This window comes from Triticum urartu, chromosome 1A, assembly GCF_056163025.1.
Source record: "Triticum urartu cultivar PI428250 chromosome 1A, HENAU_Tu73, whole genome shotgun sequence".
Lineage (NCBI taxonomy): Eukaryota > Viridiplantae > Streptophyta > Magnoliopsida > Poales > Poaceae > Triticum > Triticum urartu.
In genome coordinates this window covers 275,208,670-275,280,758 of record NC_141873.1, presented here as the reverse complement: position 1 = coordinate 275,280,758, position 72,089 = coordinate 275,208,670, and the positions used below count along the sequence as shown (strand labels likewise).

The window sequence follows — 72,089 nt, the reverse complement described above, 5'->3', positions numbered from 1 at the left end:
TTTCACAGACTATATTCCCCGTTGAAAACTTCAACTAGTTTGTCATCAATCACCAAAAAGGGGGAGATTGTAAGTGCTTCTAGTGCCACCCCTAGTTGGTTTTGGAGTATTGACGACAAACCTAGTTGAGGGACTAATGTGTTTGTGAGAATTGCAGGATAACACAGGTAGAAGTCCCTCATTGATTCGGTTTTACTACCAGAGATGACCCCTAAAAATGTATGAAGACATTGAAGTCAAAGGTGGTATATGAAGATATTCACTTTGAAGACTATGACAAAAGAAGACACGTTATGAAGCCTATGGAGCTCGAAGACTTAGATCTTTCGTAGTTCTTTTTCTTTTGTGTTGAGTCATAGGAACCACCGTACTGTTAAGTGGGGTCCAGGAGAACCAGTCAGAATGACTGAAGTTATGCCTAAACCTAAAACCTATGTCTTCGAGTGAAGACAATGAGAGCGAATCTTGTCCAGAGCCGGACAAGTCAGCTTTGCTTGTAGCCCAAGTAAAGTTGCCATGAGAGTTTGAAATCTGACCGTTGCGACACGTGTCAGTTCCTTAGTGACCCAGGGTCATTTTGGACAAATCAGGTCGGGTTGCCAAGTGGCTATAAATAGCCCACCCCCTACAACCATAGCCGGTCGGCTGCTCAGATTTCAGTGCACGACTTTTGTCGTTTGAGAGCAACCCACCTCGAAGCCTTTGAGAGAAAATTCCTAGCGAGGAGAAAATCCCTAACCACCCAGAGCCAAAGAACATTGGGCATCACTTCAGTCTTCTTATTTGTGTGATCTGAAGACTTATTACACTTGAGGACTGTGAATCCTCCAGACGGCTAGGCGTCGCGTTCAGAGCATCCAAGAGCCATTGTGGATTGCCAGTGAACGAAGTTTGTGAAGGTTTGGGAGTCTACCTTGAAGACTTACCAGAGTGATTGGGTGAGGACTAAGTGACCTTAGCTCAAGGAGAATACGGTGAGGACTTGGTGTCCTGAGCTGCGTGTTCAGGATTGGGTGTCCGGGACTGTGTGTCCTAAGGTTTAAATACCTAGCCGCTCCAACCAGACGTACAGTTGTCACAGCAACTGGAACTGGTCCAACACATCATTGTCTTCAACGAGTCACCGGTTTCATCTTCACTTCTTTTTACTTACTATTACTCATTGTGAAGCCATTGCATGCATGCTCTATCTTTGTCTTCACAACGTGAATGTATGATCTGTTTGGCTTCATAACTTCTTCCTACCTGATCCTTATTACACTGCAGCTGTTTGTCTTTGTGCTTTCACTCTATTGAATACTTGACCATGGCTTGCCTAGTGTAATCTAACTTCCGCTGCATAGTAATAGGCATAATCTTCGCTGTTTGTCTTCATAACTCCCACGTTTTGAAGACTTTCATAAAAATCGCCTATTCACCCCCCCCCTCTAGTCGATATAACGCACTTTCAATTGGTATCAGAGCAAGGTGCTCCCTTGTTCTGTGTGATTCGGTTTAACCACCTGGAGTTTTAGCTATGTCGACTGTAGGGATAATCAAAGTCTCCGTTGTGTGCCTCGTCTTCGATGGAACTGAATATCCCTACTGGAAGAATAAGATGCGCATGCATCTCGAAGCCATTGACGTCGACCTATGGTATGTCGTCGAGAACGGCGTTCCCAAGGCTGGAGAAGGTGTCACTGCTGCTGATGTCAAGAAGTTCACTCAACTGGACTCTACTGCCAAAAATATCATCTGTGGTCATCTGACAAAAGGACAGTATGGCCGTGTGAGTGCCTTGAAGACATCCAAGCTGGTCTGGGACTGGCTCTCCAAGGTCAATGAAGGCATATCAACCCAGAGAGATCAAAGAATCAGTGTTCTTCGCAACCTCTTCAACCGCTTCAAGCGAAATGACAATGAGAATGTCCAGCACACATTTGACCGGCTCACTGACATCACAAATGAGCTTCAAGCCCTCGGCGCCACTGAGATCACCAAACATGAAATCGTCAAGATGCTGCTGAGATCACTTGATAGTTCGTTTGACATCCTAGCCCTGATGATTCAAGAACGTCCTGATTTCAAGACACTCGATCCGTCTGACATACTTGAGAGGCTCAACACACATGAGTTTCAGCTTTCTGAGAAAAGAGATATCTACGGTCCAAACTATGGGCGAACTCGTGCCTTGAAGGCAAAAGTTGATTCCTCATCTGAAGAAGAATCTGACAGCAGTTCTGATGATCCTGAAGACATTGGAAGGGAACTTGCAATGCTAGTGAAGAAGTTCCAAAAATTCACCAAGAAGAAAGGCTTCAGAAAATCTTCACGATCAAGCTCAAGGAATGATGAAGCTTCTGCTTATGACTACAAAAAGAAAACATGTCACAAGTGCAAGAAAACTGGACACTTCATCTCTGAGTGTCCACAGTGGGACAATGAGAACAGAAGGAAGAAGAAGAGCAAGGAATATGATTCTGACGACAAGAAGAAGAAGAAATACTCAAAGTCTTCTTCCAAGTCTTCCTCAAAGTCTTCATCACACAAGAAGAGCTCATCTGGCAAGGCACGTGCGTTTGTTGGCAAGGAAATGGATTCAGAGGAGGAGTCCGCTTCTGAGGAGGCAGAGGTGGATTCTGAGGAGGAGTCTGATTCTGGCATTGCGAGTCTGGCTACAGCATACGTCGCCAAGTCCATCTTCAACACTGAAGACAATGAATGCATCACCGACACCGACGCAAATGACAAGAACGACTCCACTCCTACCTACTGCTTCATGGCACGCGGTGCCAAGGTAAACACACGCACTACTCTCTATCAAACATCTAGTGAAGATGACTCTGACTGTGATTCAAAACCCAGCTACAAAACACTTGCTAAAATTGCAACTGAACAACAGAAAGCTATGGAACATATTCAAAAACTGTTAGACAGAAGCGATGATCTGTTGGGTGCTGAAATGACTCGATCTGAATCCTTAATTGAAGACATAAAAAATATTCACGTTAAGTATCAGGAACTTAAAGATCGTCTTGATACTCTCTCAACTACTCATGAAAAGCTTTCCTATGATTATCTTCAAAGGAAGCAAGAACTTGAGAAATTGAGAGCGGCTCATGAAGATCTTCAAAAGGAAAACGAGTCACTTCGCGCCGAACAGATCAGTTCCGCTCAGGAAGGATTTGAACCACCATGTCTTAAATGCATTGAGCGTGATAATGCTACTTCTGTTGCTGAATGTTCCACTTCTACTACTGTTCCAATATCTTCAACTGTTATGTGATGTCCTCAAGAAGCAGATTCTGAACCGAAACCCTAGGAAAGAGGGTGTTGGGTTCGTAAGGAAAATAAATGCAGATGGCTCTTACTGGAAACCTGAGCAGTACCCCAAAACCACATGGGTTGCTGCAAAGGAACTTTCAGCAGATCCATCCAATTTATCTGGCTTCACTTGTGCTAACCCCATTATCATTGATGAATCCTTTGATGCAAACTATAAACTGTTTAAGAATCAGAATGGTGAAGTGTTTGCCAGGTACATTGGTACTAACTGCAGGAATGGACCGCCTATGAAGAAGATCTGGGTTCCGAAAAAGTGTCTGGAAAATCTTCCTGTGAATGTCTTCATGACACCTCACTTGAAGAAGACAAACCTCATACCAAAGGCTTCATACGGTCCAAAGGCTTCATACAAATAGAGGACTCACCTGAGTCACACTAACGCAAATGTTTTGCAGGGAAATCATACTCAAGCATATGAATATGAGAACGGTTCATCCAACCATCATGTTCATATGACCAAAAATTATTCTGCTTATTCTTATGAGTATTATTGTCCACCTGCAAGACTGTTTGCTAAGGCTTCAAAGCCAAAATTCTCAGATGCTGCACTTAGACTTATTGCTTCTAAGCCACCCTTGAAGATGTGGGTGGTTAAGAAAGCTTAACTCTCTTTTGTAGGGAAAGGTCTCCAGCAGAAAAACAAAATCTTCTGACGCTATTGCTGGGGACCTTAAAAATCTTGTAGGGCGCAAGATAAAATGCCCGAATGGCATCATTATGTACTTCGTTCCTGAATCGCATGCTACTCTTCCTATTAGTCCTAATCTGGATCTAAGTTCTCATAACCCACTGGTTCGTCAAATGTTTTTGCTTCACAATTCTCTTCGTGAAGCCTATCCCCCTAACTGCACTGTAGGGTACGACACCAGCGACTTCAAAGTCTTCAGAATGGATTATTGACAGTGGGTGTACAAATCACATGACTGGCAAAAGAAGCCTTCTTATGGACTCAACCTTACATTCATCCGACAAGAGCCACATCACATTTGCTGACACTGGTAAAAGTAAGGTATTGGGTCTAGGTAGAGTTGCAATCTCAAAGGATCAACACATGGATAAAGTCATGCTTGTTGAATCCCTTGGCTTCAACTTAATGTCTGTCTCAATGCTTTGCGATTTGAACATGATAGTAATGTTTGGAAAATATCGTTGCCTAGTACTAATGGAATCTGACAAGTCTCTAGTGTTTGAAGGGTATCGGAAAGATGATTTGTATGTGGTAGATTTCTCAGCAGGGCCACAACTTGCAGTATGTCTTCTTGCAAAAGCTTCAGAATGCTGGCTTTGGCATCGAAGGCTTGGGCATGCTGGCATGAGGAACCTCCACACCCTTGCGAAGAAGAAGCATGTCATAGGCATCGAGGGCGTCAAGTTCAAGAAAGATCACTTATGCGGTGCCTGTGAAGCAGGGAAGATGACAAGGGCAAAACATCCTTCGAAGACAATCATGACTACTACACAACCCTTCGAACTGCTCCACATGGATCTTTTTGGTCCCACTCACTACTCAACTTTTACTACTACTGCTTGCCTCTATGGCTTCGTCATTGTTGATGATTACTCTAGATATACTTGGGTGCACATAATCCTTTACAAGACTGAAGTGCAGGATGTCTTCAGACGATTCGCCAATCGAGCTATGAACAATTTTGGCGCCAAGATAAAGCACATCAGAAGTGACAATGGCACTGAATTCAAGAACACTGGCCTTGATACATATCTTGATACCTTGGGCATCACACATGAATTCTCAGCTCCGTACACGCCACAGCAGAATGGCGTCGTCGAACGCAAGAACAAAACACTCATTGAGATGGCCAGAACGATGCTAGATGAATACAAGACTCCAAGAAAATTCTGGACTGAAGCCATTGATACTGCATGTCATACAATCAATCGTGTTTATCTTCACAAGCTTCTGAACAAGACATCTTATGAACTCCTAACTGGCAAGAAGCCAAACGTCAGTTACTTCAGAGTATTTGGCTCAAGATGCTGGATCAAGGACCCACACCACACCTCAAAGTTTGCACTAAAAGCACATGAGGCCTTCATGCTTGGATATGGAAAGGATTCGCACTCCTACAGAGTCTTCAATCTCTTTCATTACAAAGTGGTTGAAACAGTGGATTTGCGGTTCGATGAGACAAATGGTTCACAAAGAGAGCAACTGCCAAATGTGCTAGATGAAGTTCGAGCTAGTGAATCAATCAAGCTTATGGGAACTGGAGAGATTATGCCTTCTGAAGCTCATCCTGAAGAAGAACTTATCATCTCAGCACCTGATCAACATGAAGACAATGCTCAGCCTGAAGACATTCCTCCCAACAACAACACAGATCAGCAAGAGCAAAGTCTTCGCCCTGTACATCCTCGTGTTGCCAATGAAGTGCAGATTGACAGAATAATTGACAGCATCAATGCACCTGGTCCACTCACTCGTTCAAGGGCAACTCAGCTAGCAAATTTCTGTGGGAGCTTTGCATTCGTCTCAATATCAGAACCCTAGAAAGTTGAAGAAGCCTTCATGGAACCTGAATGGATTCAAGCTATGCAAGAAGAGCTTCAACAGTTTGAGCTGAATAATGTATGGGAACTAGTTAAGCGTCCTGATCCACGGAAGCACAACATAATAGGCACCAAATGGATATACCGCAACAAACAAGATGAGCATGGTCAAGTTGTCAGAAACAAAGCTCGTCTCGTTGCTCAAGGATATACTCAAGTAGAGGGCATTGACTTCGATGAAACATTTGCTCCTGTGGCTAGGCTTGAAGCCATACGCATACTGCTGGCCTATGCAAATCATCATAACATACTTCTGTATCAAATGGATGTGAAAAGTGCCTTTCTCAAAGGAAAGATTGAAGAAGAAGTGTATGTTGCACAAACGCCTGGCTTTGAAAATCCAAAACATCCTGACATGGTATACAAGCTCAACAAGGCACTGTATGGCCTCAAACAAGCCCCTAGGGCCTGGTATGACACACTCAAATACTCCCTGAAGAGCAAAGGCTTCATACCTGGTTCCCTGGATCCCACTCTTTTCACGAAGACATATGATGGTGAACTGTTTGTGTGCCAAATATATGTGGATGACATTATCTTCGGCTGCACCAATCAGAAGTACAGTGAAGAGTTTGGATATATGATGCAAGAGCAATATCAGATGTCCATGATGGGGGAGCTGAAGTTCTTCCTTGGTCTTCAAATATGACAACAACGCAATGGCATCTTCATATCTCAAGAGAAGTATCTCAAAGATTGCCTGAAGAAGTTCGGTATGCAAGACTACAAAGGCTTCACAACACCAATGCCAGCCAAACATCATCTAGGTCCTGACGACAATGGTAAAGAGTTCGATCAAAAGGTATACCGCTCCATGATTGGTTCTTTGCTTTATTTATGTGCATCTAGGCCAGATATTATGCTTAGTGTTTGCATGTGTGCTCGATTTCAAGCGGCACCAAAGGAGTCGCATCACTTAGCTGTGAAGCGAATTCTTCGATATTTGGCTCACACCCCAACTCTAGGATTATGGTATCCAAAGGGCTCAGAGTTTGATTTGGTTGGATTTTCGGATGCTGATTATGCTGGTGACAAAGTTGATCGCAAGTCTACATCAGGCACATGTCACTTTCTGGGACGATCACTTGTATGTTGGTCTTCAAAGAAGCAGAACTGTGTATCTCTCTCCACTGCTGAATCTGAATACATTGCTGCTGGATCTTGCTGCGCTCAGCTTCTGTGGATGAAGCAAACACTCAAGGACTATGGCATTCATCTGAAGCAAGTGCCACTTTATTGCGACAACGAAAGCGCCATCAAGATTGCCAACAACCCAGTTCAGCACTCGAAGACAAAGCACATTGAAATTCGTCATCCCTTTCTCAGAGATCATGTTGTGAAGGAAGACATTGATATCATACACGTCAACACTGAAGAACAATTGGCAGATATCTTCACCAAGCCCTTGGATGAGAAGAGATTTTGCAAGTTACGGTGTGAGCTAAATATCTTGGAATCCTCAAATGTCCTGTAATCAGGCACACATCCTAACACTTATGCATATTGATGACTTAGATGTGCAACACACAAAGTAAAGTATATCTTCAATCAATGAAGACTTACATTCTAAGTGTGAATACATTAATGTGGAATTTGACTTCGGAGCGCCACGATAATTGTGCACCGTGCTGGGTCTAATACTTCCTATACGGTGGGTAACACCACCACCAAACGTTCTATTTTGAAGTGTTTCACTCATGGCGTTACCTTGCAATATCTTCACATTTGGTTTGGCTTCGAACTCAATATGTCTTCATGATTATCTTCACTATGTTGATTATATAGATATATACATACTAATGTTCTGTCCTCTACAGCATTCACTTATAGCTATGTCTTCTTGGTTGAATCTTTTGAACTAAGTGAATGTGATCGGACCCTAATCTCTCTATGCTTTCTATCTCAAACTCTATCTCTCCAAGTCATATGCATTCTATTGAAACTGTCGAATGTCTTCACTGCGTCCTAGTCAGTAGAAGATATAGAGACAACCATAAAGTCCGTTTTCAATGCTCATTCCTCCACATAAAATCCGGAGAAGTAGGATTGACCGCCCGACAATCCAGGCGTGCATGGGACGTGGAACAAACCCAAAACTTCCGCAAACTGGCCACGCGTTCCTCAGATGCGAATCTCCAGGGGCACCTGAGTAATAGCACAGTGCCGCCCCTGAGCCTATAAATTCACACTTACCGCGGTCATTATCTCCTTCTTCCACCCTCGCACGAACCCTAGCGCCACCGCTAGCACTGATTAATCTAAACTGATTAATCTTCAAAACCTTCTGAGAATGCATATGACCTCTTCCCCTTCCCTCGCACCTTAATGCTGTCACAGGTACATGTCCGTGGGAGAATCCTTCGGTTCTCATAGTCTGCATTCATTTGCAGAATTCCTACAACATCACATAAACTCTCCTGAAGCCAGTTCCTGTTGGTCAAGCAAAAGAAAGCCTTTGAAGCCTTTGAAAGCTTTGAAGCCTTTCAAGTTAAAGTTTATGGCTTCAGAAGCAGCAGCAAGAAAGGGGGGCAGACAGAGACGTGAAGGAACTTCCAAAGATCTGCCTGAAGACTTGGCAGAAATGTATAAAATAGATCCAGAAGAGAGTTATGGGCAGCGCAAGACCCGAATCCAATGGATTTGACGCTATTGGGCAGAACAGTGGTTCAAATACCGCTTCGTCACTCGGGAGTATGATGAGAAATGTGCCATCAAGAAGCCATGGGGGGACATCATTTACAAGAATCTCATTCCCACGACCAGAGATGAAGCCATTGCTCAAGGCTTCTACCCATGCATGGTCCGAGGACCACAGCCTGATGATGCGCATCCGTCGTCACTCCTATGGTGTCGTGACGACAATCTGTTCAAGCGCAACTACCAGTTTGCCCAACAATCTGCGAAGCTGAACAAGAAGAAATTTAGGTTAGACTTCAACCCTGGCCCCTCCGCACCAAGGGCAGATGGCACACGCTACGCAGAACCCAATGTCATCGGTCCGTTTGCCAACCTTGAGGGCCTTATCACCCACATCTTAGTCCAAGGGACTGCTGTGAATGACCCTCCAGCTGATTCTGAGTCTGATGAAGCTCCTGCTGAACCGAAGCCAAATCAGTCGAAGAAGCCAAAAGCTTCAAAGCCGGCTCCTTCCTCAAAAGTCTCAAGGGCGAAGCCATTGGCAACTGCACCTCCTGAAGTCAGTGTGCAGTCTGAAGACGTATCCCGCGTCTTCAAGCCCCAGAAGGACAAGGTGCCCCAGCCACACACCGGCAAAGAGCTCACAGCCGCTGCCATTCTGCGCAGCGAAGCCATTGATCTATCAAGTGATGAAGATCTTGGAGATGACGCTCTAGAGCAGCTCATCAAAAGCAAAGAAGAAGCTGAAATCTTCATCAATTTGCCTCTCTTTGATGTCGCCATCATCCACAACTTCATCGACGAATGGTTTGCCACACCAGACATAAGCTTCGAAGATCTGCAGCTGCCCGTCGGCCTCAGCGTCGCCTTCCAAGGCGCAATCGCTTCAGAACTTGCCATTGCCCAGCGCATAGTTGAACTGAAGCAGAAAATTGATCATGAAAAGGCTCAGTTCAAGAAAAAAATGGCCAAGCTCAGCGTACAAGAAGTGAAGAGCTTCAAGACCATGCTGCATGAGCTCAAGGAAAATTTTCTGAAGAAGCGTGCTGAAGCTCAGGGCTCGCGTGAGCGGATGAAGTCTCTGGCAGAACGATGTGTGCAGGCCTACAATGAGGCCGAGAAGCACAAGGCACTTGGGCGTCCCGGCATCGACCCCAAGATGGCCACGAAGAAGAAGAAGCAGCCTGATGTGAATGAACCAGAGGCACCAAGACAAGAAGCTATTCCGATTGTCTTCCCAACCGCCACGACTGGCTCGAAGCCAAAGAGCCGGTCAACCGCTTCAGAGCTTAAGAAGACACGGAATGCAGAGGCTGAAGCTAGGAAGAGGAAACACTCTGAAGCCTCTCCTTCTGACCCCACCAAGAAGAAGCGTAAGATCAAGAAAGCTCAGGCTGCTCCCACAGAGCCCTTGATGGTTGAACCCCTCTCTGTCATTCACCCCAACGCAGAACGTCAGCTGACAGTTCATGAGCCTGCTCCCACAGAGGCTCCTCAAGCTGAAGACATTCCAGCAGCCGACCCCATCGCTGCTGAAGACATTGGTCACAAGGACAATGTACAAGATGATGCAGCCCTTCCTCAGCTTGAACAAGCGAACTCATCAGCATTGGTCGTCCTCTGACACCAATGGCACAAGATGAGTCATGGGCGGATCGCCCTCAGGAGGAAGAAGACTTTGAGGCCCAGCCCACTCCAACCCCACAAGCGTCGTCTGTGTTCCATAGGCTTCGCAAAGGTCCAAGGCCTCAAGTCCATACTGAAGAAATTCCGGCTGCATCAGCCGAAGACAATGAAGAAGCACCACCAGAACCCACTCCCCCGCTCCATCAAGATGTAGTTCTCCAGGAGAACGTGCCTGAGGTTGTCCCTCCAACTACACAAGCGGAGGAAGAAAATGTTGAGGCTGCCACCACAAACACTGAAGCCAATGTGGAGCCCGCCCCACCAAATGCTTCAGCAGACAGCGAAGCTACTGAGCCAGACACTTCTGTTCCTGAGTCTGCTGCAGGTCCTCAATTTGATTATCATGTTGAGCACATGCCTCATGTCCAGAAGCCAGTCCCAAGGCTTCCAAGGTTCCCAGGTCCTGCATCAGCACCTGGCTCCTTTGACATAAATAGCTTCAAGGCAGACAATACATTTTTCAACAGCTCCAAGAACCCCTATTCAAGGGAAAGGATTGTATCAGATAGGTTCTGGAGCTATCCTCAGCGTAGCTACTACTCAAGCATCCTATACAACCAAGGTCGCATCTTCCCGCACAAGCACCTTGAGGTTGAAGCCATTGCTGGTCTGCCCTGTCTTGAGGAAGCTTTGGATTGCTTTAGGCAAGTGGGTCTGCTGCCATTTGTGACTGATGAAGAGCACTGGAATGAAGAGCTTCTGCTTCAGTTCTATGCCACCCTCCATATAAAAGGATACAACAGAGATCCGAAGACTTGGGTCCTGGAGTGGATGACCGGCAATGTCCATCATGAAGCCAATGCATTTGATATCATTGAGCTCACCGGCCTGCCCACTCCTGGCGAATTCTTCGAGGAAGGCTGTCAACTACATTCTGAAGCTATTGAGAGCATATTCCAGAGGCCTGAACCAAATATGAGTCAGATGCTCGCAATGATGAAGCCATTGCCTCAGGATGCACCCTCTCCAACTGAGTTCTTTGTTGAAGACCTTGAGTACCTGCCCAGGACCATATATCACATCATCTGGCGGACTCTCTGGCCCATTAAGGGACACTCTCCACATGCCAAGATTGAGGGTGCAATGAAGACAATGATATTCTGTATCCTTCATGGAAAATGCTTCAACGCACAGGATTTCTTCATACGCCAACTTGCAGCGTCAGGCTCAGATTTATTTGGTTTGAAATTCTATGCTCCTTGGGTGATGAAGCTGATCAAACTGCACTCTGCGATCTCGTATCAGCCCTCAGCACGAAACCATCGGATCTTCTTGCCAGATGTGGATACTTCTGCTGAAGCCATATATCCTGAGCCTGCCAAGCAACCGTTGAGTCTTCAGAATGCAGAACACCAGAGCTTCACTCAGAATGATGAAGGTGTTGAAGCCATCTCCAGGGTGTATCCTTTGGCTGGCACTACACGTGCGCCACACCCTGCTTCAACTGAAGCCACAGATGGTGCAACTGCTTCAAGACCCAAGAAGCGCACTCGTGTTCTCACTAACCGAGAGCTTCTTGTGGCCCTTCATCAAAAACAAGATAGGCATCACGACTGGCTAAAACGTCAGATGAAAAGCCTCTTGGTGGATGTTAATCGTCTTCGAAATCTTGCCACCAAGAACGCTTTTGTCACTCATGAAACCTGTCGTCGTACCTGGAAAGGGCTCTCAATGATATGCATTGAAGCTGAACTTGAAGAGGATGGCTTCACAGAGTGCTTCAAGTTTGATACCACACCTCCCAGAAGGGCTGTGATGCGCAACACACCATCACTTGAAGACTCTGAGTTTTCTTCATCTGCTGCCACAGTCACTGCCAGAATCATTGATGAAGAAGACGATGCTACATCACCGCCACCTGCTTCAGCACCGCCAAGCTCGTCTGCACCGCCAAACACCTCCAACGACCCTGTTGCTCCTGGAAACGAGTAGACACTCTATGTCTTCAAACCTTTTTAGTCCTTGCTGACAAAAGGGGGAGAAGCATATGAGTTGATAGTCTTCAAGCGGGTCCATATGAGCGGGTGCTTTGTGTTTTGCTATATTTTGCTTCGTGCTTACAACTCTCATTTTTGCTTCATTTGGTTCTTTGAGTTGTAACACTAAAACTCGATGGTCGTCTGCTACTTGTTTGCCACTCTGTTTTACGAAGATAAATTCCGCACTTATCTCTTTCTGCAGACGTCCATTTTCCATTATGCATGTCATTATCTTCATATACTTTCACATGCATACTGGATTTTCATCATAAGCTGAAGTGGATCTCCTAAAGTACAACCTGCCATGTGCATCTTCATTCCAAAAGCAAATTAACTTATATGCACATCTTCAGGGGGAGCCCTTGCAACTTATGAAGACAATTCCTCATCCTTTACAATTTCACAGACTATATTCCCCGTTGAAAACTTCAACTAGTTTGTCATCAATCACCAAAAAGGGGGAGATTGTAAGTGCATCTAGTGCCACCCCTAGTTGGTTTTGGAGTATTGACGACAAACCTAGTTGAGGGACTAATGTGTTTGTGAGAATTGCAGGATAACACAGGTAGAAGTCCCTCATTGATTCGGTTTTACTACCAGAGATGACCCCCAAAAATGTATGAAGACATTGAAGTCAAAGGTGGTATATGAAGATATTCACTTTGAAGACTATGACAAAAGAAGACACGTTATGAAGCCTATGGAGCTCGAAGACTTAGATCTTTCGTAGTTCTTTTTCTTTTTGTGTTGAGTCATAGGAACCACCGAACTGTTAAGTGGGGTCCAGGAGAACCAGTCAGAATGACTGAAGTGATGCCTAAACCAAAAACCTATGTCTTCGAGCGAAGACAATGAGAGCGAATCTTGTCCAAGAGTCGGACAAGTCAGCTTTGCTTGCAGCCCAAGTAAAGTTGCCATGAGAGTTTGAAATCTGACCGTTGATACACGTGTCAGTTCCTTAGTGACCCAGGGTCATTTCGGACAAATCAGGTCGGGTTGCCAAGTGGCTATAAATAGCCCACCCCCACAACCATAAATGGTTGGCTGCTCAGATTTCAGTGCACGGCTTTTGTCATTTGAGAGCAACCCACCTCGAAGCCTTTGAGAGAAAAATTCCAAGTGAGGAGAAAAGCCCTAACCACCTAGAGCCAGAGAACATTGGGCATCACTTAAGTCTTCTTGTCTGTGTGATCTGAAGACTTATTACACTTGAGGACTGTGAATCCTCCAGACGGTTAGGCGTCGCGTTCAGAGCATCCAAGAGACATTGTGGATTGCCAGTGAACGAAGTCTGTGAAGGTTTGGGAGTCTACCTTGAAGACTTACCAGAGTGATTGGGCGAGGACTAAGTGACCTTAGCTCAAGGAGAATACGGTGAGGACTTGGTGTCCTGAGCTGCGTGTTCAGGACTGGGTGTCCGGGACTGTGTGTCCTAAGGTTTAAATACCTAGCCGCTCCAACCAAACGTACAGTTGTCACAGCAACTGGAACTGGTCCAACATATCATTGTCTTCAACGTGTCACTGGTTTCATCTTCACTTCCTTTTACTTACTGTTACACATTGTGAAGCCATTGCATGCTTGCTCTCTCTTTTGTCTTCACAACGTGAATGTATGATCTGTTTGGCTTCATAATTTCTTCCTACCTGATCCTTATTACACTGCAGCTGTTTGTCTTTGTGCTTTCACTCTATTGAATATTTGACCATGGCTTGCCTAGTGTAATCTAACTTCCGCTGCATAGTAATAGGCAAAAATCTTCACTGTTTGTCTTCATAACTCCCACGTTTTGAAGACTTTCATAAAAATCGCCTATTCACCCCCCCCCTCTAGTCGATATAACGCACTTTCAGTCATCGGTATATTACTTGCCCAAGATTCGATCGTCAGTATCTTAATACCTAGTTTAATCTCATTATCGGCAAGTCTCTTTACTCGTTCTATAATACATCATCCCGCAACTAACTCATTAGTTACAATGCTTGCAAGGCTTATAGTGATGTGCATTACCGAGTGGGCCCAGAGATACCTCTCCGACGATCGGAGTGACAAATCCTAATCTCAAAATACGCCAACCCAACAAGTACCTTCGGAGACACCTGTAGAACACCTTTATAATCACCCAGTTACGTTGTGACGTTTGGTAGCACACAAAGTGTTCCTTCGGTAAACGGGGGTTGCATAACCTCATAGTCATAGGAACATGTATAAGTCATGAAGAAAGCAATAGCAACATACTAAACGATCAAATGCTAAGCTAACGGAATGGGTCAAGTCAATCACATCATTATCCTAATGATGTGATCTCGTTAATCAAATGTCAGCTCATGTCTATGGTTAGGAAACATAACCATCTTTGATCAACGAGCTAGTCAAGTAGAGGCATACTAGTGACACTATGTTTGTCTATGTATTCACACATGTATCATGTTTCCGGTTAATACAATTCTCGCATGAATAATAAACATTTATCATGATATAAGGAAATAAATAATAACTTTATTATTGCCTCTAGGGCATATTTCCTTCAGTCTCCCACTTGCACTAGAGTCAATAATCTAGTTCACATCGCCATGTGATTTAATACCAATAGTTCACATCACCATGTGATTAACACCCATAGTTCACATCATCATGTGACCAACACCCAAAGGGTTTACTAGAGTCAATAATCTAGTTCACATCACTATGTGATTAACACCCAAAGAGTGCTAAGGTGTGATCATGTTTTGCTTGTGAGAGAATCTTAGTCAACGGGTCTTTCACATTCAGATCCGTTATGTATTTTGCAAATTTCTATGTCTACAATGCTCTGCACGGAGCTACTTTAGTTAATTGCTCCCACTTTCAATATGTATCCAGATTGAGACTTAGAGTCATCTGGATCAGTGTCAAAACATGCATCAACGTAACCCTTTATGACGAACCTTTTGTCACCTCCAGAATCTTGAAATATATCCCTGTTCCACTAAGGATAAGTTTGACCGCTGTCCAGTGATCTACTCCTAGATCACTATTGTACTCCCTTGCTAAACTCGGTGCAGGGTATACAATAGATCTGGTACACAGCATGGCATACTTTATAGAAACTATGGCTGAGGCATAGGGAATGACTTTCATTCTCTTTCTATCTTCTGTCATGGTCGGGCTTTGAGTCTTACTCAATTTCACACCTTGTAACATAGGCAAGAACTCTTTCTTTGACTGTTCCATTTTAACTACTTCAAAATCTTGTCAAGGTATGTACTCATTGAAAAAACTTATCAAGCGTCTTGATCTATCTCTATAGATCTTGATGCTCAATACGTAAGCAGCTTCACAGAGGTCTTTCTTTGAAGAACTCCTTTCAAATACTCCTTTATGCTTTCCAGAAAATTCTACATCATTTCTGATCAACAATATGTCATTTACATATACTTATCAGAAAGGCTGTAGTGCTCCCACTCACTTTCTTGTAAATACAGGCTTCACCGCAAGTCTGTATAAAACTATATGTTTTGATCAACTCATCAAAGCGTATATTTCCAACTCTGAGATGCTTGCACCAGTCCATAGATGGATCGCTGGAGTTTGCACATTTTGTTAGCACCTTTAGGATCGACAAAACCTTCTAGTTGCATCATATACAACTCTTCTTTAAGAAATCCATTAAGGAATGTAGTTTTGACATCCATTTGCCAGATTTCATAAAATGTGGCAATTTGCTAACATGATCCAGACAGACTTAAGCATCGCTACGAGTGAGAAAATCTCATCGTAGTCAACACCTTGAACTTTGTCAAAATCTTTTTTGACAAGTCTATCTTTGTAGATAGTAATACTACTATCAGCGTCCGTCTTCCTCTTGAAGATCAATTTATTTTCTATGGCTTGCCGATCATCGGGCAAGTCAACCAAAGTCCACACTTTGTTCTCATACATGGATCCCATCTCAGATTTCATGGCCTCAAGCCATTTCGCGGAATCAGGGCTCATCATCGCTTCCTCGTAGTTCGTAGGTTCGTCATGGTCAATTAACATGACTTCCAGAACAGGATTACCGTACCACTTTGGTGCGGATCTCACTCTGGTTGACCTACGAGATTCAGTAGTGACTTGATCTGAAGTTACATGATCATCATCATTAGCTTCCTCACTAATTGGTGTAGGAGTCACAGAAACAGATTTCTGTGATGAACTACTTTCCAATAAGGGAGCATGTACAGTTACCTCATCAAGTTCTACTTTCCTCCCACTCACTTCTTTCGAGAGAAACTCCTTCTCTAGAAAGGATCCATTCTCAGCAACAAATACCTTGCCTTCGGAGCTGTGATAGAAGGTGTAACCAATAGTTACTTTTGGGTATCCTATGAAGACACACTTCTCCGACTTGGGTTTGAGCTTATCAAGATGAAACTTTTTCACATAAGCATCGCAACCCCAAACTTTAAGAAACGACGGCTTAGGTTTCTTGCTAAACCACAGTTCATACGGTGTCATCTCAACGGATTTAGATGGTGCCCTTTTTAATGTGAATGCAGCTGTCTCTAATACATAACCCCAAAACGATAGTGGTAAATCGGTAAGAGACATCATAGATTGCACTATATCAAATAAAGTACGATTATGACATTCGGATACACCATTACGCTGTGGTGTTCCAGGTGGCATGAGTTTGTGAAACTATTCCACATTGTTTTAATTGAAGGCCAAACTCGTAACTCAAATATTCGCCTCTGACTCAAATATTCGCCTCTGCGATTAGATCGTAGAAACTTTATTTTCTTGTTACGATGATTTTCCACTTCACTCTGAAATTCTTTGAACTTTTCAAATGTTTCAGACTTATGTTTCTTCAAGTAGATATACCCATATCTGCTCAAATCATCTGTGAAGGTCAGAAAATAACGATACCCACCGCGAGCCTCAACACTCATCGGACCTCATACATCAGTATGTATTATATCCAATAAGTCAGTTGCTCGCTCCATTGTTCTGGAGAACGGAGTCTTGGTCATCTTTGCCCATGAGGCATGGTTTGCAAGCATCAACTGATTCATAATCAAGTGATTCCAAAAGCCCATCAGCATGGATTTTCTTCATGTGCTTTACACCAATATGACCTAAACGGCAGTGCCACAAATAAGTTGCACTATCATTATTAACTTTGCATCTTTTGGCTTCAATATTATGAATATGTGTATCACTACGATCAAGATTCAACAAACCATTTTCATTGGGTGTATAACCATAGAAGGTTTTATTCATGTAAACAGAATAACAATTATTCTCTAACTTAAATGAATAACCATACTGCAATAAACATGATCAAATCATATTCATGCTCAACGCAAACACCAAATAACACTTATTTAGGTTTAACACTAATCCTGAAAGTATAGGGAGTGTGCGATGATGATCATATCAATCTTGGAACCACTTCCAACACACATCGTCACTTCACCCTTAACTAGTCTCTGTTCATTCTGCAACTCCCGTTTCGAGTTACTACTCTTAGCAACTGAACCAGTATCAAATACCGAGGGGTTGCTATAAACACTAGTAAAGTACACATCAATAACATGTATATCAAATATAGCATTTGTTCACTTCGCCATCCTTCTTATCCACCAAATACTTGGGGCAGTTCCGCTTCTAGTAACTAGTCCCTTTGAAGTAGAAGCACTTAGTCTCATGCTTAGGTCCAGACTTGGGCTTCTTCACTTGAGCAGCAACTTGCTTGCCGTTCTTCTTGAAGTTCCCTTTCTTCCCCTTTGCCCTTTTCTTGAAACTAGTGGTCTTGTTAATCATCAACACTTGATGCTCTTTCTTGATTTCTACCTTCATCGATTTCATCATCATGAAAAGCTCGGGAATCGTTTTCATCATCCCTTGCATACTATAGTTCATCACGAAGTTCTACTAACTTGGTGATGGTGACTAGAGAATTCTGTCAATCACTATTTTATCTGGAAGATTAACTCCCACTTGATTCAAATGATTGTAGTACCGAGACAATCTGAGCACATGCTCACTGCTTGAGCTATTCTCCTCCATCTTTTAGCTACAGAACTTGTTGGAGACTTCATATCTCTAAACTCGGGTATTTGCTTGAAATATTAACTTCAACTCCTGGAACATCTCATATGATCCATGACGTTCAAAACGTCGTTGAAGTCCCGATTCTAAGATGTTAAGCATGGTGCACTAAACTATCAAGTAGTCATCATATTGAGCTAGCCAAACGTTCATAACATCTGCATCTGCTCCTGCAATAGGTCTGTCACCTAGCGGTGCATCAAGGATATAATTCTTCTGTGCAGCAATGAGGATAATCCTCAAATCACGGATCCAATCCGCATCATTTCTACTAACATCTTTCAACTTAGTTTTTCTCTAGGAACATATCAAAAATAAAATAGAGGAGCTAAACGCGAGCTATTGATCTACAACATAGATATGCTAATACTACCAGGACTAAGTTCATGATAAATTAAAGTTCAATTAATCATATTACTTAAGTACTCCCACTTAGATATACATCCCTCTAATCATCTAAGTGATCACGTGATCCATATCAACTAAACCATGTCCGATCATCATGTGAGATGGAGTAGTTTTCAATGGTGAACATCACTATGTTGATCATATCTACTATATGATTCAGGCTCGACCTTTCGGTCTCAGTGTTCCGAGGCCATATCTGCATATGCTAGGCTCGTCAAGTTTAACCTGAGTATTCTGCGTGTGCAACTGTTTTGCACCCGTTGTATTTGAACATAGAGCCTATCACACCCGATCATCACGTGGTGTCTCAGCACGAAGAACTTTCACAACGGTGCATTCTCAGGGAGAACACTTTTATCTTGAAATTTAGTGAGAGATCATCTTATAATGCTACCGTCAAACAAAGCAAGATAAGATGCATAAAAGATAAACATCACATGCAATCAATATAAGTGATATGATATGGCCATCATCATCTTGTGCTTGTGATCTACATCTCCGAAGCACCGTCATGATCACCATCGTCACCGGTGCGACACCTTGATCCCCATCGTAGCATCGTTGTCGTCTCGCCAACTATCGCTTCTATGACCATCGCTACCGCTTAGTGATAAAGTAAAGCATTACATGGCGATTGCATTGCATACAATAAAACGACAACCACATGGCTCCTGCCAGTTGCCGATAACTCGGTTACAAAACATGATCATCTCATACAATAAAACATAGCATCATGTCTTGACCATATCACATCACAACATGCCCTGCAAAAACAAGTTAGACGTCCTCTACTTTGTTGTTGCAAGTTTTACGCGGCTGCTACGGGCTGAGCAAGAACCGTTCTTACCTACGCATCAAAACCACAACGATAGTTTGTCAAGTTAGTGTTGTTTTAACCTTCTCAAGGACCGGGCGTAGCCACACTCGGTTCAACTAAAGTTGGAGAAACTGACACCCTCCAGCCACCTGTGTGCAAAGCACGTCGGTAGAACCAGTCTCGCATAAGCGTACGCGTAATGTCGGTCCGGGCCGCTTCATCCAACAATTCCGCCGAATCAAAGTATGACATGCTGGTAAGCAGTATGACTTGTATCGCTCACAACTCACTTGTGTTCTACTCGTGCATATAACATCTACGCATAAAACCAGGCTCTGATACCACTGTTGGGAACGTAGTAATTTCAAAAAAAATCCTACGTACACGCAGGATCATGGTGATGCATAGCAACAAGAGGGGAGAGTGTTGTCTACGTACCCTCGTAGAGCGTAAGTGGAAGCGTTTATCAACGCGGTTGATGTAGTCGTACACCTTCACGATCCATCCCGACCAAGTACCGAACGTACGGCACCTCCGCGTTCAGCACACGTTCAGCTCGATGACGTCCTCGCCTTCTCGATCCGGCAAGAGGGGCAAAGTAGTAGATGAGTTTCGGCAGCACGACGGTGTGGTGACGGTGTTGGTGAATAACAATCTCCGCAGGGCTTCGCCTAAGCACTACAAAAACTATGACGGAGGATAAACTAGATGGGACGGGTAGCCGGCACATGACTTGGTTTTTCTTGATGTGTCTTTGGTGCTAGCCCTGCCCCTCTATTTATATGTTGAGCCCTCGGGTCGAAACTTGGAGCAAAAGCCTCCTCAAAGTCGGTTTTGCCCGAAAGGCAAGAGTCCCACTCGGACTCCAAGACCAAACGCCACAATCCTTGGCATTTGGCCCAGACGCCATGGGCCTCGGCATCTGGCTCAGGGCCAGACGCCAGGGTCTCTGGTGTTTGGCCCACTGGCCTCCGCAAAACTCCTTTTGCACCGACTTATATCCCCGTGGGCCTGACCCCTTGGCCTAACCATATCATCCAATATATGAATCTTTACCTCCGGACCATTCCGGAGCTCCTCGTCATGTCTGTGATCTCATCCGGGACTCTGAACAACATTCGGTTACCAACATACATAACTCATAAATACTATATCATCAATGAACGTTAATCGTGAGGACCCTACGGGTTCGAGAACTATGTAGACATGACCGAGCCACTTCTCTGGTCAATAACCAATAGCGGAACCTGGATGCCCATATTGGCTCCTACATATTCTACGAAGATCTTTATCGGTCGAACACATACGTTGTTTCCTTTGTCATTGGTATGTTACTTGCCCGAGATTCGATCGTCGGTATCTTAATACCTAGTTTAATCTCGTTACCGGCAAGTCTCTTTACTCGTTCTGTAATACATCATCCCGCAACCAACTCATTAGTTACAATGCTTGCAAGGCTCATAGTGATGTGCATTACTGAGTGGGCCCAGAGATACCTCTCTGACGATCGGAGTGACAAATCCTAATCTCGAAATACGCCAACCCAACAAGTACCTTCAGAGACACCTATAGAGCACCTTTATAATCACCCAATTACGTTGTGACGTTTGGTAGCACACAGAGTGTTCCTCCTGTAAACGGGAGTTGCATAATCTCATAGTCATAGGAACATGTATAAGTCATGAAGAAAGCAATAGCAACATACTAAATGATCAAATGCTAAGCTAACGGAATGGGTCAAGTCAATCACATCATTCTCCTAATGATGTGATCCTGTTAATCAAATGACAACTCATGTCTATGGTTAGGAAACATAACCATCTTTGATCAACAAGCTAGTCAAGCAGAGGCATACTAGTGACACTATGTTTGTCTATGTATTCACACATGTATCATGTTTCCGATTAATACAATTCTAGCATGAATAATAAACATTTATCATGATATAAGGAAATATATAATAAATTTATTATTGCCTCTAGGGCATATTTCCTTCAGTACTAAGTTTCTGGTTAATACAATTCTAGCATGAATAATAAACATTTATCATGATATAAGGAAATAAATAATAACTTTATTATTGCCTATAGGGCATATTTCCTTCAAAAACTGCCATGCGGACGCGCCGAGAATCCACGCCGCCCGCCCCCCTTTTATTCCCGCGGCCATTTACCTTCATCTCTCGTCTCACATGACACAATAAGCAAACCCACGAGGACACATACAAAGATGACATCCAGCGGTTCCAATGGCGCTCCCCGTGGCTCCAATGGCGCTCCTAGCGGCCGACGACGACAACGGCGGGCAATTCACCATGCATCACATAGTGGACACCCACATGAGGGGGAAGGCCCTCTCGGTGGTGTACACGAACTATTCGGTCTCGGTGGAGAGCTCCATCCAAACTATGGAGCAGTTCCTTGCCAAGGACAAGTCCCGAGTGGCCGACTTCGACCTTGAGTACACCATCGATCGTGTCGGGCACGATCAGAAGGTTGCCGTTTCCCAGTTGTGCGTGCGACATGACGTCCTCGTCTACCACTACCATCTTTCCACAAGGCCTTGCGAGCGTTTCTCCAGGTTTATCAACAGCTCCAACTACAGTTTCGCTACGGTGGACACCACCAACGATCTAAAAGCGCTCAAGGTTTCAGACTTGAAATGCCCGAATCTTGTCAACATCCAGCACCACTACAAGGTATGGGGCAGCAACAAAAACAAACTGAACTGCCTGGTTGACCTCGCCTTAGCCATCATCGACCCCTACTACATGAAGATGAAGGAAGAGAGCAATAAGGACAAGAACGCCTGGCATAGTGTGTGGAATGAGAGACTAGATGAACAACATGTCAAGTACGCGGCCATGCACGCATACACAAGCTACGAGATGTACAGGCGGATCGTTGACATGAGGAATTGTCTTCTTCCTGACCCAGACGAGGGATCGAGCCACATAGCAGTGGCGGGAGCGTCACAAGAAGTAGATGACTAGACGATCGTTTCTCCTACTTTAGAATGCATGCAATTGTTTATTGAGGCGTGTGCGAATGATTTGTATAGTCACTTATGTAATTGGATGTTTATTTCAGTTATATATATATATACAAGTTATTCTACTGTAGACAGAGCAATTCACACGGCTTATTAGCAGCAATCGTCTGTGTTATTATTGGTTTTCGCACACATTTCTGATTACGGACCTGTTTGCCGTGTATCACACACACCTTGATCTGGCTGACCGTTTCTTTTGTGTTGCCTAATCACAAACAGTTCATCCGAGTGAACCATATGCTCTATATTGCACACGCCTTCATCAGGCTGCCCGTTCCTTTTGTTCCGCCTCATCGCAAACAGTTCATTGAGCTGAACCATATGCCCTGCATCGCACACGCAACTAAAATCTGAACCGTGTTTGATAGCTCCGCCATCGCAAACGTTTTGCACCTTTTTTGATGGTTCTTTTACACCACCGTTTGCGATTATGGCATCGCACACAATTTTGTCGAAGGGTCTCTGATCGTAGTGTCGCATTTGGACCATCCTGCAATAGTGTTTGTTTTGTTGGCATAGATCGAGATTAGGATTTGTCACTCCAAGTATCGGAGAGGTATCTCTGGGCCCTCTCGGTAATGCGCATCACTATAAGCCTTGCAAGCAATGTGACTAATGAGTTAGTTACGGGATGATGCATTACGAAACGAGTAAAGATACTTGTTGGAAATGAGATTGAACTAGGTATGATGATACCGATGATCGAATCTCGGGCAAGTAACATGCCGATGACAAAGGGAATAACGTATGTTGTTATGCGGTTTGACCGATAAAGATCTTTGTAGAATATGTAGGATCCAATATGAGCATCCATGTTCCGCTATTGGTTATTGACCGGAGATGTGTCTCGGTCATGTCTACATAGTTCTCGAACCGGTAGGGTCTGCATGCTTAATGTTTGATGATGATCTGTATTATGAGTTATGTGATTTGATGACCGAAGTTTCTTCAGAGTCCCGGATGAGATCACGGACATGACGAGGAGTCTCGAAATGGTCGAGAGGTAAAGATTCATATATTGGAAGGTTACATTCGGACACCGGAATGGTTTTAGATAAGTTTTGGAGTACCGGGGGTTAGTGGACCCCCCCCCCCCCCCCGCGGAAGTAGCGGGCCTTCATGGGCCTTAGTGGAAAGGAGAGGAGGGCCGCAAGGGAGGCCGCGCGCCCCCCATGGCTAGTCCGAATTGGACTAGGGAGGGGGCGGCGCCCCCCTCTTTCCTTCTCCCTTCCTCCTCCTTCCCTCTCTCCCTCTCTTGGAAAGGAAGGGGACTCCAACTAGGATTGAGAATCCTAGTTGGACTCCCCTATGGCGCGTGCCCCCTATGGCCGGCCTCCTCCCCCCCCTCCTTTATATACGTGGATAGGAGGTCACCCCAAAGCACAATAGACAATCTCTTAGTCGTGTGCGGTGCCCCCTCCATAGTTTACCACCTCGGTCATATCATCGTAGTGCTTAGGCGAAGCCCTGTGCCGGTAACTTCATCATCACCGTCGCCACGCCGTCGTGCTGACGGAACTCTCCCTCATCCTCAACTGGAACAAGAGCTTGAGGGACGTGTGCTAAACATGTGCTGAACACGGAGGTGCCGTACGTTCAGTGATAGGATCGGTTGGATCATGAAGACGTTCGACTACATCAACCGCATTACTAAACGCTTCCGCTTTCGGTCTACGAGGGTACATGGACACACTCTCCCCTCTCGTTGCTATGCATCTCCTAGATAGATCTTGCGTGATCGTAGGATTTTTTTTTTGAAATACTGTGTTTCCCAACAGTGGCATCAGAGCCAGGTCTATGTGTAGATGTTATGTGCACGAGTAGAACACCAAGAGTTGTGGGCGCTAATAGTCACACTTCTTACCACCAACGTCTTACTTTGATTCGGCGGTATTGTTGGATGAAGCAGCCCGGACCGACATTACACGGCCGCGTTCATGAGACTGGTTCTATCGACGTGCTTCGCACACAGGTGGCTGGCGGGTGTCTATTTCTCCAACTTTAGTTGAATCAAGTTTGACTACGGTCGGTCCATTTTTAAGATTAAAACAACACACTTGACGAAAAATCGTTGTGTTTTGATGCGTAGGTAAGAACGGTTCTTGCTAGAAGCCCGTAGCAGCCACATAAAACTTGCAACAACAAAGTAGAGGACGTCTAACTTGTTTTTGCAGGATATGTTGTGATGTGATATGGTCAAGACGTGATGAGATGTAAATTGTTGTATGATATGATCATGTTTTGTAAAAGTTATCGGCAACTGCCAGGAGCCTTATGGTTGTCGCTTTATTGTATGAAATGTAATCACCATGTAATTGCTTTACTTTATCACTAAGCGGTAGCGATAGTCATAGAAGCAATAGTTGGCAAGGCGACAACGATGCTACGATGGAGATCAAGGTGTCAAGCCGGTGATGATGGAGATCATGACAGTGCTTTGGAGATGGAGATCAAAGGCACAAGATGATGATGGCCATGTCATGTCACATATTTTGATTGCATGTGATGTTTATCCTTTATGCATCTTATTTTGCTTAGTATGGCGGTAGCATTATGAGATGATCCCTCACTAAATTTCAAGGTACAAGTGTTCTCCCTGAGTATGCACCATTGCTACAGTTCATCGTGCCGAAACACCACGTGATGATCGGGTGTAATAAGCTCTACGTTCACATACAACGGGTGCAAGCCAGTTTTGCACGTGCAGAATACTTGGGTTAAACTTGACGAGCCTAGCATGTGCAGATATGGCCTCGGAACACTGAGACCGAAAGGTCGAACGTGAATCATATATTAGATATGATCAACATAGAGATGTTCACCATTGAAAACTACTCCATCTCACGTGATGATCGGACATGGTTTAGTTGATATGGATCACATAATCATTTAGATGACTAGAGGGATATCTATCTAAGTGGGAGTTCTTAAGTAATATGATTAATTGAACTTCAATTTATCATGAACTTAGTCCTGATAGTATTTGCATATCTATGTTGTAGATCAATAGCTTGCGATGTAGCTCCCAGTTTATTTTTGATATGTTCCTAGAGAAAAACAAGTTGAAAGATGATAGTACCAATGATGCGAACTGGTCTGTGATCTGAGGATTATCCTCATTTCTGCATAGAAGAATTATGTCCTTGATGCACCGCTAGGTGATGAACCTATTGCAGGAGCAGATGCAGACGTTATGAACGTTTGTCAAGCTCGGTATGATGACTACTTGATAGTTTAGTGCATGATGCTTTACGACTTAGAACCGGGTCTAAAAAATGTTTTGAATGCCAAGGAGCATATAAGATGTTCTAAGATCTGAAATTGATATTTCAGACTCATGCCCGAGTCGAGAGGTATGAGACCTCTGACAAGTATTTTGCCTACAAGATGGAGGAGAATAGCTCAACCAGTGAGCATGTGCTCAGAATGTCTGAGTACTATAATCGCTTGAATCAAGTGGGAGTTAATCTTCCAGATAAGATAGTGATTGACAGAATTCTCTAGTCACTGTCACCAAGTTACTGGAACTTCGTGATGAACTATAATAAGCAAGGGATGACGAAAACGATTCCCGAGCTCTTCGCGATGCTGAAATCGACAAAGGTAGAAATCAAGAAAAGCATCAAGTGTTGATGGTTGACAAGACCACTAGTTTCAAGTAAAAGGGCAAGGGAAAGAAATGGAACTTCAAGAAGAATGGCAAGCAAGTTGCCACTCCCATGAAGAAGCCCAAAGCTAGACCCAAGCCTGAAACTGAGTGCTTCTACTGCAAAGGAAATGGTCACTACAAGCGGAACTTCCCCAAATACTTGGCGGATAAGAAGGATGGCAAAGTGAACAAAAGTATATATGATATACATGTTATTGATGTGTACTTTACTAGTATTCATAGTAGCCCCTGGGTATTTGATACTGGTTCAGTTGCTATGATTAGTAACTCGAAACAGGAGTTACAAAATGAACAGAGACTAGTTGAGGGCGAGGTGACGATGTGTGTTGGGAGTGATTCCAAGGCTGATAAGATCACCATCGCACACTCCCTTTACCTTCGGGATTGATGTTGAACCTAAAATAAATGTTTTTTGGTGTTTGCGTTGAGCATAATATGATTGGATCATGTTTATTGCAATACAGTTATTCATTTAAGTCAAAGAATAATTGTTATTCTGTTTACATGAATAAAACCTTTTGTGGTCATACACCCAAGGTGAATGGTTTATTGAATCTTGATCATAGTAATACACATATTCATAATATTGATGCCAAAAGATACAGAGTTGATAATGATAGTGCAACATACTAGTGGCACTGCCGTTTAGGTCATATTGGTGTAAAGCGCATGAAGAAAGTCCATGCGGATGGACTTATGGAATCACTTGATTATGAAACATTTGATGCCTGCGAACCATGCCTCATGGGCCGAATGACTAAGACTCCATTCTCCGGAACAATGGAGCGAGCCACTAACTTATTTGAAATAATACATACCGATGTATGCGGTCCGATGAGTGTTGAGGCTCGCGGCGGGTATCGTTATTTCCTGACCTTCACAGATGATTTAAGTAGATATGGGTATTTCTACTTAATGAAACACAAGTATGAAACATTTGAAAAGTTCAAAGAATTTCAGAGTGAAGTTGAGAATCATCGTAACAAGAAAATAAAGTTTCTACGATATGATCGCGGAGGCGAATATTTGAGTTATGAGTTTGTCCTTCATTTAAAACAATGTGGAATAGTTTCACAACTCACGCCACCTGGAATACCACAGCGTAATGGTGTGTCCGAACGTCGTAACCGTACTTTATTAGATATGATCCGATCTATGATGTCTCTTACCGATTTACCACTATCGTTTTGGGGTTATGCAATAGAGACAGCTGCATTCACGTTAAATAGGGCACCATGTAAATCCGTTGAGACGACACCGTATGAACTATGGTTTGGCAAGAAACCTAAGATGTCGTTCTTAAAGTTTGGGGCTGCGATGCTTATGTGAAAAAGCTTCAACCTGATAAGCTCAAACCCGAATCAGAGAAATGCGTCTTCATAGGATACCCAAAGGAAACTGTTGGGGTACACCTTGTATCATAGATCTGAAGGCAATATATTCATTTCTAAGAATGGACTTTCTAGAGAAGGAGTTTCTCTCGAAAGAAGTGAGTGGGAGGAAAGTAGAACTTGATGAGGTAACTGTACCTTCTCCCAAATTGGAAAGTAGTTCATCACAGAAATCAGTTCCAGTGATTCCTACACCAATTAGTGAGGAAGCTAATGATGATGATCATGAAACTTCATATCAAGTTACTACCGAACCTCGTAGGTCAACCAGAGTAGTCCGCACCAGAGTGGTACGGTGATCATGTCTGGAAGTCATGTTACTAGACCATGACGAACCTACGAACTATGAGGAAGCGATGATGAGCCCAGATTCCGCGAAATGGCTTAAGGCCATGAAATCTGAGATGTGATCCATGTATGAGAACAAAGTATGGACTTTGATTGACTTGCCCGATGATTGGCGAGTCATTGAGATTAAATGGATCTTCAAGAGGAAGACGAACGCTGATAGTAGTGTTACTATCTACAAAGCTCGAATTGTCGCAAAAGGTTTTCGACAAGTTCAAGATGTTCACTACGATGAGAGTTTCTCACTCGTATCTATGCTTAAAGTCTGTCCGAATCATGTTAGCAATTGCCGCATTATATGATTATGAAATTTGGCAAATGGATGACAAAACTGCATTCCTTAAGGGATTTCTTAAAGAAGAGTTGTATATTATGCAACCAGAAGGTTTTGTCAATCCTAAAAGTGCTAACAAAGTGTGTAAGCTCCAGCGATCCATTTATGGACTGGTGCAAGCATCTCGGAGTTGGAATATACGCTTTGATAGTGTGATCAAAGCATATAGTTTTATACAGACTTGCGGTGAAGCCTGTATTTACAAGAAAGTGGGTGGGAGCACTACAACCTTTCTGATAAGTATATGTGAATGACATATTGTTGATCGGAAATGATGTAGAAATTTCTGGAAAGCATAAAGGAGTGTTTGAAAGGAGTTTTCCAAAGAAAGACCTCAGTAAAGCTACTTACATATTGGGCATCAAGATCTATAAAGATATATCAAAACGCTTGATAAGACTTTTGATGAGTACATACATTGATAAGATTTTGGAGTTCAAAATGGATCAGTCAAAGAAAGAGTTCTTGCCTGAGTTGTAAGGTGTGAAGTTGAGTAAGACTCAAAACCCGACCACGGCAGAAAATAGAGAGAGAATGAAAGTCATTCCCTATGCCTCGGCCATAGGTTCTATAAAGTATGCCATGCTGTATACCAGATCTATTGTGTACCTTGCCATGAGTTTGGCAAAGGGGTACAATAGTGATCCAGGAGTAGATCACTGGACAACGGTCAAAAATATCCATAGAGGACTAAGGAAATATTTCTCGGTTATGGAGGTGATAAAGAGTTCATCGTAAAGAGTTACGTTGATGCAAGCTTTAACACCGATCTGGATGACTCCGAGTCTCAATCTGGATACATATTGAAAGTGGGAGCAATTAGTTAGAGTAGCTCGATGCAGAGCATTATAGACATAGAAATTTGCAAAATACATACGGATTTGAATGTGGCAGACCCGCTGCCTAAACTACTCTCACAAGCAAAACATGATCACACCTTAGTACTCTTTGGGTGTTAATCACATGGCGATGTGAACTAGATTATTGACTCTAGTAAACCCTTTGGGTGTTGGTCCATGCGATGTGAACTATGGGTGTTAATCACATGGTGATGTGAACTATTTGTTCCTCCTCATCGCAAACAGTTCATTGAACTGAACCGTATGCCCTGCATCACACATGCAACTAAAATCTGAACCGTGCTTGATGCATCCGTGATCGCAAATGTTTTGCACCTTTTTTGACGGGTTTTTACACCACCATTTGCGATTATTGCATCGCACACAGTTTCGTCAAAAGGGTCTCTGATCATAGTGTTGCGTTAGCAGCATCCTGCAGTAGTGAAATCTACATATTTTAGTCCCGTTGATATGGTGTGTTGTGGATCATAGACCCCCAAAAATGCTCATGGCTCAAGATGTGTGCCATAAACAGAAATAAGTATCGCTTTTACTATTGTTCTTGAGTTATAGGAATCACACACTATTAGGAGGGATCAGAGGATTGTAGCGGACCTCAAGTCAAAATGATCATACCATGCCTATTCTATATTAGGCCCATGACCAAAAAGATACTAAATAATGAAGGAAATATGCCCTAGAGGCAATAATAAAGTTGTTATTTATATTTCCTTATATCATGACAAATGTGTATTATTCATGCTAGAATTGTATTAGCTGGAAACTTAGTACATGTGTGAATACATAGATAAACAGAGTGTCCCTGGTATTGCCTCTACTAGACTAGCTCGTTAATCAAAGATGGTTAAGTATCCTGACCATAGACATGTGTTGTCATTTGATGACCGGGATCACATCATTAGAGAATGATGTGATGGACAAGACCCATCCGTTAGCTTAGAATAATGATCATTTAGTTTTATTGCTATTGCTTTCTTCATGACTTATACATGTTCCTCTGACTATGAGATTATGCAACTCCCGAATACCGGAGGAACACCTTGTGTGCTATCAAACGTCACAACGTAACTGAGTGATTATAAAGATGCTCTACAGGTGTCTCTGATGGTGTTTGTTGAGTTGTCATAGATCGAGATTAGGATTTGTCACTCCGAGTATCGGAGAGGTATCTCTGGGCCCTCTCGGTAATGCACATCACTATAAGCCTTGCAAGCAATGTGACTAATGAGTTAGTTACGGGATGATGCATTACAGTCGAGTAAAGAGACTTGCTGGTAATGAGATTGAACTAGGTATGATGATACCGACGATCGAATCTCCGGCAAGTAACATACCGATGACAAAGGGAATAACGTATGTTGTTATGCGGTTTAACCGATAAAGATCTTCGTGGAATATGTAGGAGACAATATGAGCATCCAGATTCCACTATTGGTTATTGACCGGAGATATGTCTTGGTCATGTCTACATAGTTCTCGAACCAGTAGGGTCCGCACGCTTAACGTTCAATGATGATTTGTATTATGAGTTATGTGATTTGATGACCGAAGTTTGTTCGGAGTCCCGGATGAGATCACGGACATGACGAGGAGTCTCGAAATGGTCGAGAGGTAAAGATTCATATATTGGAAGGTTACATTCGGACACCGAAATGGTTTCTGAAAGTTTCGGAGTACCGGAGGTTACCGGAACCCCCCGGGGAAGTAGCGGGCCTTAGTGGAAAGGAGAGGAGGGCCGCAAGGGAGGCTGCGCCCCCCCCCCATGGCTAGTCCGAATTGGGCTAGGGAGGGGGCGGCGCCCCCCTATTTCCTTCTCCCTTCCTCCTCCTTCCCTCTCCCCCTCTCTTGGAAAGGAAGGGGACTCCAACTAGGATTGGGAATCCTAGTTGGACTCCCCTATGGCGCGCGCTCCCCTATGGCCAGCCTCCTCCTCCCCCTCTTTTATATACGTGGGCAGGGGGCACCCCAAAGCACACCATACAATCTCTTAGCCGTGTGCGGTGCCCCCTCCACAGTTTACCACCTCAGTCATATTGTCCTAGTGCTTAGGCGAAGCCCCGCGTCGGTAACTACATCATCACCGTCGCCACGCTATCGTGCTGACGGAACTCTCCCTCGTCCTCAACTGGATCAAGAGCTCAAGGGATGTCATCGTGTTGAACGTGTGCTGAACACGGAGGTGCCGTACGTTCGGTGCTAGGATTGGTTGGATCGTGAAGATGTTCGACTACATCAACCGCGTTACTAAACACTTCCGCTTTTGGTCTATGAGGGTACGTGAACACACTCTCCCCTCTCGTTGCTATGCATCTCCTAGATAGATCTTGCGTGATCGTAGGAATTTTTTTGAAACACCGCGTTTCCCAACAAACAAACCTATGTTAAAATATTCAAATGTGCAAAAGACAATCATCTGGACTATCCATCATGTATCCGGCCGAATTATCAAGGACAAGATCTGGGTGTACCAAAAGGTCCTGAGGGGAAGCTGGACTGAAGCCAGCCATCTGGTTTCCATCGGTCGACGGAATTGTCCGAGCACTTCCGAGCGGACAATCCGAGATGAATTGTGGGTATTCCAGAACACTTTCAAGGGAAGTTGGGTAGTCTTTAGATTTTTCAGGGCCTCCTTGAGTGGTTTGACTATGTGGGCCCAATGTGGACGAGTTGTTTGGCCCGTGACTTATGCATTGCTATCTGTTCCCGGCTCGACTGAGGGTTCTCTACAGAGTCAGCGACCAGACTTCCCGGGCCAATTTAGGTCGGACTATCCGGGCCAATTTAGGCCGAACTGTCCGGCTATAAGTTTTCTACAAGAAAAAAACTAGTTTGCTCCCAACTATATATATATTTCACCGACCTCTTAGTGAGTGGGTTAACCACTTCAAAGACACTTATCCAGATCTAAGAAAAGGTCCCCTCTCATCCCACTCCAAATCGAAGATTTCTTGATGGGTTGTTGAGAGATTTCACCCAAGCATAAATCCACTCATCATCTCACTTTTCGCCAAACCAATTTGTGTTGTGAGTAAGTTCCGAATTTTATGCTTTGTACCTATTACTCTTGGAGGTTGGAGACTCCCAGGGGGTAGGAGTTCTCAGTGAAGAGTCAAATTCGTGATTTACCATGTGAGTTTGTGAAAGTTTAGAGTTCGTCTAAAGTTCTACCACTAAGATTATGAGAAACCCGTCCTTGTGATATATCAAGCAGAAGAAGGTGAGCTTTGTGGTGTTGGTGGAGCCTTCGTGGTTCCTCCCACCTCTCCAACGATGATTAGCTCCCATCCAAAGGATTGAACAACAGGATACATCTTTTGTCGCCGGTGTATTTATTTTACCCCAACCCTAGCTCATTTGACTTTGCAAACATCATATAGATTTTATATCTCACTGTAGCATTGTTTAGGCCACACTTTATATTCCACGAAACCTAAACTTGCTAATAATTGAAGTAAAATTTGTGTTTGTCCCTACACCTCCCTATATGCCCTTCCTTTGGTGTTTTTCTCCTTTCCCTATAAAGTTCCCATGCCACCCAATCTTCATATTTTTCGCCAACTCTTTTTTTTTGGATAAACTAGGTATTTGCTCGTGCATTTCTACAAGGTATAAATATTCTATTACATTAGCCCATATTTTTAGCCGTCCGTAATTTTGTCCGTGACTTTATTTTGTAATCACTTATTGACTTATCAAATAAACTATAAAGCTGTTTTCAAAGAATGATCAGAAAGAAGTATGAAATGTTGGACGAAGCACTCCACCTGGAAGGAAAAGAAACACTATTCTTTTTTGAAGTACTAGAGACTAAAGATTCTTAGTCTTATTTTTTGAAGGGAATTTTAGAGTCTTCTAATGAAGGCAACACAACAGATGCAAAATACGGGAATCCTATCTCTACATTCCAAAAACATTAACTTAATCATGATGCAAAAATGCACACGTCATAAACCTTAAGGAGCCCGACGCTGCCCAGTGTATACGTGATTGCTCCGAATTAATTAATAAAACTAAAAAACGATCCATCGACAATTCATAGCTCAGTTTGAGTTCATCTCCTCTCGGGTGAATAAGAAATTCGGAAAAATAGCAAAAGGATTTGAAAAAACCTGAATTAGTTTGACACCAAGGATGATTTGAATTTTCTAGGTGCTTGCAAAATTTGGCGCCTAGATTACATCCGGAGGAGCTCAGTCAAAAAGAAAAAAGAAAAAAGAAAATCAGAGTTCCAAAATGCCCAAGGTTGCTTGAGTTTTTGTTGTTTTTACCGAGCTCCTTATATGGCACCTAGAAACTTTGAGCATCTTTGGTGTCAAAAAGTTTAATATTTTGTTATTTTACCTTTTTAAGGCAATTTTTGTTATTTTACTCTACTAGTATTTGTTTTTGTGAGACAATATTTTAAAATATATTATTGTCCACGTACGGGAAGAGATCCACCGGTCCACGTGGATGTAAAGTTCGGCCCAAGTAGAGTAGCAACAAGAACACCCAAAAGCCCTTATACGAGAAAAAGAACCCCGGAAAGCCCCAATGAGATACTATCAGAAACCCTACTACAGTACTGCTAGTACTACGCCCACCGATTCCCCGTGTCCCCCCGCAGGCCCGCACCCCGCACGCGCCCTAAAATATCCCAAAGCCCCCCTCCGCCCCCTCCCGAAGCCGAAATCCCCCAATTCCCCTCTCTCTCTCTCCCTCTCCCCATCGCCCCCTCCCGCACCCGAGCGCGAGAGAATCCGAGGAGAGGAGCGGCGCAAGGAGGCGGTGATGGAGTCGGATCAGGGCAAGCTCTTCATCGGCGGCATCTCCTGGGAGACGACGGAGGAGAAGCTGCAGGAGCACTTCTCCAACTTCGGCGAGGTCTCCCAGGCCGCCGTCATGCGCGACAAGCTCACTGGCCGCCCGCGGGGCTTCGGCTTCGTAGTCTACGCCGACCCCGCCGCCGTCGACGCCGCCCTCCAGGAGCCCCACACCCTCGACGGCCGCACGGTACCTACTCCCCCTCGCTTGGTCTCTTCACCCCACCCAAACCCTAGCGGTATATTCGCGTCGAATATTCGCTTCGGCCGCCTTCCGATCTACCCCGCTGCAGCGGCCTAGGGGTGTGCATATCTGGGACGAGGAGTAACTCATGCCTGGGCATCTCTCTTGTGCTTCTGTTGTCTCATCAGGTCGATGTGAAGCGGGCGCTCTCGCGGGAGGAGCAGCAGGCTACCAAGGCGGTGAACCCTAGCGCAGGAAGGAACGCTGGAGGTGGTGGGGGCGGCGGCGGCGGCGGCGGCGATGCCGGTGGTGCTAGGACAAAGAAGATTTTTGTGGGCGGACTGCCCTCCAGTCTGACAGATGAGGAGTTCCGGCAGTACTTCCAGACCTTCGGGGCTGTCACCGATGTTGTGGTGATGTATGACCAGACAACACAGCGTCCCCGGGGCTTCGGCTTCATTACCTTTGACTCGGAGGATGCGGTTGACCGTGTGCTGCACAAAACCTTCCACGATCTTGGAGGGAAGATGGTAGAGGTGAAGCGTGCTCTGCCCCGAGAGGCGAATCCTGGCTCTGGCGGCGGCGGCCGTTCCATGGGAGGTGGGGGTTTTCATAGTAACAATGGACCCAACTCCAATGCTAGCAGCTATGATGGCAGAGGCGATGCTAGCAGATATGGGCAGGCGCAGCAAGGCAGTGGTGGCTACCCAGGTTATGGTGCTGGAGCTTATGGCAGTGCTCCAACTGGGTATGGATATGGGCACACCAATCCTGGAACTACATATGGAAATTATGGGTCTGCAGGGTATGGAGCTGTTCCTGCTGCGTATGCTGGGGCTTATGGCAATCCAAGTGCTGCTGCTTCCGGTTACCAGGGTGGCCCTCCAGGCGCTAATAGAGGACCCTGGGGCAGTCAAGCTCCGTCTGGTTATGGCACTGGGGGTTATGCTGGCAATGCAGGCTATGGTGCATGGAATAGCTCTTCTGCTGGTGGGAATGCACCCGCTAGTCAGGCACCTGGTGCAGCTGCAGGTTATGGAAACCAGGGCTATGGTTATGGTGGATATGGAGGAGATGCATCATATGGTAATCATGGAGGGTATGGTGCTTATGGTGGTCGGGGAGATGGTGCTGGAAATCCTGCTACTGGTGCAGCCTCTGGGTATGGTGCTGCTGGATATGGAAGTGGGAATGGAAACTCTGGATATCCAAATGCGTGGACTGATCCTTCACAAGGCGGGGGATTTGGTGGTGCAGTCAATGGAGCTTCTGAGGGCCAATCAAATTATGGCAGTGGTTATGGTGGTATGCAGCCTAGGGTTGCTCAGTAGAAGAGGCTGTTATAATGTTCATGGTGTGAACCAGTGCATTTGGGCAGCATATGTATTATTGCAGTATTCTGGCTTTGCTCTCGTCTTCCTGAAGGCCATCCATTCTGCCGGTTAAATCAGTATTTCTCCTGGTTGGAATGCTTGATCCTTTCGTGGCTTAACTAGAACTTAAGTCAATAAGTAGCTATTATGTCGAGTAGCTGTATCTTCATAATGCTTTATTTATGTTTAGCTTATCCTTTGGTGTGCTTTGTCATGAGTGGAGTTTCAGGTTGCTTTATCTCTAGTTTAAAGCTAGAGTAGCTTCACTGCTTATGGACCAAATTATCTAGTTGTATCTCTATTCTACAGAATCATATATTCGTGTTTGACTGTAGTATTTATGCTGGATACTCTCTCCCTATTGTGGTTAAGTCTGAAACGTTGATCGCTGGCGGTTGTGTTCATCTCTGGTTCCTTGCTTTGCTTTAGCTCACCTTGGAGTTAAGGTGTTACTTTTATTCTTCAAATTTGACGGTTTGCAACAGATGCTAGTCCCGAAACTATGCACTGATAGAGGCTTGGTACTGTAGCTGCTTCAAACGGACGGTCAAGTATAGTCTGCTTCTTTATGTAACTGGAATGTGACATCCTATGTGTACATTCTTTTTTGAGAAACATTGTTCGTATGCATGATGAAGCTGTGAATATGTTTCAGGGTTAGCATCTGATGTTTGGTATGTAGATGGATTAAACAGGCATAGTAGAGGGAACTGATTAGCCCTTCAAGCCTTTTGGTCTTAAATTTTGATAGTACATATGCAGTGATAAAGAGCTTACTAGCAGCAAGATGGTAGCATCAACTTCTAAGGTAGTGTAGATCCCAAAAAACAGTGATGCTACATGATGAATGATGTACAGGTAGAAACCCTAGAGTACAGTAGCGAGGCATTTGGCAAGTAAAATAATTGTCCTTCCTCCTTCGTTTCGTTTCTGTACAGGTTGCATGTGACGCCATTCCGTGTAAAGCATGTCCAAGTGAGGGTGAAAATGATATTGGAAATCTGCTGATTTTGCTTGATGAGCTGATGAGAAGTTGCGATTTGAAGCATTGGCACAGAATGCAAGCTACTTGCTTTTTATGTGCTTCATGTTCTTGAGGATCTTGCTGTGCTGCAAGGTGGTGGTACGTGGAAACAAAGATTCATTGCCTTTCAGTTTTGTTTGGAAAATCGTTTCGACATGGTTTTTGTCCTAGTTGGAGATGATACCTTGGTTCCTGCCCGGTAGATTTGGTATATCCTGATAAAGAAGTTAACTAATTCACCCTGTGAATCACTGAAGTCAAGCCTTGTCAATTTTAGCCCGCAATATCTTCTCAAAATGTCTAGGTTAACCTTGATGATAAATAAAAAAATATCTACTCCCTCTGATATGGAAGGAGTAGATTTTAGAAATAATTTTGACAAGCTTACACTTGAATATTTATTTACTTTTGTCATCATACATATAAGATAGTAAAACTAATTGTGAAATATGCTCTAAAAAAGGAGCAAAACACCATGGTGCTACCAGCGATAGCAATGGTTTTGACACGATAATTTTTCTACTGAAGTCACTGCTCTATCGTGTTTTGAACACAAGATCAAAGTGATTGAATGATCGTTCCCTTAGACAGAAGATTTAACATTATTCATTCCACTTTGTCCTTTTTTGTTGTTGAGAAAACCAGGATTTATTGTAACACACTACATCACACATCCTAAATGGTTAAGCGTTTGATACGTTCCATGCCCTGATTTTTTTTGTGAATAGAAAAAAAATAGGGTGTGTCTAGGGCACATCTAGATGTGCCCTAGTTATTGCACATCTAAGTGAGTGAATCAAGTAGAAAGAAAAAGAAAATATTCATACGAATCTCAACGTAAGATCAATGATATAGGACTTAGATGTGCAATACTTATGGCACATCTAGATGTGCTTTAACAATACTGAAAAAAATAATATAATTTCATTTGGCTACTATATGCTGACATAAAAATCAGTGCTCATTAACTTGCTTCACCATGCCTTGCTCAGCTGCTGAATCCTTGAAGACGAAGATAATAAATAGCAAGCAGAAATTTTTTCCCTCTTTATATACATATAATGATATTTTAGCCTAGTTATTGGTTAATCTGTAGTTTTTTTTTACTTCAACCATAATAGCGTGCAAATCTAAATTTAGTCATTGCGTGTATTTAGTGCATCATTGCATTTATAGGTTAATGTTAGTGTCTAGAGGCTTCCTTGTCGGTATGCATATAATGCCTACAACATGTGGTAAAGCATATTGTAACTATGGTACGTGTACGCCTTTGTATGGAAGCTTTGTTGCTTTATTAGGCTTGCATATGTTCCATTCAGTTATAACAAATGGAATGGTCTGCTTGTGATCGCTAACACTTTTACTTACATAATATACAAGTGCCAATAATGTGTGATGTATCACATAATAGCAGAGTCATCACTATTTTTCTAACGGAGTAAATAACAGCCTTATCAGAACCAGCATAACACCATCTAATTTATGAATCACGTAGCTTTTTAAACATGAATGTAGTAATTAATATAACTAGATCAGAGCCCTTGCACAATTTGGTCTTTAAAGCCATGGTTGACTAACACGATTTAGGCTTGGCTTGTGAGCGTTTAGCACCAAATATGACATCAACATGACCTGGTTTAAGCGCCTAAAGTTAATTTGCCTGCATTTTGTGGCAAAACTGTACTTGTTAGTGGATTTGCTCTGGATAAAAACAGACTTATTCTGGAGGATGGTGGGGGCAATTTTTTTTTTGAAGAAATTGTATCATAAGTTGTACATTATTTTTGTGGGTGTACTGGGATAATATATTTGCATTATCTCTTTCAGTAATCAAGCATAATGCCGAGTCTCTGCAATGTACCCCGTCTGTTCACAAATATAAGATGTATCAGATATTTCAATATGGACTGAAATGAGTGAACAAACACACTAAAATGTGTCTATACATCCGATTCACAAAAAAGTTGAATATCTTGTATTTATGAAGGGAGGGTGTATTTTTTTTATAAAAGCAAAGAATTAACTTGCATAAGTGCATCCTGTGTTAGGATTAACTTGATTGAAATCTTAAAATACTGAATGATCGGTGATGTAATTTCATGTTTGCTTCAAAACGAGGCATCGAAGATGTGAATAACTCTGGAAAACTAGAGATGCCACCTTTTCTCATGTATTTTTCCCTCAAGAAAAGGTTGTACGAAAATACTGATTGATTTCTCTTCATCTTTCCGATGTTCATTTGCATTTTACTGAAAATGTGTATAAGTCTTAAGTTGCTGTATTTTGAGGGGTCAATTAATGTTTGAAATTGGCTACATCCTGCCTCCTGCCTGACATATGCTGCTGGACAGGTGCATTGACCCAAAAGTACATTAAGCTGGAGACGTGAAGTTTTCACTTGTCACATATATAAAGTAACACGAGACTTTGGAGGTTTGCCCGACTCTGCTAGGATCTGTTTGGGAGTGAATTATGCTATGAACCAATTCCCACCAAATTTGGTTTATTTTCTTGAAATGCAGATCGCTGCTTGACCCCAGACGAGCTCTATCCAGAACAAACAACAATTCTCTCATGGATCGACTGAAATATGAGTCTGATTTACTGTCAAAGATGGATGTATTATTATGCTAGTATATCTGTGATGTCATTTGGAAAGCTGTGCTGTCATTTTATCTCCAATGTATTTTGGACACTTCGCAATAGTCTAAACCAACTATTGCAGTGATTCTTTCCTCAAAAAAAAACTACTGCAGTGATTCAGCTGAAAAATTCAAGTTTTATTTGAAAACTGAAGTCGCAGTGAAATGTATACATCAGTGAAAGTGCTGTAGGGGTGAACCATAGGCACCAACGTTGCTAAAAAATGCAGACCAAACAGATAGTTTCTAGGTTAGCTTCTTATTGCCCAGGGTGGGTCTCACAAAAACGAAAAGTTATCATCCCACGATTATTGAAGTTGCCATTGTATTGAAATCAAAGTTGTCATTGTGTAGATGTCAAAATTGCCCCGTGATAATTTTTAATACAATACTTAAAAAGAAAAATAGGTGCCAATTTTGGAAACGATTTTCTTTATCGACTTAGTTTAGAACATCTTGTCGAAACAATGTCGAAGACAGGATAATAGTCTGAGTAGCGGCTTGAGAGGTACTAAATCAAATCAAAGTTTCCGAAATAGTAGCATATAAAAAAGCGTCGGCGCTATTGCCTTTGTCACTTGTATAAGTCGGGGCTATATTCCAGCGAAAATACAAAGGTGCATATGGGTGCGTGCGCACTCACGTGAATAGTATATTTATAAAAAATATTAGAAAAATTAAAAATTTCTGAAATTTTACAGTATGAAACTTAGTCGATCATTCTACTCACGTGTGAAGTTTCATGATGTATTAGCCCCGATGGTATTCTTAGAGGGTGTTTGTTTCCAGAGACTTATTGGTTTAGGACTTAAAAAAGTCCTTATAAGTCCCATCTAAACCAAACACGAGGGACTTATAGGGACTTAAAGTGGGTATTTGAGACTTATGAAATTAGACTCAAGAAGAGTCTTATAGGGACTTATAGTTGTAATATGGTCTTATAGGAACTTATAAGTCCTAGGAACCAAACAGATAGGGACTTTTTAAGGACTTATAAGTTGGGACTAAAAAAAGTCCTAAGACTTATGAACTAAACAGAGCCTTAGTAAATGCAATCCTATTATTCATTAAACAATGTTTATTAATATAGCTTCAATTTTGTCAATTTTGCCTAGATTACCATATACTCCCTCCGTCCGAAAATACTTGTCATCAAATGAATAAAAAGAGATGTATCTACATCTAGATATATCCCTTTTTATTCATTTTGATGACAACTATTTTCGGATGGAGGGAGTATGTGATTTCTTCATGAAACATATGCAAGTATACCAGTTGACTATGTATATTACAAAAATAAATTCAGTTTTTTTTAATTTTATCTAGCATTTTTCAAATTTACCATTTATAAACGAGATTGCTAAGTTTCAGTCGACTAAGACTTAACGAATTCTCAGTCAATGCTATGTTTGTGAGATCTTACATTAAGATCCATGCAAAATTTTCCTTTAATTTTTCTTTTTTCTTTTTATATATCGTGTCACTTGATTAAGACTTCCTTAAAACTCAGTCGACTCAAATCTAACTACACCCATTTCATAAAGGATGCGCACGCACCTATATTCACAAAAATCCGCGTCCTATATTCCGTTCCCTAAAAGATCACGTGCGAAACAACTTCTCTTGGTTCTCCTCGAATTGTGACACAGAAATAGTCCACCATCTATTTGGGCGTAGCTGCCTCAACCTTTCCGTCCCGTCCTTGCCTAGCCAGTTCTCTCGTGCCTCCATTGCGCGGCCGGGAGGGCGACGTCGCCAGCCAGCCAGCAGCGCTGCGAGCGACCTCGCTCGGCTCGGCCCGGCCCCGCCGACTGGAACGCACGGGAGACGTGACCATGGGCACGATGGGACACCACCAGCGGTCGCGCTCCGCCTCCGGGAGCCCCTCGGCGACGCGCTCATCAAACGCCACCGAGCTTGACTTCGCCGCGGTCGACCTAGAGTGCCCCTTCGGCGGCATCGATGCCCTCGGCGCCGTGGAGCTCCGCGAGACGGCGTACGAGATTTTCTTCATGTCCTGCCGCTCCTCCGGTGGCGCTGCAGCGTCGAGCCCCGGGGCGCGGGGCGGCGGCGCGTCGGAGGGGGAGGTGTCGTCACCGGTGGCCGGCGCGGGGGCGAGGGGCGGGAGCGCCGTCATGAGCAGCAAGGTGAAGAAGGCGCTGGGGCTCAAGCCGAGGCGGTCCGCGCCGACGATGGTGCGCACCTTGAGCCAGAATTCAGGCCCGGTCTCTCCCGGCCGAACACGGCGACCGATGACGTCGGCAGAGATCATGCGGCAACAGATGCGGGTGACCGAGCAGAGCGACGCGCGGCTCCGCCGAACGCTCATGCGCGCCGTCGTCGGACAGGTCCGGATGCGCACCCATGCATGCATGGCGATTTTCCCTCGCATCCATGCAATGCACGTGCCCCTGGTCGGTCGTGGAATTATCTATCCATTTATTATTTCCACAGGTTGGGAAGAAGCCTGATTCCATCGTCCTGCCATTGGAGCTACTTCGGCAGCTGAAGCCGTCCGAGTTCACCGACGGCGAGGAGTACCACCAGTGGCAGTTCCGGCAGATCAAGCTCCTAGAGGCAGGCCTCCTCCTGCACCCGTCCCTCCCGCTCGACCGCCTCCACGCCGCCGTGCTCCGTTTCCGCGAGGTGATGCGGGCCACGGAGATCCGCGCCATCGACACGGGCAAGGGCTCCGACGCGATGCGGGTCCTGACCAACGCCGTGCACGCGCTCGCGTGGCGCCCCGGCAGCGGCAGCGACGCGTGCCACTGGGCCGACGGCTACCCGCTCAACGTGCTCCTCTACGTGTCCCTCCTCCAGACCGTCTTCGACCACAGGGAGCCCACCGTGGTGCTAGACGAGGTGGACGAGCTGCTGGAGCTCATCAAGAAGACGTGGCCGATCCTGGGCGTCGGTCGGGCGGTGCACAACGTGTGCTTCGCCTGGGTCTTCTTCCAGCAGTACGTGGTGACCGAGCAGGCCGAGCCGGACCTCGCGTCCGCGACTCTCGCCCTGCTCGCCGACGTGGCGGCCGACGCCAAGCAGGGGAGCCGCGAGTCCCAGTCCCGTGACCCGGTGTACGCCAAGGTGCTCCTCAGCGCGCTCGGCAAGATGCAGGAGTGGTCGGAGAAGCGGTTGCTGGACTACCACGAGAGGTACGAGAGAGGCACCGGCGGGACTGCCACGGAGGGCATGGAGATATTGCTGTCCTTGGCGCTTGCCGCAGGCAAGATCGTCGCCGACCGAGAATACGCGGGCACCGGGAACTTCACCGCCGACCGCGTCGACTACTACATCAGGTGTTCCATGAAGAACATCTTCACCAAAGTGAGCCCGTGCTTCATCACGTAGGAAAAGCAAGAAACCATTAGCCCTACCATCAAGCTGTCGGACACAATTTGATATGATCGCCGGACATGATATATATGATTCCAGATACTCGAGAATGGCATGGGAGAGGCAGACCCTGCAAACGACCCCGGCGTGGTCCTGACGCGGCTGGCGAGGGAGACGGAGCAGCTGGCCATGTTCGAGCGCACCAACTTCAGCCCGCTGCTGAGGCGGTTGCACCCGGCCCCCATAGCGGTCGCCGCAGTCACCCTGCACGGCTGCTTCGGCGTGGTGCTGAGAGAGTACCTGGGCAAGGTCACCATCCTGACGGAGGAGCTCGTCCGCGTGCTCCACTCGGCGAATCGCCTGGAGAAGGCCCTGGCGCAGATGACCGCCGAGGACGCGGCGGACTGCGAGGACGACCGGGCAAGGGCCGTCGTCGGCGACATGGAGCCCTACGAGGTGGAGGCAGTGGTGATGAGCTTGCTCAAGGCTTGGATGGATGACAGGCTTCGGATCGGCAGCGACTGCCTCCTTAGAGCCAAAGAAACCGAGGTAATGAAGAACACTTCGATCTCTGGTGGATGAAGTGAAGCTGGAATTCGTAGAGCTTGACCTTGTTTTTGTAGAGCTGGATTCCCAAGTCCAAGGAGGAGCCTTTCCCCGCGTCGGCAATAGAGTTGATGAGGCTGTCCAGGGCGACCATCGACGAGTTCTCTGACATTCCGGCCACCGCAAAAGACGACGTGGTTCAGGCGCTCGTCTACGGCCTCGACTCAATCTTTCAAGACTACATCTCCTTCGTCGCATCATGTGGTAAACGATCCGATCAAACTCAATCCCGTTAAATAAACTTAGCATGCCATGCCATCATCGATCGATAGACTTGCTTCAATCCAAATGCAGGGTCGAAGCAGACCTACGTCCCTCCCCTCCCGGCGCTGACGAGGTGCAACCAGGACTCGGGCTTCTTCCGGCTGTGGAAGAAGGCGGTGCTGCCGTCGTGCCAAGCGCCGGAGGCCAACCCGCGCGGCGGCGCCTCGCAGCACACCCCGCGGCCATCCATAAGCCGCGGCACGCAGCGCCTCTACGTCCGCCTCAACACGCTCCACTACGTCCTCACCCACCTCCAGGCCATCGAGGAGACGCTCTCGTCACTCTCCTCTGCCTCCGGCGGTAACCGGGTGGCAACTTCCGTCAACTTCGACCGCACCCGCGCCGCGGCCCAGTCGGCGGTGTCCCACGTCGCCGAGGTGGCCGCATTCCGGCTCATCTTCCTCGACTCGCGCCACTCCTTCTACCAGGGCCTATACATCCGCAACGTCGTGGACACACGCATCCGGCCGGTGCTCCGCGCGCTGAAGCAGAACCTGTCGTTCCTCGTGTCCGTGCTCGTTGACCACGCGCAGCCAGTGGCTGTGCGGGAGGTGATGAAGGCCTCGTTCCAGGCGTTCCTGATGGTCCTCCTCGCCGGCGGCAACGACCGGACTTTCACTAGGGCGGACCACGGGATGGTGGAGGAGGACTTCCGGAGCCTGAAGCGCGCCTTCTGCACGTGCGGCGAGGGCCTGGTCCCCGAGGACGTGGTGGTGCAGGAGGCGGAGGCCGCAGAGGGCGTCGTTGAGCTCATGGCTCGGTCGACGGAGCATCTCATCACGGCGTTCGGCGCCGCCACGTCGGAGTCCATCGCGGGCGTGCGAGAATACGAGGACAGCGACGGGGGCACGACCCACCTACCGCCGACGAGGCAGTGGGGCCCTGCGGACCCAAACACCATCCTCCGCGTCTTGTGCCACCGCGACGACGAGGCCGCCAACCAGTTCTTGAAGCGCACGTTCCAGCTCGCCAAGCGGCGGTGATGTCGGCCAAATGCTCGAAGAATGAGTCTAGGTGCTACTACACTTTTTTAGTCCCATTACTGCAACAACAACAGTTGCGGCTACGTGGGCTGTATCTGTGCCGGCCCAAGTGAGCGGCCCATGTAATGCGTTCAGGTGTGAGTGTGCCTTGTTAAATAGCCGTTGCTAAAGCGTGAGGGTTGAGGATCCATGTACTGCCAAGTGCCAACTTCCCTAAAAAAATGTACTATCAACTTCACTGTCTCTGTTCCCGAGCAATGCTAGACCCACGTACAGTTACGTGAGGTTTTTATGTAAATGCTGATTTGGACGTAATTAACTGGTTTAGGATTAGTGGCTCGGGCCCACCTTAGTTAAAATCAGGAGGGAGGAGAGTATGTATGGAAGGGTACGTAAGATTACGTAGGATCTTTTCGTAGGTGTAGAATTATCGCTCTGTTCCTTACTCGGGACCTCTCTAATCGTCTTCCTCCACAAGTCACTCTATCCTTGTGTTCTATGAACCAAGACCTAGCTTGAAGCAGGAGAGTGCACCTGGTCGGTAGGTATCTACAACCAGTGACGGAGCCAGGAAAATCGAATGAGGGGGGCTAAGTGTTGCTAAGCCTTGTTGGGGAAGGACAATCCAACAGAATACATAATTTCAGCAGCAAAATGTCACTGTTCATATTAATACTAGGCTTAAATCAATAATGTTAGGGGGCTAGGCCACTGCTGACACCCCTGTCTTTGCCAATGTCTACAACATTTTATCACATCCACTTGTTTCTTCCCATTTTTCTTCGGTTCGTAAATTCCAGGAAAATGGCGTGGATCCTTCAGGAATCCACGCAAAACGCAACCATGTACCTCTGCTAGGGAGGAGTGAATTTCAAGTGAATCAATGGCGAAATCCGGCAAGCCCACGCTCCCGACGCACATGACGGCGGTGGAACTAACTTGGCAAAGCTACAACAGCTGGTTGCGGGCATCATCATACGGGATCCAAGCTTTTAAATCTAGGCCAATACGACCGATATATAGGCCGATATATCACTTTTGGGCCTCTACCGATATAAACATAACATATCATTTGGTAAATATCATTTTCCAACATATCATCCGATATGGACCGAAATATCGACCAATATGGCCGATATCTAGTCCGATATGTCCACCGGTATAGAACGATACGTAGATGACAACAATTCTTTATTACTCCCTTCGTACCTAAATATAAGTCTTTTTAGAGATTTCACTATAAACTACATAGACAGGTGTATATAGACATATTTTAAAGTGTAGATTCACTCATTTTGCTCCGTATGTAGTCCATAATGCAGTCTCTAAAAAGACTTATATTTAGGAACAGAGGAAGTAGAAAGCAATGAAATATGGTTATGCATTTACAATTTCATTATATATTATCAAAGTCATGCACAATGTTCCATACAAATGCATATATATTGTATTGTTTTTAATCATAGAGTAAGGATTTTGTGAATCTTTCCTCAATAGTTTCTTTATCAACAAGTTAATAAACAAGGAATCTAAAAGTGTTATGTTAAAGCATTGACATCATACATTTTTCGTTTACTAAAAATAAATATTTTGAACATGAATAATGAAAAAAAACTAGACTTGTTTTCTATGATATATCTACATATCATCTGATATATCACCCGATATCCGACATCCGATATGTCGAAACAAGACCGATACGAACCCGATATCCGATATTTTGAATCCAGGTTTGGGCCCAAACCTTTAGTTACCTTCAGATTTTGTTAGAACTTGACTTGATTTAGGCTAGCTTCGTTGGCTGGTGACCTTTCACATGGCGAGGATTCCCCATGGTTGGTGCGAGTGTTGATGTTCAAGGATCAACTATTGATAGGGGTATCCATAACTATATGGTCAATGATTAGTACGAGGGGGTCTGTACAATGATCTTATATTGAAGGTCGTCGTACACTCGACAAAGTGACACAAAGATGTTTTTTGAATAGGTTCATTTGCCTAGTCAGAACGCGACCTACATCCTATGAGGAAAATCGTCAAGAGTGGTGCTTAGCGCATGAAGAACTTGGAGTGTTGTAAATTTCGAAGTCCCACGACTCTTGACTGGTCCGAGCCTTACTAGGCCCTTGGATTCTGATTCCCAAGCTTCGGTTGAGCCTTGCTATAGGGACAAGGAGAGTGACTCCTGCTCTTGAGTTTATTCAAGTGGGAGTAAATGATTTAGATGCCATGTGGGGAGGCTTATATTGCCGGGTCCTTAACAAATGATCAAGGCTACCCTTCAGGCAAGGAGGTGGGGGAGTAGGACTAGGTGATTTTTCATCCTTCCGCCCATATGCCTCTAGTTGGGCTAGGAGAAGGGTTGTAGCACAGTAATGGATGAATGCCTACACTATTGAAGGCTTCCTTGTTGGGGCTTCGATTTCTTTCCTCCTTTGCCTCCATATTTCACTTATTCTTTTTAAGTGGTCTTCTTTCTTTGACTTGTTGACCATGAAGGTTTGCTTGGACTTTCGTTGATTGAAGTGGCTTGCTTGGAATCATAGGGGCTTTCTTGGACCATTGCTGACCTCCTTGAATTGTGTTACGCGGCCTTTACTTTTGCTGATCACCTATGTGGCTTGCCACATAGGATAGGGGGTGGGACCTAAAGTAGAGTGAGTTGCAGAAAACCACCACATTGAAGTCTAGGTTTGCAGAAAACACCGTTCTATAAATTTCTACTCGAAATCACTGATTTTGGGCTTAATCTGTTACAGAAAACACTGACTCATTGCTACTTGTGAGCTGCGTTGGGATTTTCACAAAGAGGAGAGGATGATGCAGTACAGTAGAGATAAGTATTTCCCTCAGTTAAGAACCAAGGTCATCAATCCAGTAGGAGAACCACGCAAGACCTCATGAACAACACCTACACACAAAATAAAAAAATACTTGCACCCAACACAAAACAAGGGGTAGTCAATCCCTTGGCGGTTAATTGCAAGGATCAAATCTCGAAGTGATGATGCAACAAGGTTGATGTAGAGGCCCTCCGTGATCGATTCCCCCTCCGGCAGAGTGCCAAAAAGGTCTCTAGATGGGATCTCCAAAGAAAAGAAACTTGCGGTGGGGAAAAAGTATTTTGGGTGGCTCTCTGATGTATTGGGAATATTTGGAAATATATAGAGCTGGAATTAGGTTAAGAGGTGCCACAAGGGGCCCACAAGCCTAGGGGCACGCCCACCCGGGGCGCGCCTGGCAGGCTTGTCGCTCCCTCGTGTCTCTTCAGGTCTTCTAGGGTCCCTTCTGGTCCAGAAAAAATGTCAATTTTTTTTGTAGCATTTGGACTCTGTTTGGTACTGATTTTCTGAAAAGCCAAAAACAAGCAAAAAATAGCAACTCACGCCGGGCGCTAGATTAATAGGTTAGTACAAAAATATGATATATAATTGCATAATAAACATCCAAGATTGATACTATAATAGCATGGAACAATAAAAAAGAGACGTATCCACATCCCCAAGCTTAATTCCTGCTCTTCCTCGAGTAGGTAAATGATAAATACAGAATTTTTGATGTGGATTGCTACCTAACATGTTCATCATGTAATCTCTTTTGTGGTATGAATATTTACACCCGAATGATTCAAAGCAATAGTCTATAATTTGACATAAAGACATCAATACTCAGGCATACCAACAAACAACCATGCCTTTCAAAATATCAATGCTAAAGAACGCTATCCCTACAAAATCATATAGCCTTATCATGATCCATCCTCTTAAGATCAAATATAAATCATGCACTACCCCGGTGTTAGCCAAGTAATTGGTTCATACTTTTCAACACGCTTCAGCTTTTTCAACCCCCACACAATAGATGAGCGCAAGCCATGGATATAGCACTATCGGTGGAATAGAGTATGGTAGTAGAGATGATATGTAGGAGACAATGTCGGGGGATTGATTCTGAGCCACGGGAAATCCTCCAAAACCCTGGTTCGAGCTCTGGGGGCCTGGCTTTACGTCTACGAGGCTACGAGCTTGCGCCATGAGGACATAGCGAGCTACCCAGGTTCGGGCCACGGTGAGGTGTAAAACCCTACTCTTGCTTGGTTGTGTTGGTTGTGGACAGTGCTCCTGGAGCTACAAGATGAGCCAAAGCTCTGGGGGGGGGGGGGGTTAGCACTGGCGCTAGGGTTTGGGCAGGAGTCGATCCTTTGGTACGACGGCCGCTCTGTCCATTTATAGGTGCCTTGGGCCTCTTCCCCGAAAATATGAGCGGGAAAGGACTACCATAGGGTGGTAATTCAAAAGGGGACATGCGCGGGTGCTTCCCCTTACAAAAGGCGGTCTTCTCCTTCTAAAGTGCTTATCCATGATGCGCCAGGGGCTCCATGATGACCTCCGTCCTACCGCACCATGATGCGGCTTGAACTACGTCGGTATTTCCCCAAAGAGGAAGGGATGATGCAGCACAACTACGGTAGGTATTTCCTTCAGTGATGAGACCAAGGTTATAGAACGAGTAGGAGAACCACGCAACACCACGTAAACAACTCCTGCACACAAAGAACAAATACTTGCAACCTGACATAAGAGAGGGGTTTTCAATCCCTCACGGGTAAAAATACAGGTAAAATTGTAGTAGATTGGATAAATAGATTTCGCGGAAACGTGAGATAAAATAAATAATAATAAATTGCAGCAAGGTATTTTTTATTTTTTTGGATTAATAGATATGAAAATAAAAGGAAATAAAAATAGACCGCAGAGGCAAATATAATAAAGAAGAGACCCGGGGGCCGTAGATTTCACTAGTGGCTTCTCTCGAGAAAAATAGCATACGGTGGGTACACAAATTACTGTTGGGCAATTGATAGAACTTCAAATAATCATGACGATATCCAGGCAATGATCATTATATAGGCATCACGTCCAAGATTAGTAGACTGACTCCTGCATGCATCTACTACTATTACTTCATACATCGACCGCTATCCAACATGCATCCAGTGTATTAAGTTCATGGAGAAACGGAGTAATGCAATAAAAACGATGACATGTTGTAGACAAGATCTATTTATGTAGAAATAGACCCCATCTTGTTATCCTTAATAGCAACGATACATATGTGTCGGTTTCCCTTCAGTCACTGGGATCAAGCACCGTAAGATCGAACCCACCACAAAGCACCTCTTCCCATGGCAAGAAAAATCGATCTAGTTGGCCTAACTAAACCAAAGATTCGAAGAAGAAATATGAGGCTATAAGTAATCATGCATATAAGAGATTGAAAGATTCAAATAACTTTCATGGATAAAAACATAGATCTGATCATAAAGTCAAAGTTCATCGGATCCCAACAAACACACCGCAAAAAGAGTTACATCAAATAGATTTCCAAGAGACCATTGTATTGAGAATCAAAAGAGGGCGAGAGGAAGCCATCTAGCTACTAACTACGAACCCATAGGTCTACAATGAACTACTCACGCATCATCGGAGAGGCACCAATGAGGATGATGAACCCCTCTGTGATGGTGTCTAGATTGGATCTGTGGTTTCTAGAACTTGCGGCGGCTGAAATTGATTTTCGTTGACTCCCATAGGGTTTTTGGAATATTGGGGTATTTATAGAGCAAAGAGGCAATGCGGGAGGCCACCGAGGTGGGCACAACCCACCTGGGCACGCCTGGGCCCCCAGGCACGCCCTGGTGGGTTGTGCTCCCCTCAGAGCTCCCCTCAGGTACTTTCTTGGCTCAACAGGTGTCTTCAAGTCCAGAAAAAAATCACCAAAAAGTTTCACTCCATTTGGACACCGTTTGGTATTGTTTTTCTGCGAAGTAAAAACAAGCAAAAAACATCAACTGACACTAGGCACTATGTCAATAGGTTAGTCCCAGAAAATGATATAAAGTTGTTATAAAATGATTGTAAAACATCCAAGAGTGATAATATAACAGCATGGAACAATAAAAAATTATAGATTTGTTGAAGATGTATCAGCATCCCAAGCTTAATTCATGCTCGTCCTCGAGTACGTAAATGATAAAAACAGAATTTTTGATGTGGAATGCTGCCTAACATGTTCATCACATATTCTTTTCTTTGTAGCATGGACATTTGGACCTTTATGTGATTAAAAGCAATAGTCTAGTTTTGACATGAAGATTTCAATACTCAAGCATATCAACAAGCAACCATGTCTTTCAAAATATCAACACTAAAGCAAGTTATCCCTAGTCCATTATGCTCAATCATTGATCTATTCATGAAACACACTCGCATATTAGCTACACCCAATGCTCAAGTACGATCATAGTGCCCCTTAGTTGATGCTTTATAAGAGATGATGGAGACTCAAATAAAAATAAAAATAAAAATTTCATAAAGTAAATAGAAAGGCCCTTCGTAGAGGGAAGTAGGTATTTGTAGAGGTGCCAGAGCGCAAGGCGAAAATGATAGAGATAAAAACATTTTGGGTGGCATGCTTTTCCTGTCAACGAAAATGATCGAGTAGTTTCCAATACTTTCCATGCTAGATATATCATAGGCGGTTCCCAAACAGAAAATAAAGTTTATTCCTTTTTCCACCATACTTTCACTTTCCATGGCTAACCGTATCCACGGGTGCCTTCCATACCAACAGTTTTCAAGGAATTTATTATTTGACAACATAAAGTAAATTCATTTTTCATTTCGGGACTGGGCATCCCTAATACCTTTGCCGTACTCTCGTGCAATGCCAAGTGAATAAACACTCATCTTGAGAATAACACATCTAGCATGGAAATATATCAGCCACCCCCTATCATTTCATGAGCTGTACGAGCACACAAAAGAGAAATTTATTTTGAAAATTAGAGATGGCACATATAAATTTGCTTAGAACGGCAAAAGAATACCGCATATAGGTAGGTATAGTGAACTCATGTGGCAAAACTTGTTTAAAGGATTTTGGATGCACAAGTAGCGATCATACTTAGTCCAAAATGAAGGCTAGCAAAAGATTGAGAAGCATCCAACCAAGAAACAAAAAATCTCATAAGCGAGCATTAAGCATAACTAACACCGAATAATGCACCACAAGTAGGATATAATTTCATTGCATAACTATTGACTTCCGTGCTTGCATAAGGAATCGCAAACCTTAACACCAATATTCTTACTAAAGCATAATTACTCATCAACATGACTGAGATATTATATCATCATATCACAGAACTATTACAAGGAATCAACTTTATTTTGTCCAATGATCTTCATGAAAGTTTTTATTATATCCCTCTTGAATATCTATCACTTTGGGACTAATTTCATATGTTTCTTTTGATAGCTCAAACAAATCTAAGTGAAGAACATGAGCATAATTTTTTTTCTTATCTCAAAATAATTTAAGTGAAGCAAGAGAGAATTTCATATTTTTTACTAACTCTCAAATAAATCTAAGTGAAGCATGCTAGCATTTCTTCAAAAATACTAAAGCACACCCTACTAAAAAAGATATAAGTGAAGCACTAGAGAAATTCCATAGCTCATAAAGATTTAAGTGAAGCATAAAGAGCAATTCTAACAAGTCATAGCATAATTTGGCTCTCTAAAATAGGTTTGTCCAGCAAGGATTCAAGACTAAAAATAAAAAGTAAAACAAGCAAAGACTCATTTATACAAGACGCTCCAAGCAAAAATCATGATATGTGATGAATAGAAATATAGCTCCGAGTAAAATACCGATGGTCGTTTGAAGAAAGAGGGGATGCCACTCGGGGAATCCCAAACCTTACTTGCTTGCTTCTCTTTTTAGATAATGGCTTGGGATGCCATGGGCATCCCCAAGCTTAGGCTCTTCTTACTCCTTATTCCTTCATCCATCGTAATATCACCCAAAACATGAAAACTTCAATCACACAAAACTCAACAAAACCTTCGCGAGATCCGTTAGTATAAGAAAGCAAATCACTACTATAAGTACTGTTGCAAACCCATTCATATTTTATTTTTGCATTATATCTACCACATTCCAACTTTGCTATAGATTATACCCTCCAATACAAACCATAGATTCATTGAAACAAGCACACAACGCAAAGAAAACAGAATCTGCCAAAAATAGAACAGTCTTTAGCAATCTGAATATTTTGAATACTTTTGTAACTCCTAAAATCCTGAAAAATTAGGACAGCATGGAAACTTTGTATATTAATATTGTGTACAAATATCATCATTTTATCGCGCTCCTGTTAAAAATGACAATTATTTGTGTGGACGCAAAAGTTTCTGTTTTTCAACAAGATCAAATCAACTATCACCCAACATGATCCCAAAGGCTTTGCTTGGCACAAACACTAATTAAAACACAAAAAATGTTGTGAAACATAGTAATTAATTTTTTTCCTACGATCACGCAAGATCTAACTAGGAGATACATAACAACGAGAGGGGAGAGTGTGTTCACGTACCCTCGTAGACCGAAAGTGGAAGCGTTTAGTAACGCCGTTGATGTAGTCGAACATCTTCACGATCCAACCGATCCTAGCACCGAACGTACGGCACCTCCGTGTTCAGCACACGTTCAGTATGATGACATCCCTCAAGCTCTTGATCCAGTTGAGGACGAGGGAGAGTTCCGTCAGCATGACGGCGTGGCGACGGTGATGATGAAGTTACTGGCGCAGGGCTTCACCTAAGCACTACGACGATATGACTGAGGTGTTGAACTGTGGGGGGGGGGGCACCGCACACGGCCAAGAGATTGTCTGTTGTGCCATTGGGGTGCCCCTACCTCCGTATATAGGGGGGGGGGGGAGGAGGAGGTGGCCGGCCAAGGAGGGCGCGCCATGGGGGGAAGTCCTACTAGGACTCCGTTCCTATTAGGATTCGCTCCCTTTCCTATTCCAAGAAGGGGGAGGAGGGAAGGAGAGGGAGAGGGAAAGGAAGGGGGTCGCGCCCCCTCCCCCTAGTCCAATTCGACTGCCCTTGGGGGGGGGGGTTCACCTTGTGGCCTTCCCTCTGCTACTCCCTTATGGCCCATTTGGGCCCATAACTTCCCCGGGGGGTTCCGGTAACCCCTCGGTTCCCCGATAAATATCCGAAACGTCCCGAAACCTTTCCGGTGTCCGAATACCTTCATTCAATATATCAATCTTTACCTCTCGACTATTTCGAGACTCCTCGTCATGTCCGTGATCTCATTCGGGACTCCGAACAAACTTCGGCCATCAAATCACATAACTCATAATACAAATCGTTATTGAACGTTAAGCGTGCGGACCCTACGGGTTCGAGAACTGGCGGATTTCGGGTTCCAGCAGACCCTTGAGGTTCGAACACTGGGCTGCGCACGGAGATTTCACCTCCTACCTACCTGCACCCCTCCGCCTCGCTAAGATCTAAGCTATGGAAAGAACAACACGAGAGACACAGGGTTTATACTGGTTCGGGCCGCCGTTGTGGTGTAATACCCTACTCCAGTGTGTGGCGTGGTGGATTGCCTCTTGGGCTGATGATGATGAACAATACAAGGAAGAACAGCCTCGCGAGGGTTTGTTCTTGGCTGGGGCGATGAACTGCTGGGAGGAGTTCAGTCACCCTTCTCTCTCTCTCTCTGATTCTGATTCTCCTCCCTGATCCTGTGGGGGGCTGGTCCTATTTATAGAGGCCCTGGTCCTCTTCCCAAATATCGAGCGGGAAGGGACCAACAATGGCGGGCTAATTTGAAGAGGGACAGCTAGTACCAGCTATCCTGATAAAAGTAGTCTTCGCCTGCACAAAGCTCTAGTGGTGACGCCGCCTTGGGCTCCACAATGACCTCCATCTTGCAGTCCTCCTGGTCTTGGTCTTGTTGCACCGAAATGGCAACCTTTGCCTGATGCCTCGGTACTCCGTGGCTGCGCTTGCTCCCTTTGCACCAAAGAGGAAAGGAGGACACTGCGCGGCCTGGCGCCCGCCTGGCGCCCTTGGTCATCATGGCTTGCGTCACGGGCACCTCATGAGGTACCCCGCCTTGATCTCTCCGCCTCCTCGCGAGCCAGCCTGGTGAGGCCGTGCCTGAGGAAGCTCCACGCCGTCCGCCCCACGAGGCTTGGCCCCTCGCGAGGGTCTTGGGTCTGTGTTGGTGAAGATGGGCCATGCTGGGCCCCCCTTTGAGCCACGCCGCAAGCCGCAGGCAGGCAAGTCTGGGGACCCCCGTTCCCAGAATGCCGACAGTAGCCCCCGGGCCCAAGGCGCGCCCGAACTTGGCCGTGCAGGGAGGCGGAAGGGCAAGAGCGAAGCGCCGCGGGCCCTAACAGCCTGCGGCCTTGGGCACCGCGTGGCGGTTGATTGGACGTGAGCGCCTTAGCAACCGCACAAGTTGATAAAGGAGCGGCATCTGCCTAGGCTTTGCTTTTTGCTTTCTCCGGTTGCTGCTCAGATCCCCTTTCTTGCGCCTCTCCTTCCTTCCTCCAAAATTTCCAGATCTACTCCGACCGCGTGACCTAGGAAGCCATGGCGCCTCGTCAGCCCCCGGCCGTAGCTTGGTACTCGTCTGCCCTGGACTCGCCGAACGTGTCAGAGGCGAGCCTCGCCCGGTTGCGCCGGATGGCGGCGGCGTGGGGCATCGACGGGGCGAAGGTGTTCAAGGCCGGCTCCGCCACCCCTGAGGGTCAAGGGAGCACCTCCTATCCGTTCTTCGTAAGTGCCATTGCTGCTGGCCTGGTGCCTCCCTTCTCCGAGTTCTTCTTCTTTGTCCTCCGCCATTATAAGCTATAGGCTCTGCATCTCCACCCCAACTCCGTCCTTCTCCTGGCAATCTTCGCCTATTATTGCGAGGCTCACGTAGGGGTGCAGCCCTCAGTGGCCTTCCAGCGCCACTACTTCTACCTCCGGACCTCTCGTGGTCCTGCTTCCGCGTGCGCGAGCTTCATCGCGTACGGTGGCGCCATTGCCATCTGGAACCCCGGGAAAAGGATTGAGGGATTCAGGAGCAAGTGGGTCTTGGCGGATGCTGGGCGCATCCACCCTCGGCTGATCTTGCCCACAGAGCAGCCCACGAGCTCCAGCGATTGGGGTCGAGCGGAGCTCGCGGACCCCCGCGCGAAGCTGGTGTTGGAGAAGATGGACGCGGATCTGAGGCCGGCCAACATGGCGGCGACGAAGCTGACCAGCGCGTCGCTGCCGAGGGAATTCCTGGAGCACCAGCTGGCTTCGCTTCGGCAGTACTCACTTCCGATGTGGAGGCCCCATCCGAGCCCCGTGGCCTTGGCCGACGGAGATCTGGCTGCGGTCCTCCAATCTCTGGTCGGGGGCGATGTGGCGAGGTTGGAGGGCACTCCTACTCCCTTGTTCCTCCGCGACGACTGGGAGTAGGTAGTGGAGTCCATGCCCGTCTTCAACGGGGATGGGCCCGTGCCCATGGAAACTCCCGAGGAACCGGTGGACGTGCCTTCCGAGGACTCCAGCGAAGAGGAGGAAGGAGGGGAGCGGGAAAGAGGGCCTGACTCCGAGGCGACTGACGGAGAGTCGAGGGCTCCCCTCCCCCGGCACAGGTCCCGCGTTCTCCACCTCTCTCCGAGCGATGACGACGAGGATGATGACGAGGATGACGACGAGCAGGACGGCGGGAGCTTGCCCCCGATCCCGAAGAAGGACAGGACCGGGCTGATCTCCCGCGGGTCTGCCCCGGCCTCGAGGCGGACCGCAGACGCACCTTCCGCTTCCAAGCTTCCCGAGGTTGACCCTTCCAGCCGGCTTTCAGGCTTCAAATTTGGCCGGAGGCCGCTCGAGCTCACTGGCGACGACCCGTAAGCGTTTGATTCTTGTCTTTATTTCTTGTTCTGCTTCTGAGGCTTGACGTCCGCATCTTTTGGATAGGCTGGCGCCCGCAGCAAAGAAGCCGAAGGGAGCTCCTGAGGTTCCATCCGTGGCAGCGCCTCTGCCCGCAAAGGAGGGTGACCGCGACGCACGGGTTTCTCCTGCCCGGTCGTCCTCGTGAGGCCTGGCTGAGCCGGCTGGGGCGAGCTCGGCCCCCACGGCCCAAGTGACTCCCGAGGTGTCCTTGCCTGCCGCCGCCACTACAGCCGTTGGGGCGCAGCAGACTCCGCCTCAGGATGCTGTGGCCGACCAGCCGCCTTCTCCTCCTACTCCACCGGCTGCTGTCTCTCTGACTCCTTCTGCCGTTTTGGATCGTGCTGTTGCTGAGTTGGACCGACTGCGGCAGGATCTTCTTGGCGCCGACCCTCGCTTGGTGGCCGGGCGCTTGGAGCTGGCTTCAGGATGGGTTCGCTCCGACGCTTCGATTTGGGCGGCGCTGGTCCAGGCCTCGACGGCTTGCGATGAGAAGCAGGCCATCCTTGAGGCGAAGGCTGCTCGTGACGCAGCCCTGGGGGAGGTGGTCGACGTCCGTGGTTGCTGCAAGGCGCTGGAGGACGAGCTGCAAGGCCTGCGGGACCAGCTCGCAAAAGAGGTCCGCCTTCGCCAAGAGCAGGAAGAAGGCATGAAGGCTCGCGAGGCGGCCGTCAAGGAGAGGGAGGTCAAGCTCAGGAAGCGCCGCGACCGCCTAGGCGCGCTGGAGCAGGAGTTGGGGGCGAGGAAGGCCGAGCTGGACGACAAGGCCCTGGTTCTTGCCGAGGACCGCGTGGCCTTCACGGAGATGGAGGCGAAGGCTCGCTCCTCGCTGAGGACGCTTTATGACAGCGGCCTGGAGAGCCCGCTGGCTGGCGCCGAGGACGGCCCCGCCAAGCTGCTTCCCTTCCTGGTTCGCGCTCTTGAAGATGTCGCCCTTGGCCTTGGCCCCATGGCCGAGGCCGAGGCGCGTGTTCTGTCTTCTGCAGCGCTGACGCGGGTCCTCACCCACATCTACCTTCGCGATCCCGGCATCGACCTCGACGGCCTGCTGGAGCCAGTAAGCAGCGAGCGTGCCGCTGCCGCTGCCGAGGCCGTGAAGGGTCGCGCGGAGGCTCTGTTGGGGAAGTTCCGGGCCTTCAGCACCAAGCCGAAGCAAGGCGCTGCCGACCCCACTGCTCCATGAGGCGAACCCACTCCGCGCTGCTCCACCGCCGACAAGTGACTCCGTCGTGGCTCCTGTTCTGCCTTTAATTCCTGCACATGTATCATGCCTCGGGGAGGCGTTTAAACTTGCGTTTGGCATTGAGACAACAGCGTGGACTGTGATATTTGCTTTTGAATTCCTTGAAATTTGCGCTTTTCCTTCCTACTTGCTTATGTTCTACGCCGGCAGAGCCCGGCCCCGCGCATACCTCACCCAGCGTTAGTCCCGACCGGAAACCAGGACGGGGCCAAGGAGTGAGGGGCTATGTGACAAGTTAGGCTCCTGAGTCGCGATGCTCAGGAGTCCCCCTTGGCGCACGAACAACAAGTAGGGAGGTGTGATGTGGGTGGATCTATCGTTCTACATCTACAGAGCCCGGCCGCGTGCATACCTCAACCGCTGTTAGCCTTTCGGAACTAAGGAGTGAGGGGCTACGCGACCAGTTAGGCTCCTGAGTCGCGATGCACAGGAGTCCCCCTTGACGCTCAAACGGCCTTCGTACCTTGGCTCCGCTCGAGGAGAGACGCGCGACGAACCAGGCCCGGGGGGGGGGGGGGCTGGCTGGGCGGCGTGCGTCTGGGCGTGACCCAGGCGCAGCCCCCGTGCCCAGCCCCCTCGTGCGGCACTCCCAAGGGGAGGCGTTACGATGAGGCTAGACACTGAGCTCTGGGCTCCCTGAGGTTGATGCGGCCCGGGGGCCACCCTCAGTTGTTTATCACCAGCGCGGAGCATAGCGCTTCCGTATGTGTACGGGCATAGCCGCTCCTCGGCAGTGTCGTCAGCCAGCGCGGAGCATGGTGCTTCCACTGGTACGTGGGAGGGGGCCCCCCTCCGGGAGGAGCCCCCGGGGCATGTACAGCCCCGCCCTGACACGTGGCTGGCACGGTAGGGCCTGGCGAGGTGTATCTGGGCACCCGTGGGCCAGCGCGGGACTCACGGGGCCCTACCTCTAGGCGGGTTGCGCCTGGCACTGGGCCTTATCTTGTGATGTGTCCCTGCAAATTTGGTTAGATGCCGGCACTCTACGTCCTCGGGTCCCGACCCTCGAGCTGGTCTCAGCCGTCGCTGGTATGCCAGGTCGCGATGCCGTGGACAAGGCCAGAGGGTGAGGGCTGGAGAGCCAGTAAGAGCCCTGAGTCGCGATGCTCAGGTACCCCCTTTTAACGTGCAAGTGGTCGGCATGGAGAAGAAGAGGTACCGTGGACCGGCATCAAATAATCAAGCATGGTGGGTATAATGCATAACCAAAAATAAATGCAAATGAGATACATGTCGCTGGGTCTGGCCCGAGCGACTTGGGGATCATGCAGCCCGAGGGGCGCCCCCAACAAGATAAGCTAACAACATGAAATAAAAGGGATACATGCCGCAGGGACGGACCCACGCGGCCTGGGAATAATGCAGCCCTGGGGGGCGCTCCCAGCTGGAAGTGAAACTTGAAAGATGTCACCTGATGACGTTGAGGACGAAGGGGTGTTGGTGTAGCAGACTCGGTGGGCTGCGGAAGCCGATCCTCATGAGCCCCCAGGCCCGGGGGCCTCGGGAGGCTCCGGAGGTGCTGGCGGCTCCCCGCGGACCATCTCCATCTCCGCCAGGGCTGCGGAACGCCTGGCCCCTTGTGCCTCCATGATGCCCCTCATGAGGCGCTGGTACGTGGCAGCCGCGTTCGGCAAGCCGTAAGGCATGCGAACGTAGCTGTGGGGTGGACCTCCGCAGCACCCCACTCGCGAGGGCTAGAGGCGCTCCAGAGAGGCGACTCGGTTGAGCCCTGGTATGTCGATGCAGACGCGCAGCCCACCATCCTCGCCTGGATGGGGAGCCACTGCTGGTAGACGACGGCCGCCTTTCATGACCCTTGACTCCTGTAGCTCCTGAATGGCCTTGCTGACAAACTCCTAAGGGTCTGGCTCTCCTTGCCTTACTCCTTCTTGAGGGAAACATGCTTTGAAACACGCCTCCATGTGGTGCCCAAGCGCCTCCCTCGTGACCCTAGCCAGGTCGGTGGCCCTCCAGGGGAGAGCCCCCGAGCCCTGCCTGAGGAGGGCGTCGGGCGCGCTTTCCTATGCAATGGAAGGAGGTTCCCGCTGGGCAGGCACGGGCCCAGAGGGGCCTGCCTCCTGATGGGCCGGGCCGGACAATGTCTTCTTCTTGGGGGCGGTCTCGGGAAGCCTCCTGCTTCCGCGATCCGGGTCTTCCAGTGATGCGGCCTGAAAGGCTCGTTCCAGGGAACACACCGCGTCCTTCTCTTCACAGGGCACCGTGATGACTCCGCCACTTCCTGGCATCTTGAGGACGTTGTAGCCGTGGTGAGTTACAACCATGAACTTGGCCAGCACTGGGTACCCAAGGATGGTGTTGTACGGCAGGCAAATGTGAGCGACGTCGAAGTCGATGAGCTCGGCGCGGTAGTTGTCGCGTGCCCCGAAGGTGACAGGGAGGCGGACCTGCCCAATCGGGACCGTGGATCCGTCGATGATTCTGGAGAAAGGCTTGGTTGGCTGAAGCTGGCTGTAGGGCACTTGGAGATTGTTGAATGTTTCCACGGACAGGATGTTGAGCCCTGCCCCGCCATCGATGAGGGTCCTGGTAACCACCACGTTGCTGATGATTGGGGAACAAAGCATTGGGAGGACTCCGGCTATAGCCGCACACTTGAGCTGATCTGCTGAGCTGAACGTGATGGCGCACGCCGACCACCTGAGAGGGCGCGTGGCTTCAAGCCTGGGGAGGACTGCATTCACTTCGCGGGCGAACTGCTTGAGGATGCGTTGAGAGGCTGGGGCCTAAGCCCCGCCCAGGATGCAGGTGATCGCGCGCGGCTCCTGGAAGCCCCCAGCCCCCTCGTCTTGGTGGTGGTCCTCGTTTCTTCTTGGCTGCGGCGGTAGCGGAGGGAGGCCTGCGTTGCCTTGCGGGTGATCCTCGCGAGGCTGATCCCTCCAGTCTCCCTCACGAGGCGGGTCTTGCCAGCGATCCTCGCGAGGTTGATCGTGCCACCCTTGGCGCGGGCCACGGTCTTCCCAGCGTCCCGCGTTCCTTCCTCCTCCTCGACCGTAGCCCCGGTCACCACGGTCGGGGCGACGGCCGATCCTTCCTTCCCGCACGGCTCGGAGCTCTTGACATTCGTTGGTGTTGTGGGTGTGGAGGTCGTGGTACACACAGTACTGGCTGCCCTTGGAAGGTTTGGGATGATCTCTGCCCCGCTTGGTGTCTGGTTCTACCGCGAGCACGGCAGCCCCCTTGCACTTCACATCCTTGGCCTTGGGCTTCTTCTCTTCTAGGTCTGCGGCAGGTAGCTCGAGGAGGGGGAGACGCCCTTCCTCAGCCCTGGCGCACTTGGTTGCCAAGTTGAACAGCTCCAAGGAAGTGCACAGGTCTTCATGCATCGCCAGCTCCTCCTTCATCTTGACATCGCGCACGCCGTCGGAAAAGGCTGAGATGATGGCCTCCTCAGTCACCTTGGGAATCTTGAGGCGTGCGTTGTTGAAGCACTGGATGTACTTCTGCAGGGTCTCCCCAGGTTGTTGCTTGATGCGGCGCATGTCGCTCACGGCGGGTGGCCGGTCGCGAGTACCTTAGAAGTTGGCGATGAAGCGGGTGCGCATCTCATCCGAGGAGGAGATCGTGCCTGGAGCCAGGTTCAGGAGCCAGGTGCGGGCCCCGTCCTTGAGTGCCATGGGAAACCAGTTCGCCATGACCTTCTCGTCTCCGTTGGCAGCTTCGATGCCCAGCTCGTAGAGCTGGAGGAACTCCGCAGGGTCAGCCGTGTCGTCGTAACGAGGAGGCAGGTCTGGCTTGAACTTGCCGGGCCACGCGACGCTATGTAGCTCGGTGGTGAAGGCACGGCAGCCTGCTGTGGCCACGGGAGGCCTTGGGTGACGGAGAGCTTGGTCTTGCATGTCCCCACGCGCTACAGCTGGGTCTTGACGTGCGGGAGCAGGAGCATGGTCGCGACGTGCTGGAGCAGGGAGCGCCCGGGCCGCTTCTTGCGGGCGAGGGATTTCCTGGCAGCTCTACTCTTGCTGCGCTGGCACCTGACGGAGCGGGTTCCGCCCAGGGGCCACGCGCCTTGGAGCCATGGCGCCTTCTTGAGGAGGAGGCGGCCGGGGCACCGCCGGAGCTTCGTCGCCCGCGCGGGGCGGGGTGCGGTGCAGCGGAACGGACGGCGCAGGAGAGCCCCCTGCGGCGCGGACGAGCTCGGCGATGCGGTCGAGCCATTCTTCATAGACGTCATCGACGGGACGGTAGCGCAGGAGCTCGTTTGCCGCGATGAGCGCAGCTCGAGCCTCCATGGGTGCGCGGAGCGCGCGGGATGAAGAACCAGCTGGGGTGAGCGAGGGAGTTGCGGTGCGGCCGTCTTGCCGCACGGACGGATGCTGAGACGATGCTTGCTGCTCGTCCCCCGCCGGGCCGATGGCGGCATTGACGGCAGGTGACGGGGAACGGCGAGGACGCCCGCCGACAGGAGCCGTCTGGGCGACGCGGGAAGCGAGAGCGGCTCGACGCTCGGTGCGGGCCCGACGAGCATCAGACATGGGCGCGATGGTCGGAGGAGAACGGGATGGTGGAAGATGAATTCCGGCGCACCCCTACCTGGCGCGCCAAATGGCGGATTTCGGGTTCCGGCAGACCCTTGAGGTTCGAACACTGGGGTGCGCGCGGAGATTTCTCCTCCTACCTACCTGCACCCCCTCGCCTCGCTAAGATCTAAGCTATGGAAAGAACAACATGAGAGACACAGGGTTTATACTGGTTCGGGCCACCGTTGTGGTGTAATACCCTACTCCAGTGTGTGGCGTGGTGGATTGCCTCTTGGGCTGATGATGATGAACAATACAAGGAAGAACAGCCTCACGAGGGTTTGTTCTTGGCTGGGGCGATGAACTGCTGGGAGGAGTTCAGTCACCCTTCTCTCTCACTCTCTCTCTCTGATTCTGATTCTCCCCCCTGATCTTGTGGGGGGCTGGTCCTATTTATAGAGGCCCTGGTCCTCTTCCCAAATATCGAGCGGGAAGGGAGCCAACAATGGCGGGCTAATTTGAAGGGGGACAACTAGTACCAGCTATCCTGACAAAAGTAGTCTTCGCCTGCACAAAGCTCTGGTGGTAACGCCGTCTTGGGCTCCACGATGACCTCCATCTTGCAGTCCTCCTGGTCTTGGTCTTGTTGCACCGAAATGGCAACCTTTGCCTGATGCCTTGGTACTCCGCGGCTGCGCTTGCTCCCTTTGCACCAAAGAGGAAAGGAGGACACTGCGCGGGCTGGCGCCCGCCTGGCACCCTTGGTCATCATGGCTTGCGTCACGGGCACCTCATGAGGTACCCCGCCTTGATCTCTCCGCCTCCTCGCGAGCCAGCCTGGTGAGGCCGTGCCTGAGGAAGCTCTGCGTCGTCCGCCCCGCGAGGCTTGGCCCCTCGCGAGGGTCTTGGGTCTGTGTTGGTGAAGATGGGCCGTGCTGGGCCCCCATTTGAGCCACGCCGCAGGCCGCAGGCATGCAAGTCTGGGGACCCCCGTTCCCAGAATGCCGACAAGAACTATGTAGACATGACCGAGACACATCTCCGGTCAATAACCAATAGCGGAACGTGAATGCTCATATTGGGTCCTACATATTCTACGAAGATCTTTATTGGTCAAACCGCATAACAACATACGTCATTCCCTTTGTCATCGGTATGTTACTTGCCCGAGATTCGATCGTCGGTATCATCATACCTAGTTCAATCTTGTTACCGGCAAGTCTCTTTACTCATTCCGTAATGCATCATACTGTAACTAACTCATTAGTTACATTGCTTGCAAGGCTTATAGTGATGTGCATTACCGAGAGGGCCCAGAGATACCTCTTCGATACTCGGAGTGAATAATCCTAATCTTGATCTATGCCAGGTTCGGGCCCTCTTGATGGAGGTAATACCCTACGTCCTGCTTGATTGATATTGATGATATGAGTATTACAAGAGTTGATCTACCACGAGATTGTAGAGGCTAAAACCCTAGAAGCTAGCCTATGGTATGATTGTTGTATATGATCTATCGACTAGCCTGGCCTCGGTTTATATAATGCACCAGATGCCTAGGATAGCAAGAGTCCTAGCCGAATACATCGGTGGGGAGGAGTCATTGTCTTGATCACCAAGTCTTGTGGAATCTTCCATGTATGCGACAGCTGTCCGAACTGGCCCATGAGTATACGGCCATGGGGGTCCTCGGCCCAATCTAACAGATCGGGAGACGACGTCGTGAGTACCCCCTAGTCCAGGACATCATCACACGTCATTCTAGGTTGAGAATTTAACTGGCTATATATGTGATGAACAATATATGTTTAGAAACTACATCCGCTTAAGAATCCAATGATATACTTTTTGTGACATAGTAACTCATATTTAGTTAGTCAAATGGATGACCTAGAACTACGTGCATGCCCTATAAACCAAGACGAAGAGGGTAGTATAGTATCTTTTTAGATCAATATAGTCGGGATTCACCAAGGAGGAAAACCAAGTGGTAGGCTGCTCCTGTCGTGTTGGCGTAGCAACTCAAGCAGGGTCAGTCCACACACAAAATGGCGACACACTTAACAGGACCCCTTTGGCCGACACATGGCTCATCCACCGTCTTGTTCCACGTGCGACGCACCAAATTACAGTTCAGAGCAGCAGTTGGACTTGGAGGAACCCCGTTCATAGCGCCGCAGTAGTAGTAAATGAGCGATCAAGGGTCATATCACAAAGCTCCACCTTTCCCGCATTAAGATGGACGGACGAAGCAACCATCATTTCACTCTAGGGCGCAAGAGCATAAAGAAAAGAGAAAACCAATGATGCGTGCGGCAGCTACCTAGGGCACCCTAGGGTAGGGGACTCCACTACAAATCCTTTTTTTGAAAGCGCCTCCACTACAAATCTGCTCCTCCCTCGTCGTCTTGAAGAAAACCGATGATGCGTGCGGCGGTAGGGTTTGTAGGCATACTACGGCATGCGGGGCCATGTCATAGTAAAAGGGTGAGGGATTGAGTTCGAGTTGACGCCTTAATATATGTGCGCCGCTTGGTTTTATGGGAACGAGGCAACATTTTGGGTTCGGGGACTAGCGGAGATATACGTACAAAAAATTGTGGACGTAGGTTCATCCGAAAGGCAATGATGCATGGGCCCTGCATTTTGATATACCCGCAACCGCGTGAAATTTTCTACTCTACTCAAAACTAGTAAGGTACACATGCATTGAACGCATGAGATTTGGAAACCAAATTATGAATAAATACACACTATAGCATGTAAGCTTTGAGTCATATATGCATGATGTAGATGGTCTTTTAGTTCTTATAGTTCATCTCATTCAAAATCAATTACTTTTATAAAAAGGTTAAGATTCATGGGATTGTACATTGTAAAGCATAAATTAAAAAAGACAAATAATGGCAATTCATTTAGAGAAAAAAAGTTTGGGCAATTATGATACAGAAGATTCTAGAACAAAGGAGAAGTACTTGTGTTTTGAGGTTTGTGCATTATGCTTAAGTTCAACCATGGAGTCTTCTAGATTGTACATGTGGCAGAATCTTGTGGAATGTTGATGATATCCAACGGCCAATAGTGCTTGGATTTGCCATCTCTACACTGTCAGATTAGCTTCATCCAACGACCATCTTTCAAAGTTATTCGCACACTATATAGGGGTATAGATAATGCATAAAAGTTCCTCCAAAAACATCTATAACTAATGGGAAGTGAATGTATGCTTAAAAAGAAAATGCAATACTCCCTCCATCTAGGTGTATAAGTCATCTTAGGTTTTTTTGCTAGTTAATAGCATTTCATGCAATGAATTAACCACTGCATGTCATGTTTGAAAGTCTCAAGCCATTGAAAGCATGCACGACCCACATCTCTTATTGGTTGATATGTCACGAAACAAGAAACGAGGAGGGAGTTAATGTACCATGGCTAAGTGTTTTGGGATTATTTGGTTTTCGGAAGATGACTTACACACCTAGACGGAGGGAGTACAAAGAGAAAAAATAAATTGCAGTTAAAAGAATGACATTTCTAACAAAAATGTGAATGTGAACTACATATGTGTGCATGTGACCAGCACATACATTGTCAATACGCAATTTAATGCAAGAAATAACTTATGAGTAACATGCACGAATTGATGATGTGGTGCTTGCATGCATAGAATACAAAAACAATATGATTTATGACTTGCATGCATGTCGTGTTCTTGTGCCATAGTTGCATGTCTAGGAAAAAAGCTACTAGTGGGTTGTACTAGCTATTTAGGAATTGAGATGGATGTTGTAGGGAAAGAGATGACATGTATCTCAATTCCTATGAGTAGGGATTGAAAAAGATACGTCATTTGGTTCACATCATAGGAACTTTTCTATTGAATCTAGAGATGACATGTATCTCAACTCTTATGAGGAGGGATTAGAAAAGAGATGCCATTTGGTTCACATCATAGGAACTTTTCTATTTAATATACGCTAATGTTTATTTTCCTTTGAAATTATGGGAGTATAGGAATCCATTCATATGAACCAAGTGGCTCTAAAGCTATAAAAAATGATATCATGTTTATTTCCTTTGAATGTGGAGTATATGAATCTATTCCTATGAACCAACTGGCTCTAAAGGAAAAAATCCTATAAAAATCATATCATATAGAGTTCCTATGATATTCCTCCACACCAAAGGATGGTTGAAATTGCTGCAGGGGATACGACAGTCTTTCTTTGTAGAATCCTCCCCCATCTTTACAATTACCTCTTGAAGATGAATGAAATTATATATACTGGGTATTCTATATGTGCATTTTGGTACATGAAAACTCGGTAAAAGTTTGCGAGGTTCAAAATTTCAATAAAGCTCTATGCACTGCATTTTGGAACAGAGGGAGGAGCATATGGCAGTTGCTAACACTCACGTGGAAGATTTGTGTGTAGGAGGAGTGGCTATTTTGTTAAATGACATGGCAAAACTGACATTGTCGGATGCCGATCTAACGGTTCTTACGGTGTTCGTCGGGAAACGGATATCCCCCCTCTCTCTCTCTCACGCACACACGCACCCTCACGAGTCACGACTCTCCTGAGTCCTCTCGCACACACTGTCTATCTGCAGGTAGACGTCACACACATATGTGCTCTTCACACCCTACCCTCAGAACTTCTAAAAAACAAAAGACGTCGCGCCCCTTTTATTTTAGCTCACACGTCACACACTTATACTATTGCTCTTGTGGCGAACATTCTTTGGGCATAGTATATTGTACTCTCACGAAGAGAAGCGGTGCACGCACGCACTAGTTCTCTCACCCCCACTCGCGGGTACACGTAGGAGCGCATTTTTTTGAAGCTAGTACAACAAAATCACTCCATTATATATATAAGCAGTAGCCTTAGCGCTTGCTTTACTAGGGTTCCTCTCTTTCACTCTCTCATGCTCTCTAGATCTAAGAAAGACATAGGCGGCCACACTCTCTCTCTCTGCTCACCGCTGGTCACAAATCCGGCCGGACCACCTCGACCGGGGCAGGGGTGTAGGTGCATCATTCACGCTGTCGTCGGCGGCGAGGGAGGAGACCAATGGCTGCCCGCGCTTCCCGATCGGCGGCCATGCCGTTCTCTCCGAGAGAGCGCCGGCTCGGGAGGGCCTCCGACCCCTTATTCCTCCCTACGGTATTGTGGCTAAGATGCAGCCTCCCGACGCCGTCTTTGCCACATGCCGACGACCCTTGGGTATATATTCCTTCGAAACCTGCCTTGCTCTACTGCCCCAGCTCCCCACGTGGCTGCGTGTGGATCTTTTTCTACTTCCGTCGGCTGTTCCAAAGCCACCTAGACTTTTACTATTATTAGAGGTAAAGCTAGTTCATACAGTCGAATCTAAGAGTTGGTTCAAACAGGGAAGAAAGTGGGAAAGCTGTAGCATGAATCTAGGACTTGGTTCTAAGAGGAAACGGGGGAAAGTAGTAGATACTGGCTACCCAACTGGTCTCTTGGTTGAAAAGGTTAAGAAAGCATGGTGGATGGCGAAGGGTGGGGGAAGTGGACCTATCTCTTGGTCAAAAAAGGAAAGAAAGTCAGGGGTGTTGGGGTACAACACAAATGAGAATGCGCAGGTCTAGATTTCCCGTGCTCGCATAGGAAAATGTCACCTAGGAGATTAAAAATGGGACAAATGTAGACATGCTGCCTTAGTGTTTGCCGCCCTCGGCAACCACATCTGCCTCACCACTTTATGCCCCTGCTGTCCCTACACCCATATCGCTACCGTTAATGTAAAATCACATGAAGCATTAAGCAATGCCACCTAATGTCACTATAAGTAATGGTCTTGTGCCGTCGATAAATTGAAGCAATGCCACCACCATTTTATGAAGTGCTTTCGTCTTGCTTTATTTCCCATCAATTGTGTTTTTGCAGTTACACTTAAATCTCACACCGCTAACATTGCTTCATCCCAGTGGAACTGCACAAATATATTACACATTTACTGACCATGTGCTACTCTCATGACAGTAATACTAATGCTATTGTTCTGCATGTTAATCTAGTGGCAGTGTTGATGTGATGTGATGCTACTTACTTAAGGGCACTTTCATACAATCTAGTGCCAATTATAACACAATAGATGCTGATGTTAATCATACGCCACTGGAAATATATGTCACTGTTTAAATAACCGTATTTTGTATTTGCGCAAACAGGGATGTCTGTCTCCATATCGTTTCTATCTGCGTAATCAAAAGTATACACCTCAGTTTTAGTACAACCGCACAAAATGAGATGGCTATTCCTAGCCGCCGTCCTCTAACCACCAGTGTTCCAGGTATTCCTACATTGGTAGTAACTAGGTAGAATGACCAACGTAATCTAAAAGAAGTTGATTCGTACGGTTTACTTCCTGATTGCAGTGCAGGGACGAGCGAAAACAACTACATCCTAGTCCGGAATACACTTTCTACCAGTTCATCCATGGACTGAGGACTAGCTGTCATGGCTGCACGGAGGTTTTTTGGACAGGTGCGCGGACAAGAGGCATTGTCATATGCTTATTTCTGCAAATAGCGGTGCTTAAATTTAGTGGAATGCACAAGAATTTTAGCTGGTCTATACACTACATGGTTCAGTTCAGCATTCCAGCTAAGAACACAATTACAATTGGTTATTCTTAAATGAGAGAACCTAACCCTAGATGGTGGCAACAAGAAAAAACCAGAGTGAACTCCAGGAAATTTAAGCCTGCCGGGAGGCCCTTTGCTCAGAGAAGCCTTGCTTGATTTTTTGCTGATTTGTAAACCTTCTCACAACTTTGTATTTTGCTGTGAACTAGTATATATTTGTTATGTTCTATGAATCATTGAGATGTATAAAATTGCTTAACTTATGCTTTTCAAGTTTTTTATGAAGCCGAGTTTAATGTGAGTGTTCCACATGAACGCTGGACTAGCGTGTGAACATTTGGAATTTACATTGTGGCCTCAGTTAACTGCATGAACCACTGTAACAAGATACGTAGTTGCTTATATGTCAGACAACAGATTATTGATGGTTAGCTGGTCGATAGCCTAGTGTTGAAGTGAGCTAAGCCAATGTGCCGTGTTTTGCACAACTGCTTACAAGTGGGGTAGCACCAACAGTGTTTACAAGTACTTATGTATATGTCAGTGCACTGTTCTCGAACGAGTACTCTATTTCATCAAACACACACTGCTCGTATGATAAACTGTGACAACTTATGTATTACCATGCCATATTCATGAAAAAACTAGTGAGAACGCATATGTTTCGGCAACAATTATGATGGTTCTCACATGATTCATGGGCACACAAAAGTAGCAGCAGTTCTCATAGACGGATTCAAACAGAGTACTAGCCCCAGAGGGCTCGATAATAGGCAAGGTTCAGATAATTAGACACAATCCAAACTACTATTAAACACTAGCTGGGGCAACTATTTCATGCCTCGGTCTAATTTGGGTTGGACACAAGACGGACCTTGCCATGAACATCACCAAGGACGTCCGACATCAGCTCAATCCTGTGAACCTTCATGAAGATAACCTTGCAGCCTTGCCACTCATAAACTTATTTGTGGAGGCATGCCACATCATCTTCCTACGTAAGCTTGACAAGAACAGTATGCCTCACAAACGAAGGAGTAGGTTTGAACTTCTTATGCTTCAGTACACCCTAGACAACACGCCTGACAACAGTGAGGCTAGAATACAACTCGACATCGGTATAAGCGCAAATGGCTTCTAGGATCCAACAGCCTAAGAACTCTGTTTTCCCAGTGCATATATTCAGGTCATCCACCTCATAGCGAGTGACATGTACAACCACACAATCCTTGTCTGCATCAGGGCTCTAATTGAAACAGAAACAAATTTTGAATTACTTTCCGGTATAAGAAACACAAGTATTTAAACCACTATGTATAGCATGGCATCGAAGATAATAGAATTTGCATTATTTATCACCACATACTTAGACGAAAAACCACAATCGAGATCGGCAAAGAAGAAAATCACCTTGGGAAGCTCAGTGGGGGGGGGTGGGGGGACACATCCTCAAAGGGGGAAACTGCTCCTATAGGGCCACGGGGGTTGTAACCTCAAATGGGGCGTTGACCATCTCAGTAGTAGCCGTGAGCGTATCTGGGGTCGGCTCGGTGGCTACCTCCATCTTCTTGGAGCTCTCTGTCTCGTGGGGATCAGCCTCCCGCGTCTGCTCCAATATCGGAAGATCTTTGCCTGGTTCTCCTTGGTCCATCATGAAACCGACGAATACTAGGAGACCACTCAAAGGAAAACACAATCGCAATGACAATGAAACAAAAAAAGAGTGAGGAGCGGTTACTGCTTTAAAAAAGTTCTTTTTTTTCTCTGAACGAAAATATACCAACATCACGGATCCGCTTACATTCCCTTCGTTGGGAGAGAAGAACAGTGTCAGATGCGAGTGTTGGCTTTCTTGAAGATGGTGAGGGAGAAGGGGATTCAGCGAAGAGTGAAATGATGGTTGCTTCGTCCATCAAACTTAGACTATGGGGAGGTGGGGTTTTGTGATACGACGACTCGTTATTGCCGCGCTATGACCGGGGTGACTTTCCGCCTGCATACTGCCTTCTAATTTGGTGGATGGCATTTGGGCCTGCGCACTGCATGGCCCGCATGTCGGTGAACAAAAGTAAAAATACATTCAGTGGAGGGAGACATTTCGATGACCTAGGAGGAGCCAGAGGCGGTAGTGTATCCACTTTAGTAGTAGTAATTATTTTTCTGGGTAGCTGCAGATTGTCTCCACTATACTAGTAGTAATTGTTTCTCTGGGACCAAGACAAAACAGTCCATCCACCCTAGTAAATAATAAAATCAATTCAAAAACCCATATATTTACTTAATGAGAGGCGCTAGCCACACCCAGCACACCGCCCCCAAAAAACCTGGGTGCTCTTCTTCCTCCTCACTCCCACGCACCTCATGTCAGCTCGCTCCACTCGTACCCCTAAATTCCTCACCTCACTCCTACAGAAAACCCCAGCTCCCCTTCTTCCTCACTACTATAGAAAAAACCCCAGCTCCCCTTCTTCTTCACTCGCACTACAACTAGGCTCGTCATTCGTTACTCTGCTCAAATCCTTGAGCGCGACACGACGCCCTCGAGGAAAATGGAGTCTGCTGACCCCAGCGCCAAGAAGATGAGGCTCCCGCCAGTGGCGACGCCTGTTGTAGATCCCGCACCCGGCAGCGCGGGGAGAAGCCGCGACCCCAGTCCCACTGGATCCCAGGAACCCATAGAATCTTGGGTGGACCACATCAGCAATCTCCCGGACGCCGTCCTTGGGGAGATCATCTCGCTTCTCCCCACCAAGGATTGCTGCCGCACCCAAGTCCTCTAAATTCGGTGACGCCCTCTATGGCACGTCGTGCCCCTTAATCTCGACTGTCGTCAGCTATCTCTCTTCGATGATTTTGAAATCCCCAGAGCCATCATCTCCTCCCACCAGGGCTCGCCCTGCACGGTGGATGCCTGGCTGAAATCCCCTGAATTCACAGAACTACAATTGCTTGAGTTCTACTATTCACCTGGAAATCACCTACAAGATACTGAACGCCATGTACTTGTGCCCTCAGCACTGATGTCCATCTCACGGTTTTCCTCCTCTCTCGACGCCGCCACCTTTGTGTTGTGCTACCTACCAGACAATCTGGTACTAAACCTTCGACTCCCATTTCTCAAGAAACTTTCACTTGTGTGGGTCGTATATCATAGGCCTCATTGCATAGCATCATCCACTCCAGTTGCCCTGCCCTGGAGTGCTTTATGCTTGTTTTCACAGTTAGAATTGGTTGTCTCCAAACAGAGTCGCCTTACCTTGTAAGAATTGGAATTTCTTTTGATGGAAGGCAGCCCATCATCCAAGATGCCCCTTCACTTCAAAGGTTGATCCTTGATTCTAGTTATTCACCGTCGCAAATAACCATCCTCTCTGCGCCTAAACTGGAGACCTTGGGTGTGATACATGATCTCTGTGCTCATTTCAAGATGGTGTTTGGCTCCATAGTTCTTCAGGTACTTTATATTATCATCTACACTTGTAACCATAATCTGCATTTTAAATTTTTGCGCATAAGTTATATATCATCTTGGAGTACACATTTTGTATTAATATTATGTTATATGCTCACTGTAGAG

General features: G+C 46.7%; 2 protein-coding genes across 4 annotated transcripts; both read left to right on the top strand.

Moving 5' to 3' along the window:
- Positions 1-33,792: 33,792 nt before the first annotated feature.
- On the top strand, positions 33,793-39,311 carry LOC125506174 (heterogeneous nuclear ribonucleoprotein 1). 3 transcript variants are annotated; one of them, XR_007282599.2, is made up of 5 exons: positions 33,793-34,143; positions 34,326-35,599; positions 36,449-36,633; positions 38,886-38,967; positions 39,057-39,311. XR_007282599.2 is itself a non-coding variant. In XM_048671039.2 (2 exons), the coding sequence occupies exons 1-2, from the start codon at positions 33,922-33,924 to the stop codon at positions 35,466-35,468; spliced, it is 1,365 nt and encodes a 454-aa protein (XP_048526996.2). In that variant the 5' UTR covers positions 33,793-33,921; the 3' UTR covers positions 35,469-35,844. The 3 variants fall into 3 exon arrangements, 1 of the variants encoding a protein (XP_048526996.2); XR_007282600.2 differs by having other exon boundaries at positions 38,886-39,311; XM_048671039.2 differs by lacking the exons at positions 36,449-36,633; positions 38,886-38,967; positions 39,057-39,311 and having other exon boundaries at positions 34,326-35,844.
- Positions 39,312-40,869: 1,558 nt separating this feature from the next.
- LOC125528845 (protein unc-13 homolog) lies at positions 40,870-44,608 on the top strand. Its single transcript, XM_048693303.2, has 5 exons — positions 40,870-41,524; positions 41,631-42,503; positions 42,612-43,061; positions 43,136-43,322; positions 43,413-44,608. The coding sequence occupies exons 1-5, from the start codon at positions 41,012-41,014 to the stop codon at positions 44,363-44,365; spliced, it is 2,976 nt and encodes a 991-aa protein (XP_048549260.2). The 5' UTR covers positions 40,870-41,011; the 3' UTR covers positions 44,366-44,608.
- Positions 44,609-72,089: the final 27,481 nt, after the last annotated feature.

Coding starts and splice junctions, on each gene's coding strand:
- LOC125506174 (XM_048671039.2), top strand. CDS start 33,922: ATGGAGTCGGATCAGGGCAAGCTCTTCATCGGCGGCATCTCCTGGGAG. Junction 34,144..34,325: donor ACACCCTCGACGGCCGCACG/GTACCTACTCCC, acceptor TTGTCTCATCAG/GTCGATGTGAAGCGGGCGCT.
- LOC125528845 (XM_048693303.2), top strand. CDS start 41,012: ATGGGCACGATGGGACACCACCAGCGGTCGCGCTCCGCCTCCGGGAGC. Junction 42,504..42,611: donor TGAAGAACATCTTCACCAAA/GTGAGCCCGTGC, acceptor ATATGATTCCAG/ATACTCGAGAATGGCATGGG. Junction 43,323..43,412: donor CTCCTTCGTCGCATCATGTG/GTAAACGATCCG, acceptor ATCCAAATGCAG/GGTCGAAGCAGACCTACGTC.